Genomic DNA, 60,948 nt, shown 5'->3' on the forward strand with positions numbered 1-60,948 from the left:
GACAGAAGTAAAAATACATACGTTTAAGACTATTGTACATCAAAGGACATAATCAACACAGTGAAAAGACAACCTATGTAATGAGAGAAAATATTTGCAAATCACTTACCTGATACATGGATTAATATATTCGTATATAAATAACTCCGACAACTGAATAACAAAAACAAGCAACCCAATTTAAAAATGGGCAATGGCTGGGGTGCCTGGGTGGCTCAGTCAGTCAAGCATCCAGCTTCAGCTCAGGACGTGATCTCGCTGTTTGTGAGTTTAAGCCCTGCGTCAGGCTCTGTGCTGACAGCTCAGAGCCTGGAGCCTGATTCAGATTCTGTGTCTCCCTCTCTCTCTGCCCCTCCCCCTGCTCGCGCTCTCTCTCTCTCTCTCTCTCTCTAAAAAATAAACATTAGAAAAAAAATTTTTAATGGCAATGGATTTGAAGACATTTCTCCCAAAAAGGATATACAAATGGCCAACAAGCACATGGAAAGATACTCAGCATCACTAACCATTAGGAGAATACCACAATGAGACACTTTACACCCATTAGGACAGCTACTACAAACAAAACAAAACAAAGCCAGACACACACACATACACACACACACCCAAAAAAATGGAAAATAATAAGTGTTGTCAAGGATGCAGAAAAATTGGAAACTTTGGGCACTATTGGTGGGAATGTAGATTGTTGCAGCTGCTATGGAAAATATGGCAGTTCCTCAAAAAATCAAAAATTGAATTACCATATTATGCACCTATTATGCCTTGTGAGCATATACTCAAAAGAATTGAAACTAGGTCTCTAAGAGACATTTGCATACCCATATTCATATGAACCCATGTTCATAATAATCAAAAAGTAAAAACAACCCCAATGTTCATCAGTGGATGAATGGATAAATTGTAAGATGCATACAATGGAATATTATTGAGCCTTAAAAAAAGAAAATTCTGACGCATGCTACAATACGGATGAAGCTTGAGACCATTATCCTAAGCGAAATACACCAGGCACAAAAGGACAAATACTGTCTGATTCAACTTATGTGAGGGACCTAGAGTAGTGAAATTTATAGAGACAAAAAGTAGAATAGTGGTTGCCAAAGGTTGAGAAATGGGAGGAATGGGGAGTTATGGTTTGATGAGTATAAACTTATAATTTTGGATGATAAAAGGAGTTCTGAAGATTGATAGTGGTAGTGTAAAACAAAACAAAACAATATGAATGTACTAAATACGACCGAATGGTACACTTGAAAATTGTTAAGGTGACTAAATTCTATGTATGTATTTTGCCACAATTAAAATTTGGTGGGTTTTTTTTTTTTTTTTTTGGAAAAAAAAAACACACCTAAATTGCATCTCAAAATTTATCAGAGAAAGCCAAAATGCACGTACAGGAAAATTGTTAAAGTACTTAAAGTGCTCATTAAGAGAAATTCATAACGTAATGATTGGGGTGTCTGGGTGGCTCAGTTGGGTAAGCATCCAATTCTCGATTTTGGCTCAGGTCATGACCTCATGGTTTGTGAGTATGGGCCCCACATCGGGCTTTGAGGCTGATGGTGTGGAGCTTGCTTGGAATTCTCTCTCTCTCTCTCTCTCTCAAAATAAGTATATAAACTTAAAAAAAACATAATGATGAAGAAAACAATCTGGGAATGTCACTTCTCGGCCTTTTGGCTAAGATGAAGTAAAGAAAAAGTCTGGCACTAAACAGCCACTAATTAGACGGCGTTGACTCTAATTAGCTTTACACTGGATAATTTGCTTTAAATATATTCATCAAGAAACTCAAAGGAGTAAACCATTCTCTTTAGCAATTGGAAAAAAGGAAGGAAGGAGGGAAAGAGGGGAAAAAGGAAATAAGGAAGGAAATAAGGAGGGAGGGAGGGAAGAGGAAAGAAAAATACTAAAGATAAAGGTAGAAGCCCATACAATGGAAAATAAAAAATGGAGAAATTAACAAAACTAAAAGGTTACTTATCCAAAAGACTAAAAAGATATCCAAATTTCAGCAAGGCTCATCAAGAAAATAAAAAATTAAGTTTAACAAATAGAATAGGAGCACCTGGGTGGCTCAGTTGGTTGAGCGTCTGCCTCTTGATTTGGGCTCGTGTCACAATCCCAGGGTTGGGCGATTGAGCCCCGAGTCGGGCTCTGTGCTGAGTCTGGAGCCTGCTTAAGATTCTCTCTCTTTCTCCCTCTGCCCTTCACTCCTGCTTGTGCCCTCTCTCTGTCTCTCTAAAATAAATAAAATAAAACTAATTTTTAAATAAATAAAAAATAGGTTAAACATGGGGCAGCTGGGTGGCTGAGTCAGTTAAACAATGACTCTTGACTTCAGCTCAGGTCATGATCTCATGGTTCATGAGATTAAGCCCCCTGTCAGGCTCTTCACTAACAGTGCAAAGACTGCTTGGGATTCTCTTTCTCCTTCTCTCTGGCCCTCCCCTGCTAACACGTTCTCTCTCTCTCTTTCTCTCCCTCAATAAACAAACATTTTTTAAAAATACAATAAACAGGAAGAAATAACTATAGATAGAGATTTCAAAACAACAAAATCTCTTTGGAGTAACTATTTGCTAACATGTTTTTTAAATAGATGAAAGAGAAAAATTCTTAGGCAAATAAAGATGTTAAAATCAATGGAAATACACATTAAAAATGTGAATGGATAGATATGGAAATGCCCTACCAAAGTTGAAAAGAGAAGCATAGAATGTTTCTAACAATACAAAGGTAAATTTCAAAGGCTATATATATTTCAAGGGTGTGGAGACATTGCACGTGTCCTGAGGGAATAAGTATGGGTTTCATATTGGAAATAAGTGAGCAGCTTTAAAACAATATCAGTGTTTGGGTGCCACTCCCATAGATTCTGATTTAATTGGCCTGTAATGAGTATTGGGCCTCAGAATTGTTTAAATCTCCTGAGATTCCAAAGGACAAGGTAAGTTTGAGACCCACAACTCCAAGGAAAAAAATGTACAGAAGGATAATTTATGCTAATGGAGCACCAGGAGAGACAACATTGGGTGTGTCAGCCCTGAGAGGAAGGGAGGACTCATGACTCATGGGAAAAAAAACCTACCTCGTGGAATCCCATTTTCATTAAAGGGAAGGTATACCGTTGTTATCCAAAGGAAACTCTATCAGACTAATAATGTGTTTATTTTCTACACATAAATCTTAAGTAGAGGAGAAAGGATGAAGTAGAAAACATTTAACAGATATCAGATAAAAGTGTCCTAAGAAAAACATGATCATTCTGAGAGAATTGGAAGACATTTTTTAAAAACATGGAAATTCTAGAGATTAAAAAAATGAAATATCTGAAATAAAATTTTCATTGGATGGAATTAATACCAAATTAGACACTGAAGAAAAATAGTTAAGTGAATTTGAAGACACAGCAATAGAACTTATCCAATTTTTTTCAGAGAAAATAAAGACTGAAAAAATGAACATGTCAGAGACCTGTGGCATAATATCAAGTAGTTTGATACATATATTTGGAGTCCCACAAAAGGGATCAAGAAAACTATTTGAGTGAAAATATAATTAAAAATTTTCCAAAGTAGCTGAAAACTATAAACACATAGATGCAAAAAGCTTAATGAACCCCAAGCAGGACACACACACACACACGCACACACACACACACACACACACACACAAATTCAAGGTACAGTGTAACCAAATTACTTAAAAAAAAAAAGCAATAGTAAGAAAATCTTAAAAGCAGAGAAAGAAAGAAAATACATTATGTACAAAGGAACAAAGTAAAGAAAGACCACAGACTTCTCATCAGAAATTTGGCAGGTTTCAAAAGATTTACGTAGACATCTTCAATTTCACTTCTAAGAATTTACTCAAGATAAATGAAAACATGTGCTCACAAAAAGACTTGCACATAAATATTCATAGCAAATATATTCATAACAGCTAAATTCTTGAAACAACCAAAATGTTCATCAACAGGAAAATGGATAAACAATTTGTGTTACCTTTGTACGGTGGAATACTAGTCATCAATAAAAAGGAATTAAACTTGCTGTTGAGAATGCAAGCTAGTGCAGCCACTCTGGAAAACAGTATGGAGGTTCCTCAAAAAACTAAAAATAGAACTACCCTATGACCCAGCAATTACACTACTAGGCATTTATCCAAGGGATACAGGTGTGCTGCTTCGAAGGGGCACATGCACCCCGATGTTTATAGCAGCATTATCGACAATAGCCAAAGTATGGAAAGAATCCAAGTGTCCATCGATGGATGAATGGATAAAGAAGATGTGGTATATATACATACAATAGAGTATTACTCGGCAATCAAAAAGGATGAAATCTTGCCATTTGCAACTATGTGGATGGAACTAGAGGGTATTATGCTAAGCAAAATTAGTCAAAGAAAGACAAAAATCATATGACTTCACTCATATGAGGACTTTAAGACACAGAACAGATGACCATAAGGGAAGAGAAGCAAAAATAATATAAAAACAGGGAGGGGGACAAAATACAAGAGATTCTTAAATATGAAGAACAAACTGAGGTTACGGGAGGGGTTGTGGGAGGGGGGATAGGCTAAATGGGTAAGGGGCATTGAGGAATCTACTCCTGAAATCATTATTGCACTATATGCTAACTAATTTGGATGTAAGTTAAAAAAATAAAATTGAAAAAAAATAAAATAAATAAAAAGGAATGAAACACTGATAGGCACAATAATATGGATGAATCTCAAAAACAGTATGCTAAGTGAAAGAAGCCATATACAAAAGAATATACACTGTATAATTTTGTTTACATGACAATCCAGGAAAGAAAAATCTAATTTATATTCACAACAGATCCATGGTCTCTTGAGGCTGGGGTTGAGAGTAGAATTGGCTAAGAAGCAGCTTAAGAGAATTTTGGTGTAATGCAAATGTTTTATCATGACTGTGTTAGAATTTATAAGGGTGTAAAAATTTGTCAAAAGTCATTGAAATGGACGTTTAAAATTGGTGCCCCCCCCCCCCATCCATATGTTGAAATCTTAACACCAATGTGATGGTATTAGGAGGCAGAACTTTTGGGAGTTGATTAGGCCATAAGAGAGGAGCCCTCTTGAATGGGATTAGTGGCCTCCTAAGAGACCCCAGGAGTGGATACAGTGAGAAGACAGCAGTCTGCCGTCTGAAAGAGGGCTCTCACCAGAACCAGACCATGTTGGCGAGACAGGACAGCTAAAGGGACACCATGAAAAATGGTTTTTGCTGCTCCTTTTCCAGCTTCTATTCTTGCTAGCATCTACACTTTGATCTTCCACAGCCTTAGGAAACAATGTATGTCCTCCTTGTAAAGATCAAGGAGTTAATGATTTCTTTGGAGTCTTCTGCCACAAGTAACATCTAAAAAGTTACTGGGTGGGTCACCACGAAGTTCTCCAACACCCTGGGTCTGGGGCATAAGTGACTTTTGAAGGACACCTAAACACTCGTCTTTGTTCCTGGATGCCTGAGAAGACACATGCAGCATAACACAAGCCTCCATAAAAACCCCAGACCTCAAACTAAGGTACGACTCACTTTTTTCTTTTCCAAGGTCCTGGATGTTCTGTGTCTACACTCCATGTCTTCCATAAACTCTGCTCTCACTTTCTCTCAGTTCACATTTGATTTCTATTCCACACAAAGCCAAGGACCCTCTTGACTGATCCTGTGGGACCCTGTCTGGGTCCTCAGACGCAGTCAGCCTGCACCATTGGAACCCTGATCTCAGACTTCCAGCTTTCAGAATTGCGGGGAAATGTGTTCTGCTTATAATCCACCAGTCCCTGGTCCTTTGTTTTAGCAGCCTGAACTAAGGTGTATCTTATTATATAAGCTATGCCTCAATAAAGTTGATTCAAACAAGGAAGGCAGACGTGCCTGGGTGGCTCAGTCAGTTAAGTTGCCAACTTCGGCTCAGGTCATGATCTCATGGTTCATGAGTTTGAGCCCCTCATCAAGCTCTGAGCTGTCAGCACAGAGCCTGGAGCCTGCTTTAGATTCTGCGTCTCCCTCTCTCTCTGCCCCTCCACCACTCATGCTCTGTCTCTTTCTCAAAAATAAATAAACATTTTAAAACATTATTTAAGAAAACAAAAACAACAACAAAACAAAACAAGGAAGACAGCATGGTAAAAACCATTCTCTCTTCTCTGTATTTGTCCTCAATCCCTAAAGAAGAATTTCCACCAATACTTCCAATACGTTTCTGGGTCTCTTCATTTCTCACAGTATCCCAGACTCTTGAGATGGGGTTTGATGCTTTCATTATTTCCGTTGTGAAGAATTAATTAAAAACCAGGATTCAAGTGTCCCTTTTCTCTCTGGGCTCTCTACAGGAAGGTGAAAAAGAGGACTTTTTCTGCATCCAGCCTACACCCCTCTCCCCAAAACAGATTTCCATTTCAGACCTGATGCTGAGACAGTAATAGGAAACACTTTTTAGCTGCAAATTCGATCCACATTTTCCGGTACAGCTTTACCAGAGATAAAGCTGGTATTCGGATCCCTTCCTGATTCCTTTGTCTACTTCATAATTTCCCTAAAACCCAGAGAGTAGAGGGGTGTCACTAATAATCATCTTAAAGTTCTAAGAAATAGGATTTGATAATAGACGAGAGGGTGTAGTGTAAGCACCTGACAGTTTGGGTTTTATTTTTATGGTAATGCAAATGGCCGACTTAAGCTTTTCACTGAAAACCATCCACCTCCAAGATGGCTATCTCAAACACCTTGCCAACCACCTAACTAAAGAGGCAGGCCTTCTTTTGGCCACAATCTCAGGAGTTCCCTGGATGAAATCTGAGATTGACCCTCATACACAGAGGGCAAGGAGAGACTGAAGAAAGAAGCAGACCACTCCAGACTGGTAGGGGGCGGTTTCAAGAAGCCAGAGAACTTACAAATGAGGCTTGTCTAGGCTGGCTACTAGTAAATCACCACATCTGCCCCCCAGATTTTGAAAGTTTGTATAGAGTCCTTAGCGGGGTTCAATCACGGATTCAGTCCAGATGGTCTCAAAAACACATTACTCACTCCGAACTACATCCTTAAAATGACCCCAAATGCAGACTAAGAGGCAGAACATACGCCCCGAGGACAGGAGAGGGACTGAGGATTTCCAATTGCCTGGGTCCAGTTCCCAGGGCAGTCAGTGGTCACATCTTGATGACCTCCTCCAATATTGCAAGCCCCCCCCCCCCCCCACCAACCACCACCACGTTTCCTTTGCTTTGGAGAACTTTGATTGACTTAGATCACTGACCATTTGGCTGCTTGTTTTTCCCCTTCTACACTTCAAACACCACTCTTCAGTTTTAAATTCATCAGTAAAGAGATTAACTCACAAAACCCTAAAACCTCCCCACCCTCACCCCCAATAAAAGCAGAACCCTAGGCTTATACAGCCTCTCTTTGTCTCTTCCTCTGACCTCAATGTGTGGCCCCAGGCATGCCAGGACTTGAACTAATAAACGCTTTTTTTTTTTTTTTTTAAGTGTCCTGATGGTTATTGCTGGGGGCATCTTGTAATCATAAGAAGAACCACAAAGGCTGGTCCGGACAACATTGATTCCAAAAGGGGAGATAGATGTCTGTGGGGACTTGCCATGGGTCTTTGTCAACTCCCCAGGCATGTCTAGCTGAGAGCAGCACTATTGATAGGCTGAGACCAGCACAAAACAGAGGGTAAAAAGAGGAAAGTTATTGAAAACTGATTCTTAGATTTATAATTTTGAGCACCTGGGTTTATGTTGAATCCATCTACTTAAGAGGGGAGCTCTAGAAGAGGCAGTTTTTTGGTAAAATCTAGGGCCTTATTTCAACTTGTTAAGTTTTCAATTCTTATTTAAGATCTCTAAGTGAAACAGCAGGACCTACTTATTTGGAACTCAGTATGGAGATCAAACTAAATGAAAATTACACATTAGAACAAGAAGTCTGATTACGCACGACAAAGCAGCGTCTTTCAATAGGATTGCACTTCACAAGCGAGTCATAAAAATACCCTTGTCAAGGGTGTCTGGCTGGCTCAGTTGGTGAAGCATGGAACTCTTGATCTCAAGGTCACAAGTTTGAGCCCATGTTGGGCTTAGAGCCTACTTTAAAAGAAAAGAAAAAGTCAAATTTCCATTATGCAGAACTTCGATGAATCATGGGAAAAGAAGAAGAGGTTTATTTCTGTTACACTTCAGTATATGTTAGTCTAGAAAGTTTCATATTTTTATAAACCACCACAACACAACCCTCTCACAGATCACCTTACCCTGTTCTCCCGCATTTATTCTATCTCATGTGTTTTAAGATTCAAATCTGCCAGCATGACTCTAACCGTTTAATAATAACTCTCTTCAACCCTAAATATATTGTCTTCTCTGTGATCAACCTTAAGAAGGAAACCTTTGCTATCTCAGAGCTTGCTTATATTTGTTTAATTAATTAATTTATAGGCTTATGTATGTTTTCAATGTCCATTTCATTAACAGGTAAGAGTTACAGTTTTTTGTTTTTTGTTTTTTGTTTTTTGTTTTTAAGTAAGCTCTCTGCCCAACATGGGGCTTGAATTCATGACCTCAAGATCAAGAATTGTACACTCTAGAGACTGAGCTAGTCAGGCACCCCAGAGTTATGGTTTAAATCAGGGACTCTTAGGTGCCCCACTGTTTCCCCAGCACCAGAAAAATAGTAAATATTCAATAAAAATGTGTTCGCTTACAGGCTGTCTACTTCTCTGTATTTTATTATTCCTTGTGAAAACTCATGGGCTCTATGGGGTACCTGGGTGGCTCAGTCAGTTAAGCGTCCGACTTCAACTCAGGTCACGATCTCACGGTCCTCGAGTTCAAGCCCCACGTCGGGCTCTGGGCTGATGGCTCAGAGCCTGGAGCCTGCTTCCCATTCTGTGTCTCCCTCTCTCTCTCTGCCCCTCCCCCGTTCATGCTCTCTCTCTGTCTCAAAAATAAATAAACATTAAAAAAAATTAAAAAAAAAAACTCGTGGGCTCTTTGAGAGTTTCTGAGGTTTTCAGTTAACTAGTAACTACAAAGAAACATAAGGGATAAACTAACAAGGAAGGAAAATTGTCAATGCTTTGAGATGTCTTAAAGGTCTTACAATAAAAACTCTCTCTTTATTCTTCGGCAAAAAGATACACTGATCTGTCTCAGTTCCTCATTTCATTTTCTTGCTTCCTGTATTTATTATTGTTATTTTTCATTTGTGGAGACTCAAACTGATTAATGAAATACCTATCCTTAAACAAATTTTTCTGTCTAGCACTTGACCTTGAAAAACTAAAATGGAGCTACCTTAGGTGATGATGTTATTTCTTTGGATTATACTAAAGTCTCGGAGATTTTTTTTTTTTTCTAACATTCGAGAAAATTTCAGGTTGCCCAAATTAACATGTTCCCAATTCAGATAAGAAGGCATCACTCCATCCCCCAGGCCAGAGAATCTTGGTGCCAAAAAAGATCCCATCGGAGGAATTTCATCACCACCCCCTCCCCAGGGAAAAAGAGAATGGGAGAAACCCAGCAGGCTTCCCCACCATGGAGATGTGCAGCCTTTGTTACGGAGGAACCCCACAGCCTTCACCAACGGGGATCCCAGATGATGGAACAGCCCAGAGTCCCTGCTGTTACATCTCCTTCCCAAGATGAGATGTCCACTGTGATGACACCTGTCCTCAGGGGCCCCAGTCACTGCTGTGCCCCATTCTCCAGGACCAGGATGCCACAGCCCCTTGCTATATACAGAGCAGAACGACTGTGGCTCCACCCACTGGGTACCAAGTCATGCCTCCAGTGCCACTATAATGGTGAGCTGCCGCTGTCCTGATTCCACCCTGGGATTCCAGTTCTCAGCTCTGACCAGTCATTGCCAGGGCCAGCTGTCACTTCTCTGCCACCCGTCCCCAGGGACCCAGGGACTCCCCTGGGCTCTGACATGTCTCTAATAGGCCACCACCACAAGGGATGTGCAGCTGCTGTCCTGTTACTGCCCTGGGGAAAGAGTTGGACTTTGACCAGCATGCCCAGACTGTGCTGCACAAACTAGAAGTAAACAAAAAAATAAAAATCATTAAAAATTAAAAAAAAATCAAATCAAATCAAATAACAGGAATTCTGGAGCTGAAGCTCCACAAAATGAATAAAATCAGAAATGAAACAGAGAGCTTCAGCAGCAGGCTCAATCAGGCAAAAGGAAAACTCTGAGAACCTGAAGACAGGTCTCTTAATATTATCCAGAGGAGAAGAAATTAGAATGAAAAAGAACAGGGGTGCCTGGGTGGCTCAGTCGGTTAAGTAGCCAACTTCAGCTCAGGTCATGATCTCGTGGTTCATGAGTCTGAGCCCTGCAACAGGGGCTCTGTGCTGACAGTTCAGAGGCTGGAGCCTGCTTCGGATTCTGTGTGTGTCTCTCTCTGCCCCTCCCTCACTTGCTCTCTCTCTCTGTTTCTCTCAAAAATAAATAAACATTAGGGGAGCCTGGGTGGTTCAGTCAGTTGAGCGTCTGACTCTGGCTCAGGTCATGAATTCACGGTTCGTGAGTTCGAGCCCCACGTGGGCTCTGTGCTGACAGCTCAAAGCCTGGAGCCTGATTTGGATCCTGTGTCTCCTTCTCTCTCTGTTGCTCCCCTGCTTTCTCTCAATCTCTCTCTCTCTCTCTCTCTCAAAAAAAAATTAAAATTAAAAAAATTTTTTAATAAATAAACATTAAAAATTTTTAATAAAAAAAGAATGAAAAATGAAAAATGAAACCTATGTTTCTATGTTTCTTTTCTAAAGAAATCATATTCACATTATGGGAGTCCCAGGAGGAAAAGATAAGGAGAAATAGAAAATTTATTTAAAGAAATAATGAGTTTAAACTACCCAAGTCCAGGGATTCACATGGACATTCAGGTACCAAAAGTGCAACCAAAAATTCAACCCAGAGATCTCTGCTGTGACACATCATAATAAAGCTCTCAACAATCAAAGAAAGGGAATTTTGAGAGCAGCAAGGGAAAACAAAGACTCATCACATACTAGGGAATTCCCAATAATGTTATTAGAAGATTTGTTAGCAGAAATCTTGCAAAACCAGGAAAGATTGGGATAATATATACTCAAATGCTAGGAAAAACAAACAAACGAATGAACGAACCCTGTCAGCCCAGCGTACTTGACCTGGCAAAGTTGTCCTTCAGATGAAGAAGAGATACAGACTTTCCTGGACAAGCAAAACCTGAGGGAATTTATCACCACTAGACATGCCTTGTGAAAATAAAAATGGCAAAGAGAGGGGCGCCTGGGTGGCTCAGTCAATTAAGCATCTGACTTCAGCTCAGGTCATGATCTCATGGTTCGTGGGTTCAGGCCCCCACATCAGGCTCTCTGCTGTCAGCACAGAGCCTGCTTTGGATCCTCTGTCCCCCTCTCTCTTTATCCCTCCCCTGCTCTCTCTCTCTCTCTCTCTCTCTCTCAAAATAAATAACCATTAAACAAACAAACAAACAAAGCCCAACTATATGCCGCCTACAAGAGACTAATTTAAGCTTTAAGGACACTAATAGCCTGAAAGTAAAGGGATGGAAAAAAATACTCCATGAAAACGGTAACCCAAAGAGAGCAGGGTAGCTATACTTTGATCTAAAACAAAATACCCATTAATTTGAAACAGTAAAAATAGACAAAGAAAGTCATTATATATGATTAAGGGACCAATTGATCAAAAGGATATACCAATTGTGAATTATATGCATCTAATATCGGAGTGCCCAAATAGATTACACAATTATAAATGTATCTGAAGGCAAAAATAGGGGCACCTGGGTGGCTCAGTTGGTTAAGCATCCAACTCTTGATTTGGGCTCAGGTCATGATTTCACAGTTTGTGAGATTGAGCCCCACACCAGGGTCTGTGCTGACAGCATGAACCCTGCTTGGGGTTCTCTCTCTCCCTCTTTCTCTGCCCCTCCTCTGCTTGTGCTCTCTCTCTCTCTCTCCTCCCACTCTTTCAAAGGAAATAAATAAAAACTTTTAAAAAAATGAAGGCAAAAAGAGACAGCAATGTAATAATTGTAGAGAACTGAATACCTTACTTTCAACATTGAATAGATCATCCAGACAAAAACCCACTAAGGAAATAATTAACTTAAACTACTTAGATTCTGATTTCCCTTCTGATCACCAGTTTCAGTTCTGCATGAAATTCCAAAATGGGGAGGTGAGTCCCACACCAAAAAGCAATTCTCCAACAGCATTTGAGGGTCCTAAAACTAAAGTCCGATACTGTCTAAGTGAACCCAGCATCAGATCTCATTGCCCTTCCCCGCCCCAGCCCCAAACTTCAAATGCAAGTGGTAGTCCAAGTTGTCACCTTGCTTCTGACTGATTGGCTATAGATCTGAGGTTCCCATGAGCCCCTCCTTGGGCTTGATTAATTTGCCAGAGTGACTCACAGAACTCAGCGAAACATTTTGCTTACGAGACTACCAGTTTATTATAATAAGATAGAGCTCAAGAAAAGCCAGACAGAAGAGATGTGTGCATAGGGCAAGGGATGGGGAAAGGACACAGAACTTCCATGCTCTTCTCCAAGCACACCACTCTCTCCAAATCTCCATGTTTTCACCAACCCAGAAGCTCTCTGAGCCTAATCCTTTCGTGTTTTTATGGAAATGCCATTATGCAGACACAGTTGATGAAATCATTGGTTATTAGTGATTAGTTCAAATTCCAGACCCTCTCCCCTCCTTCAAGGATGGGGGGCCGGGGGGAGACTGAAAGTTTCAGCCTTCTAATCACACGGTTGGTTTTCCTTGCAAGCAATGTCCATCCTCAGGTGCTTTCCAAAAATCACCTTCTAAATACACCAAAAGACACCTATATCATTTTCATCACTCAGGAAAATTCAAGAGTTCCAGGAGAAAAAGACCAACCATATATTTCTTATTGTAAATCACATCACAATTACACTGTAGATGAAATGGACTTAAAGACATGTCTAGAACATTTCATTCAACAGCATCGGACTACACATTCTTATTAAGTGCGCGTGGCACATTCTCCAGGACAGACCGTATGCCAGGTCCCACAACAAGCTGTAACAAATTTGAGAAGATTGAAATAATATCAAGTATCTCTTTCAACCACAGTGGTGTGAAGGTAGAAATCAGTGACAGGAGGAAAACAAGATGTATAGATACGTGGAAACTAATCAACACACTTTGGAACAACCAATGGGTCAAAGAAGAAATCAAAAGGGAAATCAAAAAAATATCTGTAGACAAAGAAAAATGGAAACACAGTATACCAAAACTTATGGAATGCAGCAAAAGTAGTTTCAAGAGGAAAGTTTATAATGAAAAATGCTTACATTAAGGGGAAAAGGAAAGATCTTTTTTTTAAATGTGTATGTATTTATTTCAAGAGAGAGACAGAGTGGGAGAAAGAGAGAATCCCAAGCAGACTCCACACTGTCAGCCCAGAGCCTGATGTGGGGCTTGAACTCATGAACCATGAGATCATGACCCAAGCTGAAGCTAAGAGTTGGACGCTTAACCAACTGAGCCACTCAGGTGCCCCAAAAACAAAATCTTAAATAACAACCTAACTTTATACCTAAGGAACTAGAAAGAGACTAATCCAAAGTTAGCAGAAATAAGGAAATAATAAAGATTATAGCAGAAATAAACTAAATAGGAACTAGAAAAACAATAGAAAAATGAACCTAAGAGTTGTTTTTCTGAAAAGATAAAGTTGACATTACCAAAAAAAAAAAAAAAAGACAGATGACTAAAATTAATTATGATTGAAAGAAGAAGCATTATAACTGATACCACAGAAATACAAAAGATCATACGAGACTATCCAGAATAATTATACATCAAAAATTAGGTAACTTAGAAGAAATTGATAAGTTCCTAAAACACACAACTTATAAGAATCATGAAATGATGGGGCGCCTGGGTGGCGCAGTCGGTTAAGCGTCCGACTTCAGCCAGGTCACGATCTCGTGGTCCGTGAGTTCCAGCCCCACGTCAGGCTCTGGGCTGATGGCTCGGAGCCTGGAGCCTGTTTCCAATTCTGTGTCTCCCTCTCTCTCTGCCCCTCCCCCGTTCATGCTCTGTCTCTCTCTGTCCAAAAAAAAAAAAAAAAAAAAAAAAAAAGTTGAAAAAAAAAAGAATCATGAAATGAAATGGAATCAATCATGAAATGATAGAAAATCTTAACAGACCAATAATAAGCAAGGAGATTATATCATTAATTTAAAATCTCATGGGGGCGCGCCTGGGTGGCTCAGTTGCTTAAGTGTCTGACTTCGGCTCAGGTCATGATCTCCTGGTCCATGGGCTCAAACCCCACATCAGGTTCTGTGCTGACAGCTCAGAGCCTAGAGCCTGCTTTCAATTCTGTGTCTCACTCGTCTCTCTGCCTCTCCCCAACTTGTGCTCTCTCTCTCTCTCTCTCTGTCTCAAAAATAAATAAATGTTAAAAAAAATTCTTTAAAAAAATCTCATGGGGCTCCTGGCTGGCTCAGTCAAAAGAGCATGTGACTCTTGATCTTGAGGTCATGAGTTGAAGCCCCACATTGGGTAGAGATTGCTTAAATAAATAAGACTTTTTGAAAAACTTAAAAATTAAAATCTCCCAACAAATAAAAGCGTAGAACCAGATGGCTTCACAGGTGAAATTCACCAAATCTTGGAAGAATTAATACTAACCCTTCTCAAACTCTTCCAAAAAATTAAAGACAAAAGGACACTTCCAAATTCATGTTATTAGGACAGCATTACCCTGAAACCAAAACTAGATAAGAACACTGAAAGAAAACAAAATTATGGGCTAATATCCCTGATCAACATAGATACAAATATCATCAAAATACTATCAAACCAAATTTAAGAGCACATTAAAAGGGTCATACACTATGATCAAGTGGGATTCATCCCTGGGGTGCAAGAATGTTTGAACACATGCAAATCAAGAAATGTAACTAATACAGGGGCAACTGTGTGGCTCAGTTGAGCGTCCGACTTCGGCTCAGGTCATGATCTCACAGTTCGTGAGTTCAAGCCCCGCGTCAGGCTCTGTGCTGACAGCTCAGAGCCTGGAGCCTGCTTCAGATTCTGTGCCTCCCTCTCTCTCTGCCCCTTCCCCGCTCATACTCTGTCTCTCCCTGTCTCTCAAAAATGAATAAACGTTAAAAAAAAATTTTTTTAAAGAAATGTAACTAATACATTTACAGAACAAAGGAAAAAAATCATATCATTATTTCAATCAATATAGAAAAACCATTTGACAAAATTCAACATGGTATCTTGATAAAAATTCTCAAGAAATTAAATATAGAAGAAATGTTCCTCCACATAATAAAGGCCATGTATAACTGGCCCAAAGCTAATATCATATTTAACAGTGAGAGGTTAAAGGCCTTTCCTGTAAGATCTGTAAGATCAGAAACCATACAAGAATGCCCACTCCTACCATTTCTACTTAACATAGTACTAAAACTCCTAGCTAAAGTAACCAGGCAAAATAGTAATAATAATAGTAATAATAATAATAATAATAATAAATGAAATAAAAGGTAACCAAACCAGAAAGGAAGAAGTAAAATCATATCACTTTACAGATGACATAATCCTCTATATAGAAAACCCTGAAGACTTCACCAAAAAAATGTTAGAACTAAAAAATGAAGTTAATAAAGTTGCAGGATACAATCAACATACAAAAATTAGTTGCATTTCTATAACAACCAACTATCTGAAACAAATTAAGACAGAAATCTTATATACAATAACATCAAAACCAATAAGATTTAGGAAGAAATTTAACCAAAGTGGTGAAAGACCTACCCTGAAAACTGTAAGACTTTGATGATAGAAAGTGGAAAAAAAAAAAATACAAATAAATGGAAAGATATACTGTGCTCTTGGATCAGAAAAATTAATATTGGTAGTGACCCCAAAATGGTCTGTAGCCTATACTACCCCAAATGATCTACAGATTCAATCCACTCTCTATCAACACTCCAATGGCATTTTTCAAAGGAACAGAATAAACTATTCCAAAATTTGTATAAAGCTACCAAAAAACAAAAAAACAAAAAACAAAAAAATGAAAAAACAAACAAGCAAAAAACAAACAGCTAAAGCAATCCTGAGAAAGGAGAAAAAATGTAGAGACATCACACTTCCTGATTTCTAGCTATAGTACAAAACCACAGCTAGAAACAGTATGGTACTGGCATAAAAACAGGAACATAGACCAGTGGCACAGAATAGAGAGCCCAGACATAAACCCATGTATATATGTTAACTAATATACACAATGGGGTAAGGATAGTCTCTTCAATAAATGGCCTTAGGAAAACTGAATATCCACACGCACAAGCGTGAAACCGGCCCCTTACGTTACACACTCACAAAATTAGCTTGAAACAGGTCAAAAACTTAAATGTAAGACCTGAAACCATATAGCCCCTAAAAAAAAGTATAAGGAAAAAGATCCTTGGCATTGGCCTTCACAATAATTGGGTTTTTTTTTTCATAAGACACCAAAATCACAGGTAACAAAAGCCAAAATAAACAAGTGGGACTACATCAAACTAAAGAGCTTTGAACAGCAAAGAATTGAAAGGGAAAAGGAAACCTACAGAATGAGAGAAAATATTTGCAAAACATATATCTGATAAGGGAATAGTATTCAAAATATATAAAGAACTCATACAACTCAATATCAAAAAAGCAAATTTAAAAATGGGCAAAGGATCTGAACACACATTTTTTTTCAAAAAACACATACAAATGGCCATTAGGTATCTGAAAGGTGTTCATCATCACTAATTATCAGGTAAATGCAAATCAAAACTACGATATCATCTCATATCTGTTAGGTTGGCTATTATTAAAAAGACAAACAATAACAAGCATTGGCAAGGATATGGAGAAAAGGGAATCCTTGTACTCTGTTGGTGGGGATGCAAATTGGCATAGCTTTTATGGAAAATAGTATGGCAAAAAATTAAGTATTAAACTACAGTATGATCCAGCAATCCCACTCCTAAGTACATATTTGTAAGAATTGAAATGAGTGTCTCAAGGAGATATCTGCACATTTATGTTTATTGCAGCATTATTTGTAATTGCCGAGATATGTCCTTCATTGGATAAATGGACAAAGAAAAATGTGGCATATATACAATTAAATCTCATTCAGCCATGGAAAAGAAGGAAATCCTACCATTTGCAACAGATGGATAAATCTGGAATGCATTAGTGAAAGAAGTGAAATAGACCAGATAGAGAAAGATAAATACTGTCTGGTATCACTTATTATCACTTACTTATATGTGGATTAAAAAAAAAAACAATTTTATAGAAACAGAGAATAGAATGGTAGTTGTCAGGGGCTGAAGGGAAGGCAACTTGGGTGATACAGTTCAAAGGGTACAAATTTTCAGTTATAAGTTCTGAAGTCTAATGTACGGTTGGTGACTATAGTTAATAATCCAGCATTATATACTTGAAAGTTGCTAAAAATAGATCTTAAGCATTCTTACCACCCACACTAAAAAGGGTTCATTATGTGTGGTGATGGATGTGTTAATTACCTTGATCTTGGTAATCATTCTACAATGTGTATGTATATCAAAACATCACATTGTATTCTTTAAATATATACAATTATACTTGTCAATTATTTCTCAATAATTTTTTTTTAGAAAAGAATCCAAACTGGGGACATAGCTAGAACCAGGCAAAGTAATTGAAAGTGACAGTCAATGAATTTTTAAAAGGCATATTTTAGGTCCCTGGGGGGCTCAGTCGGTTAAGCAACTGACTTCGGCTCAGGTCATGATCTCACGGTTGGTGGGTTCGAGCTCCGCATTGGGCTCTGTGCTGACAGCTCACAGCCTGGAGCCTGCTTCGGTTCTGTGTGTCCCTCTCTCTCTGTTCCTCCCCTGCACATTCTCTGTCTCTCTCTGTCTCTCAAAAATAAATAAATGTTAAAAAAAAATTTTTTTAATAAATGAAAGGCATATTTTAGTATTTTAAGAGCTGTTGTAAGGTCAAGAAGGAAAATTAAATCTGTAAATTATATTTTGAATTCTATTTCATAAACAAAGGAGGAAGTTACAGTAGAAATTGACATACTAAGACGGAAAGAGAAAAATATTTTGAGGGACATTTGTTCAACAGGCTGTATTGGAAGTCATGAAGAGATGTCTCCATTTCAAGTAAGAATTTATACAATAGACTACAATGAAACAACGACTGAAGGGTGGAATGAAAACCATAGAGGGGTGCTTGAGTGGCTCAGTCAGTTAGGTGTTTCCAACTCTGGATTTGGGCTCAGGTCATGATCTCGCGGTCATGAGATTGAGGCCCGCATCGGGCCCCACACTGGGAGTGAAGCCTGCTGAGGATTCTATCTTCTCCACCCCTGTGATCGCCCCACTTGCACTCTTTCTAAAATTTAAAAAAAAAAAGTAATTAATTAATTAAAAAAAGAAACCATAGAGGTACTCGGAGGTTTCTCCTGGGACCACCAGATCGTCCTTCTGTCAGATCTGCAAAATAAAGCAGAAAGTAACAATCCCCTCAAGCTAAGAGCTCAGGAACCCAGTTTCCTAGGAGTCTGGAGCATGGAAAGAAATAATTAATGACCTAAGATTAATGATAATGGGTAAAATTTAAGGTGGGAGAATCCTAGAAACACCTGAACAAATGGCCGAACTTAGGCGGTACTGAGAAGTCCCTACTGCCCATCTTCCTATTCTCTCTTCTTGAATGGCAGTCTCCCTTTGCTGCCTTAACTCTCCCCAAATATAATACTTGCTCCAATTTTTAATCTCCCAGAATTATGAGTTTTTTAACCCTCCTAATTGCTCAGAAGGCTCAGTTATTTCTCTAATTTCATCTTTTTCTAACCTAGTGTTATGCTCTGAGCTCCATTACAGTACCAGAATTATCCAATCTTAGAGTTCTTTCACTTGTTTGCTCGCTTAATAGAACATCACTCTCAGAATCAACACCATTTCCTAATACTCCATTCTTAGTTTTACTTCTCCCCTCCTCTGAAACTAAAAAGAAAGTAAGTTCTCACTTCCACTCTGAGGTTATTTTTCTAGAAATACTTTGTATGCACCCACTTGGTGAGGCATACCAGGAATCTCTTATGTCTGTTTCTCTGACGTTTTTATCCAGGAACCCTGGACTTGTTCAGAAAAATTAGACCTTTGTCGTCCTACTCTTAAAGGGAACTTCAGATATAAAATTCACCACAGATAAAGTAAGGGCTAAAGTCCCCCCGCTTCCAAAATTGAAAAGCATTTTCTTTATATTCAGAAAAATATAAGCATAAAAACATTCAAAAATAAAAGAATGCTAAGGACTTCTCCAAATATGTTCACATTCCCTGGTGTTTCCCATTAAGTTTCTCTATTCAATTACCATGTTGGATCTTGCAGAAGATAAGCATGTATATGACATACAGGTAATTCGTTTATATATCTTCCTTTTGGCTTCCAGTCGCATGATAAATAGTTCTCCATCCCCTCACTCTCAATCTAAAGGTGTCCTCAGGTCTAAAATGAGTCTCTTGTAGACAGCAAATAGATGGGTCTTGTTTTTTTATCCATTCTGATACCCTATGTCTTTTGGTTGGCGCATTTAATCCATTTACATTCAGTGTTACTATAGAAAGATACGGGTTTAGAGTCATTGTGATGTCTGTATGTTTTATGCTTATAGTGATGTCTCTGGGACTTTGTCTCACAGGGTCCCCCTTAGGATCTCTTGTAGGGCTGGTTTAGTGGTGACAAATTCCTTCAGTTTTTGTTTGTTTGGGAAGACCTTTATCTCTCCTTCTATTCTAAATGACAGACTTGCTGGATAAAGGATTCTTGGCTGCATATTTTTTCTGTCTAGCACCCTGAAAATCTCGTGCCAATTCTTTCTGGCCTGCCAAGTTTCAAAAGAGAGATCAGTCACGAGTCTTATAGGTCTCCCTTTATATGTGAGGGCACGTTTACCCCTTGCTGCTTTCAGAATTTTCTCTTTATCCTTGTATTTTGCCAGTTTCACTATGATATGTCGTGCAGAAGATCGAGTCAAGTTACGTCTGAAGGGAGTTCTCTGTGCCTCTTGGATTTCAATGCCTTTTTCCTTCCCCAGTTCAGGGAAGTTCTCAGCTATGATTTCTTCAAGTACCCCTTCAGCACCTTTCCCTCTCTCTTCCTCCTCTGGGATACCAATTATGCGTATATTATTTCTTTTTAGTGTATCACTTAGTTCTCTAATTTTCCCCTCATACTCCTGGATTTTTTTATCTCTCTTTTTCTCAGCTTCCTCTTTTTCCATAACTTTATCTTCTAGTTCACCTATTCTCTCCTCTGCCTCTTCAAGCCGAGCTGTGGTGGTTTCCATTTTGTTATGCATTTCGTTTAAAGCGTTTTTCAGCTCTTCGTGACTGTTCCTTAGTCCCTTGATCTCTGTAGCAAGAGATTCTCTGCTGTCCTCTATACTGTTTTCAAGCCCAGCGATTAATTTTATGACTATTATTCTAAATTCACTTTCTGTTATATTATTTAAATCCTTTTTGATCCGTTCATTAGCTGTTGTTATTTCCTGGAGATTCTTCTGAGGGGAATTCTTCCGCTTGGTCATTTTGGATAGTCCCTGGAGGCGTGCAGAACTTCGGGGCACTTCCCCTGTGCTGTCTTGAATAACTTGCGTTGGTGGGCAGGGCCGCAGTCAGACCTGATGTCTGCCCCCAGCCCACGTTGGGGCCACAGTCAGACTGGTGTGTGTCTTCTCTTCCCCTCTCCTAGGGGCGGGATTCACTGTGGGGTGGTGTGGCTCGTCTGGGCTACTTGCACCCTGCCAGGCTTGTGATGCTGGGGATCTGGCGTATTAGCTGGGGTGGGTAGGCAAGGTGCACGGGGGCAGGAGGGGCAGGCTTAGCTCGCTTCTCCTTAGGTGATCCACTTCAGGAGGGGCCCTGTGGCAGCGGGAGGGAGTCAGATCCGCTGCCGGAGGTTTGGCTCCGCAGAAGCGCAGAGTTGGGTGTTTGCGCGGAGCGAGCAAGTTCCCTGGCAGGAACCGGTTCCCTTTGGGATTTCGGCTGGGGGATGGGCGGGGGAGATGGCGCTGGCGAGCGCCTTTGTTCCCCACCAAACTGAGCTCTGTCGTCTGGGGGCTCAGCAGCTCTCCCTCCCTTTGTCCTCCAGCCTTCCCGCTTTCCGAGCAGAGCTGTTAACTTATGACCTCCCAGACGCTAAGTCGCGCTTGATGTGGAAACACAGTCCGTCAGGCCCCTCCGCTTTTGCAAGCCAGACTCGGGGGCTCTGCTTGGCCGGCGAGCCGCCCCTCCGCCCCGGCTCCCTCCCGCCAGTCCGTGGAGCGCGCACCGCCTCGCCGCCCTTCCTACCCTCTTCCGTGGGCCTCTCGTCTGCGTTTGGCTCCGGCAACTCCGTTCTGCTAATCCTCTGGCGGTTTTCTGGGTTATTTAGGCAGGTGTAGGTGGAATCTAAGTGATGAGCAGGACGTGCGGTGAGCCCAGCGTCCTCCTACGCCACCATCTTCCCTCTCTCCTCACCAAAATAATTTCTCCAGAGTAATTAACAGGCGTTATCTACCCAAGGAATGGAACAAATAGGAAGTTCAGGTTCTAAGGAGCTGCCTTGTTTGTGCCAGTGGCCCCACGCTAGCTCTTTATTAATTGCACCACCTGGGATGCTGATAGCGAACTGAGCTTTGGAACATTTCAGGCCTGGCATGGAATGCAGTTTTTACACAAGCTGCCACAGGGCACTGCTCTCCGTGTGCTTTCTTTCCTGACCACTCTTCAATTAAGAAGTCTGTTATTCCCTTTCAGCCAGAAAATTCTGTGATTTCTTGTCTTGTGGTTCAGAAATCCGATTTCACAGCTTATCTTCCGTTAGACAAAAGTGTTTACGGTGTGTCTGGAGCTGGAGTAAGTTCCTGCGGGTGCCCAAGAGCAGGGGCCTCCTCTCTCCTCTCATTAATTTGCTGATGCACTGACGCAGCGGTGAGATACCGGGGAGAGAGCTTATATATCTTCCATGTATGAACAAACATTCACGTCTGTTGCTATTCTTATCATTTACTTCATGATAAATTTCCATCGGAAGTTGTGCCCATGAAGTAAAAAACATAAGTCATCTCATTCTAGAAAGATAAGCAACAGTTCAATTTCACAGGTGTGAGTTAGAGTTTAAGGAAGGAAATAATAAACAGCATGGATCCATGAATATTTTGTAGTGTGGGATGTTCTTGCAAAAACAGAGTTCTTAAAGTTTTAAGAACCTGAGAAGATTGTTAATTAGTATTCATGAGTCAAGGTTAAGGTGAAGGAGATGTTGGAAAAATATTTCATGATTTCCTTGGTTAACGACCAGTAGAATTACCAAAACAAATAAGGGCGACACAAGAGTTTTGGAATGTCAGGGGCAGGTCCCCTGTCTTCAGTATCAATGACTTGGTGGGGCTCTCTAACTTATGGGCCCTTTTTCTCACCCCAAATCATTGACTGAAGCACATTCTCAGGGGAGTAGTATTGAATATACAGAAACTTGAATAAGATGAGTTTTTTTTTTCCTCAGTGGGACTTGTCAAATGGAAGAAGAGTTACTGATAAAATGAAAACTCAGAAACAACCTGGAAATAGTACAAATTCCCGAAGGGTTCAGTGAAGTCAACAGCAATACAGGAAAAAGGAAGAGCAGACTCTGCAACGTCACCATCAGTTTTCAGTTCCCCTTGATAATGGAGGATGCAATAAACCAAAGGCTCGAGACTAATTTAAGGTCCAAACAAAAGAGCAAAGGCATCTCTCCAAGTCATGTAAGTTATAGACCAACTAACAGTCCCATTTTGCTTACCTATTCTTCATGCTCTTTTATTTTTTATTTTTTGAGTATCGTTGACATACAACGTGACATTAGTTTCAGGTATCGATTTGCCCTCTGGGTACTGAGGGGAGGAGAAAAACTAAAAACAGGCGAGATGCCAAAGTGAAAATAAATTAAAATAAATCACAGGGGCACTTGGGTAGCTCGGTCGGTTAAGCATCCAACTCTTGATCTCGGCTCAGGTCATGATCTCATGATTCGTGAGTTTGAGCCCTGCATCGGGCTCTGCACTGACGGTGTGGAGCCTGCTTGGGATTCTCTCTCCCTTCTCTCTCTGCTTCTATTCCTCTCTCTCTCTCTCTCTTTCTCTCTCTCGAAATAAATAAATAAATAAATAAATAAAATAAACTTAAAACTAAAATAAATAACAACATAAAAACACAGGCAGGGTGCCAAATTAATATAAAGCAAGAGCAGATTTAGACGTGGCCTCAGGCCACAAATGGAGACAGCAAAGGATCTTTTGACTCTGACCAGGCACAAGTACAAAAACAAAAGAACAGGAGAGAAAATCCTCGGTAGACTGGCAAGTATGGAGGGAAAAATGTATACAATGTTCAAACAGTGAATAGTGTTCCTTGTGACTTGACCTCCTTTAAAAGGGTAAGAGTTCTTTCCTAGTTACACCTCTGCTGTTCTCAAGGGTAATCCATGAATCACTAAATTAAATTACCTAGAGCTTCTGTTCTCAGAAAACATCTCTGGATTCCTTAATAAAGATGTGTGCCTGCTAATTAGAGTAAATTTTCTTGCTCCGGCGTTTGAATTGACAGTAAGAAGTCTGGAACTAACTGTCTCTAGAAAATCTTCTAGTGTCATAAGGTAGAGCTTAAGAAATACTCAGAAAGCTTAAATTGCTCTCCAAATACGTGGTTGTACAATAAATATTAAATATTCTGTCTAAATCAATTTACCTTTACTGTTTATCCACATCGTTTTGGACTGGACTGGAAGAAATGTGACCTTGGTTATGTTGAGATCTTCTTTGCTGCAGAAGACGTATCAAGTCTCCTCTAGTGGGTCAGTGCCATGATATCAAAGAAGGTCAGAACAAGTCTCCCCCAAATGGGACTTTTTAAAAAAAATTTTTTTAATGTTTATTTATTTTTGAGACAGAGAGAGACAGAGCATGAACGGGGGAGGGGCAGAGAGAGAGGGAGACACAGAATCGGAAGCAGGCTCCAGGCTCTGAGCCGTCAGCCCAGAGCCCGACGCGGGGCTCGAACTCACGGACCGCGAGATCGTGACCTGAGCTGAAGTCGGACGCTTAACCGACTGAGCCACCCAGGCGCCCCAGATGGGACTTTTTAATCAGTAATACTTGTCCATAACTAAGAGCTCACTATAACTCAAGATAACCACCATAACTGAAGAGTCTGCTTCCTGGCCAAAAAAGCCCATGTGTACTTTCTCAGGCCTGACCATAAGCAATCACAAAGACTTTACCTGGCAGGTCTCATGAGGAAAAGCAGTTCTTGCCATAGCAGAGTTGGTGCACATCCAGGGAAGTCGCAGTCAAGGACTCAGTCCCCTCAGGTTGGCCACGCTCTTATGCTTATTTGCCTTCCTGGCCCGACGACCTTCATTTCTAGGTCTCTATAGCAAGGGTCTTCATCCCAGTTCTTCTTCAGGCATCTCTGCCAGGACATCCTGATCAGGGGAGGAGAAGACTTTGAAGATACTTTTCCCCACCCTGACTCAGTCGCCAGTATTTTCCACTACTAGCCTTTGTCCCTCAAACTCTCCTTAGTCCCCGGGTCTGTAAAACTATAGGAACCTTTGTTTCTAGGCTCTCTCAAAGCTAGGATGCCTCCCACATCTGTGCTCACACACCTGATCCTCAACCAGTGTGCTGTTACATGAGGGAAAATGGGACACGGGGTATTCAGCACTTACTCTGATTCGGTCTCTTGTTTATACCAGCACAGCAAGTGATTAATGCTTCGCTGTTAACACTTATTTTGACTTGTTTTACTCCGCTCTTCCAACACCTGGCAGCTGCGTTCTCTCGTCAGCTCTGCTGAGCCCTTAACAACACTCAAGGCAAAATTCAAAGGAAGTATATTAGTTCCCTGATGCTGCTGTAATAAATTATCACAGACTCTGTGACTTAAAACAACATAAATTTTTATGTTATACTCTAAAGATCAGAAGTTTAGAATGAGTTGGCGGGGCTGTATTCCTTCGGGAGCCCTAGAGGTGAATCCATTTCTTTGCCTTTTCCAGCTTCTGGAAACCACCTATGTTCCTTGATCCATGGTCCCTACCTCCATCTTCAAATCCAGTCGTGTAGTTTCAAATCTCTCTCTCTCTCTCTGACTCTGACCCCTGCATTTGTCGTCGCATCTTCTTCCCTGACTCTGATCCCTCTACTCTTCTCTTGTAAGGACCACTTTGAGTCCATTAGGCCTACCCAGATAATCCAGGATAATCTCTCTGTCTCAAAATCCTTAATTTATTGATGTCTGCAAAACCCCTTACCCTATAGAATTGTAACATATTCACAGGTTCCTGGGTTTAGGATGTGAGCGTCTTTGGGGGTCCATTATTCAGCCCACTACAGAAAGGTTCAAAATACCTTCTTGCCCCAGTAAAATATTAGCTATCTAGACTTCTATATTCAGTCATTTGCAGAGTTGATAAATTAGACCAAGCTTTTCGAGGAAGACAACTATTAAAAGCCAAATGCAATGTAGTTTTAATGTCTTAAAACATCAATGGATTTGTCAAAGATTAATTGACCATATCATCGTGGGTTCATTTCTGGGTTTTCTATTATGTTCCATTGATCTATGTCTATTTTGGTGCCAGTACCATACTGTTTTGATCACTACAGCTTTGTAGTGTAACTTTAACTCTGAATTGTGATGCCTATAGCTTTTTTTTTTTTTTTTTTTTTTTTTGCTTTTTGCTTTTTCAAGGTTGCTTTGGCTATTCAGAGTCTTTTGTAGTTCTATACAAATCTTAGGGTTGTTTGTTCTAGCTCTGTGAAAAATGCTGTTGGTATTTTGATAGGGATTGCATTAATTGTGTAGATTGCTTTGGGTAGTATAGACATTTTAAAAATATTTGTGGTTCCAATCCATGAGCATGGAATGTCTTTCAATTTCTTCACATCGTCTCCTATTTCTTTCATCAGTGTTTTATAGTTTTCGGAGTACAGGTTTTTCACCTCTTTGTTAGGTTTATTCCTAGGTAGCTTATTGGTTTGGGCACAATTGTAAATGGGATTTATTCCTTAATTTCTCTTTCTGGTGCTTCATTATTGGTGTGTAGAAATGCAACAGATTTCTGAATGTGGATTTTGTATCCTGCAACTTTACTGAATTCATGTATCAGTTCTAGTAATTTTTTGGTGGAGTCTTTTGGGTTTTCCACATCAAGTATCGTGTCATCTGCAAAGAGTGAAAGTTTGACTTCTTCCTTGCTGATTTGGATGCCTTTTATTTCTTCTTGTCTGATTGCTGAGGCCAGGTCTTCCAGTATTCTATTAAAGAACAGTGGTGAGAGTGGATGTCCCTGTCTTGTTCCTGATCTTAGGGGGAAAGCTCTCAGTTTTTCACCATTGAGTGTGATGCTAGCTGTGGGTTTTTCATATATGGTCTTTATTACGTTGAGGTAGGTTCCCTCTAAACCTACTTTGTTGAGGGCTTTCTTCATGAATGGATGTTGTACTTTGTCAAATGCTTTTTCTACATCTATTAAAAGGATCATATGGTTCTTATCCTTTCTTTCATTAATGTGGTGTATCACATTGATTGATTTGTGAACACTGAACCACCCTTGCAACCCAGGAATAAATCCCATTTGATCATGGTGACTGACTTTTTTCATGTATTGTTGGATTTTTTTTTTTTTTTGCTAGTATTTTATTGAGAACTTTGCATCTTGTTCATCAGGGATATTGGCCTGTAGTTATCCTTTTTAGTGGAGTCTTAAGTTGGGTAATGCTGAACTCTTAGAATGAGTTTGGAAGTTTTCCTTCCTTTTCTATTTTTGTGAATCACCTGAGAAGAATTGTTATTAACTCTTCTTTAAATGTTTGGTAGAATACAGCTGTGAAGCCATCTGGCTCTGGACTTTTGTTTGTTGGGAGTTTGTGATTACTGATTCCATTTCTTTGCAGCCTACCAGCCTATTCAAATTGTGTATGTCTTCGTGTTTCAGTTTTGATAGTTTCTATGTTTCTAGGTACTTCTCCATTTCTTCCATGTTGTCCATTGCTGACTTATAGTTTTTCATAATAATCTCTTATAATTGTTCGTATTTCTGTGGTGTTGGTTGTTATTTCTCCTCTCGTTATGATTTTTATTTTTTTTTATGTTTATTCATTTTTGAAAGACACAGAGAGACAGAGCACAAGCAGGGGTGGGGCAGAGAGAAAGGGGGACACAGAATCGGAAGCAGGCTCCAGGCTCTGAGCTGTCAGCACCAGAGCCCGATGTGGGGCTCGAACTCATGAACCATGAGATCATGACCTGAGCCAAAGTCGGATGCTCAACCGACTGAGCCAGCTAGGCACCCCTCATTATGATTTTATTTATTCGAGTCCTTTCACTTTTCTTTTTAATGTAAAGCAGGAAAGAATATCCAATGGGAAAAACACAGCCTCTTCAACAAATGGTATAGTGAAAACTGGACAGTAACATGCAAAAGAATGAAATTGGACCACTATCTCACACCATACACAAAATAAATTCAAAATGGAATAAAGACATAAATGTGAGATAGGAACCCATAAACATTCTAGGGGAGAACACAGGCAGTAACCTCTTTGACATCCACCCAGCAACTTCTTTCTAGATACGTCTCCGGAGGCAAGGGAAACAAAAGCAAAAATAAACTATTGGGACTTCAGCAAGATAAAAAGCTTCTGCACAGCAAACATTCAATAAAACTAAAAGGCAACCTATGATATGGGAGAAGATTTTTGCAAATTACAAAGGATTAGTATCCAAAATGCATAAAGAACTTAGAAAATGCAACACCCAAAAAACAAATAATCCAATTTAAAAATGGGCAGAAGACATGCATAGACATTTTCCCAAAGAAGACACCCAGATGGCTAACAGACACACGAAAAGATGCTCAATATCATTCACTGTCAGAACTACAATGAGATATCACCTCATACCTGTCAGAATGGCTAAAATAAAAAAACACAAGAGGGTGAGCCTCAGTGGCTCGGTCAGTTAAGTGTCCACCTCTTGATTTCAGCTCTGGTCACGATCTCACAGTTCATGAGATTAAGTCCCGAGTCAGGCGCTCTCTCTCTCTCTTTCTCTCTCTCTCAAAGGAGAATAAGAAAAAGAAAGAAAGGAACATCAGGTGTAGGCAAGGAAATAGAGAAAGGAGACCTCTCTTGCACTGTTGGTGGGAATGCAAACTGATACAGCCACTGTGGAAAACAGTATGGAGGTTCCTCAACAAAGTTAAAAATAGAACTACCCTATGATCCAGCAATTGCAATATAAGGTATTTACCCAAAGAATACAAAAATACTAATTCAAAGGGATACATCTACCCCAATGTTTATAGCAGCATTGTCTACAATAGCCAAATTATGGAAACAGCCAAAGTGTCCACTGACCAATAAATGGATAAAGAAGAATTGGTATATATATATATATATATATATATATATATATATAATGGAATATTAGTCATAAAAGAGAATGAAACCTTGCCATTTGCAACAACATGGAAGAAGCTAGAGAGTATTATGCTAAGCAAAATAAGTCAGTCAGAGAAAGACAGATGCAATATGATTTCATTCCTATGTGGAATTTAAGAAACAAAACAAATGAGCAAAGAGAAAAAACGAGAGAGGGAGAGGCGAACCAAGAAACAGATCCTGAACTATAGAGAACAAATTGATGGTTATCAAAAGGCAGGTGGGTGGAGGAAAAGGTTAAATAGGTGATGGGGAGTAAAGAGTGCACTTGTTATGATGAACACCAGGTATCGTATAGAAGTGTTGAATATTGTACATCTGAAACTAATGTTACACTGTATGTTAACTAACTGGCGTTTAAATAAAAACTTAAAATCAATGGCTAACAAGCACGTGAAAAGATGCTCAACGCTAATCGTTAGGAAAATGGAAATGGAAAATGGAAAGAAAGAAAAAAGGAAGGAAGGCAGGTAGGAAATTGTGTTGGCAAGGATGTAGAGAAATTGGAACCTTTGACTCTGAATGGCAGGGATGCAAAATGGTGCGACCCCTATAGAAAACAGTAGAGCGGTTCCTCAAAAACTAAAAAAATGGAGTTACCATATGATTTGGACATTCTACTTCTGGATATATATACCCCAAATAATTAAAATCAGGGTCTGTAAGAGGTATTTGTATACCCATGTACATTGCAGCGTTATTTACAATAGCTCAAACATAGAAGTAACTCAAGGGTCCACTAACAGATAAATGGATAAACAACATGTGGTATATACACACAATGGAATAGTATTAGGTCTTAAAAAGGAGGGAAATCCTGACCCAGGCTACAACATGGAGGCACCTTGAGGACCTCATGCTAAGTGAAATAAGCCAGTCATTACAGACAAACACCATATGACTGCATTTATATGAGGCACCTAGAGTAGTTGAAGGCATTAACAGAGACAGAAAATAGAACGGTGGTTGTCAGAGATTAAGAAGAGAGGAAAACGGACAGTTGTGTAGTGAATCGAGTTTTAGTTTTGCAACATAAAAAACGTTCTGGACAGTGGTTGCATAACAATGTGAATGTACTTATATTACTGAATTGTACGCTTAAAATAGTTAAGATGATAAATTCTATGCTATGTGTATTTTACCACAACGAAAAATTCTCAAAAGTTTTTTTTTTTTAATTTTTCAACATTTAAGTGTTACTGGTATAATGCGGTATACTTGCGCAAGTGTGAAATTACTCGGCCAAAGTCAGACTGGCCGGAAGTACAGAGACGAAATGCAGAATTTGGGGGCCACTTTTTTTTTCCCCATGGAGCATTTGCCTATGTCCAAAAAGCTACTGAGATTTGGAGTTGTATATTAAATGGTTTTTCACAAACAGGAGAAGCAAAATGAATAAGTAGGTACTATTTCTGGGTACTATATACAAGACCTGATCTCTCCCAGCTGCCTATTTTTTTCTACACATATCTTAAGCTAAAGACAATTCTGGGCTTCAATTATTTCTCAAATAAAATGTCTGGCACATAAACATGCATAGTTAGGAGCACCTGGGTGGCTCAGTCATTTGAGCATCTGACTCTTGATTTCAGCTCAGGTCGTGATCTCACAGTTCATAGGATCGAGCCCCGCACTGGGCTCCACGCTGACAGCATAGAGCCTGCTTGGGATTCTCTCTCTCTCTTTCTCTCTCTCTCTCGGCCCTCTGCCCCTCCCTCTCCCTCTCTCAAAATAAATAAATAAACATTTTTAAAAAGTGATGCCATAAAGACAAAAGGTTTAATTTGCCAAATAAAATAATAACTTTAACTTGTATTGACTAATTCGTGACTTCAATATACAAGCATCTCTTCCTATATACAGTTCCAATACCCAAATATTACTAAAGCATCCTACAAAATTCTTACCCAAAATTGCTATTCAAAGGGAAAACTTGCCGGAATCTGCATGCAGCATAGCAAAAACTAATTCAGGTTGCTCATAAACCCTGGCGAAACGTACCATGTACGAAAAGGACTAAATGTACTAACTTTCCAGTCCTTTCTCCAATTGTTTAGCTGTTTATAATCTTTCTTTCTTCTTCTAGACACCTTGAGGTCTAATTCATCCAGGCTCAATTTAGATGGATGATTTTTTTTCTGACATTGTAGCAGTTTCATCGCAAAGAAGGATAACATAATGTCTATTGTGCAACATTTACATATAAATGTATCAACCAATAAGTACCAAAAGATTAGTAATTTGTTTCATTAGTGTGATATATGATGCAGGAATCCTTTGTGCACTGTGATATAGTAATTTATAATAAGAAATAAGGTCTACATCCTTCATTCCTGACTCACAGCTCCCCCAATCCTTGTAATTCCCCAAGTGATTAGAGAGCATTAAGAACACTGGGGTGCTTGGGTGGCTCAGTCAGTTAAGTGGCTGACTCTTGATCTTGGCTCAGGTCATGATCCCAGGATCATGGGATCGAGCCCTGCGTCAGGCTCTGTGCTGACAGAGTAGAGCCTGCTTGGGATTCTCTCTGTCTCCTACTCTCTCTGCCCCTCCCCCACTCACATATGCATGCCTCTCTCTCTCTCTCTCTCTCTCTCTCAAAATAAATTATTTTTAAAAAAGAACAATAAGAGAAGCTTTACTTGTTGTGATGAGCACTGGGTGTTACATGTAAATGATGAATCACTAAATTCTACTCCTGGAACCAATATTACACTATATGTTAACTAACTACAACGTTAAAAAAAAAACTGACACAAAATAAAGACGGAAAAAGTAAATAGGGCTTTGTTCTTCCACGTCGTCTAGTAGAAATGACAAACAAATAATCCTAATGCAAGCACACACGCCATATAAAAAAAAATTAGGAACAGAATATTATACGCACATAAAAAAACACAATGACCAGTCCTACTTAGGAAGTTTCAAAAGAGATATTTGAGCTGAGGATATCCTTTAGCATGAATTCTATCATGCAAGGCAAGGAATGAGCACTTACAGGAAATTTTGCCACACTGATTTCCTTAAGAGGAAATTTTATAAAGGAAAATGTAAACTTCATAAAAGAATACAGTAATTTAATAATGAACAGTCACTGCATTCAGGGGAATTTCTTTAACATGAGTTATCTAATGTTGAATAATTTTCTCAGCTTTTGGTACAAACTCATCATTGCCCTGAAAAACTACTTTGGAAGTAATAGATATTTCTAAAAGGAAAGAGAAAACTCAAAGTAGAGATGCGTATTTCAACATTTGCCCCCTCTAAAGACAAACAAATCTTTAACTTTACCTGTCTTTTGTATCACTGAGATACTGAGAAGTTTATTTTCAATACCTATCTCAAGATCATATAAATCACCAAAACTGTTTTAAAAGAGCTCAAGGTAGAATTTACAAAATCACCAACTTCTAGAACTAGAAGTGGTCCTCCGTCTGGTCTAAGGCCCACCAAGTTCAAATGTTAGCACCTGTACCCAGATCTCCGTTCGCTTCTTTCTTGGCTGTCTCTTCCTACTTCCTCTGACCTATTTTCATTGATAATTACTTTGCAGTATAGTTTGGATTAGAAGACACTGATGTGATCTAGCTGCCCCATTTTTCGGAGGATTCAACTTCAGAAATTCAAATTGAGGGGCATTACGTGACTCAAATCTACTTGCTTTCAAACTCAGGTCAGAGGCAAAGATAACGAAAACTAGAAAAAAATGTCTCACACTGAGATCAGCTCAAGGTGCAGTGGAGTATTTAGTTGGGAGTTTTATGTAGTGAAATGTTTCTTCGGCAAGCAACTTGAACTCAACTGTGTGAGTGTCTCAGGAAGGTATTTTCAGCTCAACTTTAGAAATAGCTAAAAGCTAGTGCTTTCTAACTACGCGACTTATGTTATTCATAACAAACCCCTTTTGACCACATCTGAATTTATGTTAATGAGATGATTTTTGGAAAGCCCCTTGATAAGCTAAGGATAGAGGCTGGTTGCCAGTGATTGGAGGTTGGAACTTCAGTCCCCCCCCTTCACCTCCAGGGAGGGGAGAGGGGATGGAGGTTTAATTAATTACCATTGGGCAATGATTTACTCAATCATGCTTACATAATGAAGCCTCTGTAAGAACTCAAAAGGACAGGGTTTAGAGAGCTTCCCCTTGATATTCTTGTTTTGTGTGTGTGAACAAGAGCACATCCATATGCCAAGAGGCTGGAGTCTCTCACATTTCATGCTCAGGACCCTCTGGACATCATTCTACACATTGCTTCATCTGGCTGTTCGCTCACCTCCTTTAATATCCTTTGTAACAAACAAGTAATCAGTAAATAAACTGTTTGCCCAAGTTGTGTGAGCTGCTCTAGCAAATTAATCAAACCAACATTAACTAACAAACATTAATATGAGATAGCTGTCCTGTGAAAGGACAATCGTAATCACTGCCATGGAACACAGACAGACCTATGGGAACGCTCGAGAAACTCTCTTGGAAAACCTGAATAGTGAGTATGACTTAGATCTTTCCCGAAGAGCGTGAGCCCAGGCTTCAGAGGATTTGGACAAGTTAAGGCCACAAGACCAAAGCACAGAGGAGAGCAACATGATTAAAACAATTGCTTTTGGTGGTTATGAGCTCATTACCTGGTACCATTCTTCCTATCCCAAAGAATATGCGTTGACTGGGACATCTCTACATATGTGAATTCTGATTAAAATACACGACAGGCCAAATGATACTCAGCTAACACACGGCTAAAAACGTGTATGGAAACAGCCACCCGGTGATGAGATATATCAGAAAGTCTCAGTCTTCACGTTGGAAGTAGACAGCAAGAAAAACAAAGTCCACTGCCCAAACCCACGCCTGTTGGCCAAGCTTTTTCTGGACCACGAGATATTACATTATGATGTGGAACCCTTTATGTTCCATGTTATGACAGAAGTGGACAACACCGGCTGTCACCTGATTGGATATTTTTCCAAGGAAAAGAATTCATTCCTCAACTGCAATGTAGTATCCTTAGCATGCCTCAGTACAGGAGACAGGACTCTGGCAAGGTGCTCATTGATCTCAGTTATTTGCTTTCGAAAGCGGAAGAAAAAGTTGGTTCCTCAGAACGTCCACTCTCCAGTCAGAGGCTCACAAGCTACTGCAGTTACTGGAAAGAAGTGCTTCTCCGCTACCTGCGTTATCTCCAAGGGAAAGAGATTTCTACCAAAGAAATTAGCCAGGAGACAGCTGTGAATCCTGTGGACATTGTCAGCCCTCTACAGAGCCTCAGATGTTCAACTATTGGAAAGGAAAACACTTAGTTTTAAAGACACGGGACCTGATAGATGAGTGGAGAGCCAAAGAGGTCAAAGATCCCCTCTAAAAAAAAAAAAACCATGGACCCAAGCTTTTTACAATGTGCCCCTCCCACTTAAAGTGACCTGTTACTCTGAGCCTGCGAACCCCGGCAGCAGGAGTCTCTACCCTAGGGATCCGTCTGTCATCTCTGGGGCTCTTGTGGTTGGTAAATACAGTATTTGGGGGGAAGACCAACCTCCTCAGGACTGTCCCGGCTCCGACCCTGGTGTATGTTGCAGATGTTAGTTCTGAGGAACTGTGATTTCGGCCTCAGTGAGGTTGCCTGGATGGGATCTCTAGTAACCCTGAAGGCAGATACCTCACAGCACTGATCCATGGTGTTCTGTCTGGCACCGTACCTGTCCAGTCACCGGGTCCCCTCTTGCCCTGTAGCCCCATGAGCTTGTTTGTGTTGCGTCTTCTAAACTTTGAAATAATGCTTCTTCCTGCCTGGTCACCAGACTTCCAAATAATGGCTGCTGCCACAAGGACCTTTCCAATCACTCCTTACATGTGTTTACTTTTTTTTGGAACAGCAGGGAAGAGGTAACACTTGTGCGTGTGTGCACACTGGGAGGGGTCCGTTCCCATTGGATTTTACCTCACTTTGATTTCTTTCCTCCATTGTTATTGAAAGCCTTGCTTATAATCAGTATCAAGCTGGCCAGAGAGCAATGTTTTCTTAAGACTCTTCCAAGGACGAGTCTTGCTAACAGCGCATAATCTATCGGAACGAGATGGAGAGGGCAATTAAGAGGTGGCGATTCGGTACTCCGAGTTCACCTGTGGGCAGTGTCTTGGCAGAAGGCAGCAAATACTTCTTTCTGCCTCGCCAGAAAGTACCCAGTCATAACTGCTTTCTTCTCTCTTAACTCCCTGGCCCCTTTTACATTTGCAGGTGCCAAAATAACGTTCAGTCCTCCTTCATGCTGCAGGCGAACAGGTGCATTAGACTGCAGAAACCTTCTCCCCAGTACCAGTCTGATGTAGCACACCTCAGTTGCACCGATTTTTTGTCTGAACATCCTTGGCGAGGTAGGTAGGACATGACCGCGAATGATTTCCAGATCTCTGCCCGAGACTCAGCAGGCCACCCCCGCCAAGGTTTGCTTCTCTTTAACAGTGCCTCACCCTCCTTCTTGAACTAAAGTGCCCATGCCCTTCCAAGAACTCCTCCTCCATTTCCTTTTTTGGGGTTTGCCACCGTTCCCCCCTTATCCCCTGGTTTCCTATTTTTGGTGTTCAAGCAAAGCAAGAGATGTTCCCTTTAATTTCTGTCCAGACTCTTACAACTTTTTTTTTTTTTGATGGCTTCCATTTTCCTTTCTTTTCTTTTTAACTTTCTTTTTTATTTTTTAAAATTTACACCCAGGGGCGCCTGGGTGGCTCAGTCGGTTAAGCGTCCGACTTCAGCTCAGGTCACGATCTCACGGTCTGTGAGTTCGAGCCCCGCGTCGGGCTCTGGGCTGATGGCTCAGAGCCTGGAGCATGCTTCCGATTCTGTGTCTCCCTCTCTCTCTGCCCCTCCCCTGTTCATGCTCTGTCTCTCTCTGTCTCAAAAATAAATAAACGTTAAAAAAAAATTTTTTTTAATTTACATCCAAATTAGTTAGTGTATAGTGAAGCAATGATTTCAGTAGATTCCTTAATGGCCCTTACCCATTTAGCCCATGCCCCCTCCCACAACCCCTCCAGCAACCCTCAGTTTGTTCTCCATAGTTATGAGTCTCTTTTGTTTTGTCCCCCTCCCTGTTTTTATATTATTTTTGTTTCCCTTCCCTTGTGTTCATCTGTTTTGTCTCTTGAAGCCCTCATATGAGTGAAGCCATATGATTTTTGTCTTTCTCTGACTAATTTCACTTAGCGTAATACCCTCCAGTTCCATCCACGTAGTTGCAAATGGCAAGATTTCATTCTTGTTGATGGCCGAGTAATACTCCATTGTATATAGGTACCACATCTTCTTTATCCATTCATCCATCGATGGACATTTGGGCTCTTTCCATACTTTGGCTATTGTTGGTAGTGCTGTTATAAACATGGGGGCCCTTCCAACTTTTTGATGGGTAGCTTTTGATATATGACATGACACCCTTCCCAACCTGGTGTCCTACAACACTCCACTGCATGTGGAACCCTCACATTCCTGACTCTGGTCATTTGTGCCTTTCTCATGTCATCTCTGTCACTACTCACACCCACTGCAGTCTGGGGGGAGCTAATTTTAAGCATATTTAACCAGTTTCAGTGTCACTGTTAAAGTTTGCCTAAAAGCAACTTCACTGGGGGTTTTCTTAAGGGTAAAGGAACTTCACCGAAGTTAACCCTTCCCCACATGTGGTAGACAGCGCCATTCCCTATCTATTCCTCAATAAAGCATGTTCTCTGCTCAAAAAAAAAAAAATTAAGGTGAGATAAATGATTTTCTAGAAAATAGAAATTAAATTGATCAAACCTAAAAATCGTAGGGGGAAAATAAAAGGAAAATGTAGTCCAAATAAACAGTCTTAAATAGGCAGCAAGCCCGGAGAACTTTATGGATAAATCTACACCAAACATCTAAGAAACACCTACCTACCTGCTACGGTCTGAATGTTTGTGTCCCCACAAAATGTATAGGTTGAAATACATACGGTATTAGAAGATGAGACCTTGGGGAAGTGCTTAGGTATTGAGAATGGAGTCCTTTTGCATGAGATGAATGCTTTATAAAAGAGGCTCTCGAGAGACTTCACATGTCTCCCACCACGTGAAGACAGTGATAAGGTGCAGGCTATGAACTAGGAGGAGGGCTCTCACCAAAATGTGATCATGCTGGTGCCTTGACTTGGACTGCCCATTCTCCAGAACAGTGGGAAATAAACCTCCACCGTTTATAAGCTACCCAGTCTCTGGCATTTTAGTAGAGCGGCCCAAACAGACTTAAACACTACAGTACAGGTAAACTTACCCAAAGCTATGAACTACATTATTCAGATTCCCTTCCGACTTGTCTTCACGAAAATTTTTCACCACCAATTAGATGAAACAGTGTGAGACTTGGAAGTAAACATAAAGCAGGAGAGATTTTCCTGCGGATGTTTCTGCCGATAATCAAGGTCATAAATGATGCGTTTCCAGATGTGATTGGTAGGGGTAGATTGAGGATTCCAATGTGTGGCCTTTTGTGGGTGGAGAGACAATTGTGGTGACAGTGACATGGCAGCAAGAGCTTCTGGAATCTGAGACCACTGCTACTTCAAAGTGATCCTGAATTCAAAGGTATCAGTCAAGAGCTCCCAAATTTCATTAATCTAGACTTTCATTAATTATTTTTATATTTGGACTTTGGGTCCACAAAAATGTTTTAATCATAATTGGAGATTCATAATACACTACCTTCTTGATATTCTTGCTTTATTTTGTTGTGTTTTTTTGCGTGTTTTTTTCTTAATTTTTTTAAGTTTATTTATTTATTTTGAGAGAGAGAGAGAGAGAGAGCAGGGGAGGGGCAGGGAGAGGGGGAGAGAATCCCAAGCAATCTTTGCACTGTCAGCACAGAGCCCAATGTGAGGCTTGAACTCACGAACCATGAGATCGTGGCCTGAGCAGAAACCGAGAGTTGGACACTTACCCAACCCAGCCACCCAGGTGCCCCTGTTTAATGTTTATTATATAAACACCACTGCCCAATACAAAACCTGGAACTCTATCACGTGCCTAAGTGTTCCTCCCAATCCCGGCCTACCATCCAATTGTAACCATTACATTGAGAATTATGTTTATCTAACCCTTGTTTTGTTTTCACTTTTACCAGGTACGTGCCTAAATAACGCAAGCATACAATGCAGAAGGTTTCCCTAGTTAAAGTTATCCCCATAGCATAACTCTTCATTCCAGTACCCACATTTCATAGACTTAGATCTCACTCCACACAGCATTTGTTAGGTGATGTTTCATAGGAAAAATGTAGATTTATTTATTTTCCGATGTGGTTGTAACAGTATAAGCTCACCATTTACCTACATCTCTTCCAACTCTTGGTGTTATGTTTCTTAACGTTAGCCATTAAAATGGATATGAAATAGTATATTATTGTGGTCTGGATTGACAGTTTTCAAATTATTAGTAGAGCCGAGCATCTCTATAAAAACACATTTATTGGATTCTGTATTTCCTCTTCTGTAAAATGGTTTTTTTTTTATTTTTTTAACAATTTATTTTTGAGAGACAGAGCATAAGTGGGGGTGGGAGGGCAGAGAGAGAGGGAGACACAGAATCCAAAGCAGGCTACAGGCTCTGAGCTGTCAGCACAGGGCTGATGCAGGGCTCGAACTCACCAACCGTGAGATCATGACCTGAGCCGAAGTCGGACGCTCAACCGACTGAGCCACCCAGGCACCCCCGCAAAATGTTTAAATATTTTGCCCAAATTCTGTCTTTTCTAATTGATTTGTGACAGTTGTTTATATGTTCTTATGCAGTATTAATACTGTATTAGTGACAAGTATTTAAAATATCTTCAGGGCACCTGATTGGATCAGTTGGTAGAGCATGCAACTCTTGATCTCAGGGTTGTGAGTTCGAGCTCCCATTGGGTGTGGAGATTACTTAAAAAAATTAAATCTTTAAGAAAATAAAATAAAATATCTTCTTGCAGTTCAACTTTAAAAATTTTTCTTTATAGTGTTTTGATGAACATGAGTTTCATATTTTTATTGTCAAAGAATTTTTAATTATTTTGCTTCTTGGAATACACATTTTGTATCTTTATAAGGAAATTCCACTCTGGCAGCCAGACTCCAAGATTGTCCTCAATGATTCTCACCTTCTGGTGTTCATACCTTTGGATAGTCCTCTTATTTATTTAAAAAAAATTGTTTAAATGTTTATTTATTTTGGAGAGAGAGAGAGAGACAGAGCATGAGTAGGGGAGGGACAGAGAGAGGGGGAGACACAGAATCTGAAGCAGGTGCCAGGCTCCGAGCTATCAGCACAGAGCCCGAGGCGGGGCCTGAACTCACGACCCGTGAGATCATGACCTGAGCCAGTTGGACACTCAACCGACTGAGCCACCCACGTGCCCCAGCCCTCTTCTTTATTATATCAGGTTTGGTCTGTGTGACCAATGGAATTATGGTGTTTGGCCTTTGAAGCTAGATCACAAAAGACATTGCTGCTCTCAGTTGCTCTCTTGGATTACTTGCTCTGGTGGAAGCCAGCCAACATATTGTGAGGACACTCAAATAACCCCAAGGAGAGATCCCTGTGGTGAGGCACTGAGGCTTTCTACCAATAGCCAATATGAAATTGCCATGTGAGTGAACTTTCTGGGAAGCAAATCCTTCAGCTCTTGCCAGGGATTCCAATGACTGCAGTCCCAGTCACCATCTTGGCCAAAAGGGCTTTTAAGCGGCATTTTGGTGAAAGAAATTCATAGTTTTCAAAAGTTACTTCCTTATGAGTCTTCTAACAGACAAAATAGTACAGCCTCTGGCCCAAGGAGTGTTTGCAAAAAGAAATATGAAGAAAGGAAAGAATGAGGAACAAATTAAAGAGAAAAGGAAGGAAGAGTTCATCTTATCATTAGTGAAGAAGAGGAAACCAGAAGAGGGATGATTGAAGGCAGAAGGGTATCTGAATATTTCCACGAACCTCTGTGACAAAGATTATACATAAGCGTAAGAGGAAATTATCATTTTATGATAGGTCTTAACTTCAAAGGTGTCAGTGAATAAAGTTCCACTCAGAGATAAATCTTCTTCATCTCACATATTGAGTTTCTCTTAGTATCACAGAAAACATCATTCCAGCCCCATCCTCTGTTTTCCCAGAAAACTATTGAAGCACATTCTTCTGCAGAAAAATTGGGCTCATTCTGGTGCCATAATCTAAAGAGAAATGAAAAGGCAAAAGTCTTCTTCAATGAATGCATTGCGATTGATTAGAAAGTATGTAGGGTCAAGGTTGAACAATGAGGTTCAGAATGACAGAACATCCCAATGATTGCTCTCCTCTTCTCATATTGCCCTCCTCAAAAACCTCAAGTGTGGATACATATCTTTACTCTTTTCCTCTGTCACTCCCCTGGCAACATTTGTATGCAATAGAGTGTCCTTGGACCTTCCCCCCCCCCCGCCCCAGATTCTGATCTTCACTTTTCTCATCTATTCAGAGCCCTTATCCCAACCTAAGTTATTAAAAATTTCCTCTCTTAGTGGCCTGTAATAAAGGGGCTGCCTTAACATTTGTGTACTCTTAAAGTTTGTGTACTCTTATCACGTTCCTAAGTTAGTTTCTCTATTCTCATGGATCAACACTAAACAAGTGTCAGGGAGAAGTTACCCTGCTTCCAAGGACTCCTGTGGTAGGAGGTGAGGGTGTGGGTAGGACCTTATTTTTGGAATGAAGAAACTGGATTTTATTGCTGGCTTACTTTGATCTTAGAGAAGTAACTTACTCTCCCAGGTATTAGATTCTTCATCTATTAAAAATAGGAACCAAGGGGCACCTGGGTGGCGCAGTCGGTTAAGCGTCCGACTTCAGCCAGGTCACGATCTCGCGGTCCGTGAGTTCGAGCCCCGCATCGGGCTCTGGGCTGATGGCTCGGAGCCTGGAGCCTGTTTCCGATTCTGTGTCTCCCTCTCTCTCTGCCCCTCCCCCGTTCATGCTCTGTCTCTCTCTGTCCCAAAAATAAATAAAAAACGTTGAAAAAAAAATTAAAAAAAAAATAGGAATCAAGGGCAACTTGGTGACTCAGTCAGTTGAGCGTTCAACTTTGGCTTAGGTCAAGATCTCATGGTTTGTGGGATTGAGCCCACATCGGGCTCTAAGCTGGCAGCACAGAGCCTGCTTGGGATTCTCACTCTCTCCTGTCTGTCTCTGACCCTCCCCTGTTTGTTCTTTCTCTCTCTCTCTCAAAATAAATAAATAAACTTCAAAATTAAAAAAAAAAAATAGGAATCACAATAAGGTCTCCAAATGGATCACGAGATTGTGTGAAAATCAAATGAGACAATGTACAATTAAATGGATTTTTAAGCCACAAATAAACAGTATTATTATATTATTATCCCATCAGAACTGAACATAGTTCTTCCCTGGATATTTTAAATCGTATTAACTGGAGAAAAATTTGATTGAAGTGTCTACATGTGTTTAGAGGCAGTAAAATGTAATGGCTGAGAGTGTCACCATCTTTGGAGTTAGGTCGACATGAAGTTGAGACCCGGTTTTTCATCTTACTAGTTTATCGACATTGAGCAAGTTATTCAATTTTTTAACCCATAAGATGAGTTCTAAAAAATAAGCTTTCATGAAGCTTAAGTGATATAAAACATGTAATTAGTAAGAGCTTACTGTTAGAATCTGTTATCATTGTTACAATTGTAAATATTAGCACTAGTGATCGCTACGAACAGAATTCCCCTAACTTTTCTACCTAAACAAGGCCCTATGGGTCATTCATCTGATTCGGCACTCACCTGACATTTTCCTTGTAAGGTGTCTGATCAATCCATTGCCAATTGTTATTCCCTTGTGTATCTGAGAGTCCCAGAAAATAAGACAATGATTCATTCAGTTGCTGGACAAGGAAATTCTGCATGAAGAAAAGAAGGAGTCATAGGCTGCAATTTCCTATAACTCTAAAGCGAAAAGAAAATGTGAGGCATGATGAACAGTCACACGACAGCACGCTGGCCAAGAAAACAAGCCAAAACACCAACAAGATCACAGGAGGGGACGACTCCTAACCCACCCATCTCAGGCAGAATTTATTCTTTTTTTTTTTAACCAAGAGACGGAATTCCTTTAAAATTACATGTCAGGTTTTGTACTTTTTTTAAATTTTATAAGTTCAGAGGTGTTTCATCTCATTTCTGATTGTTTACCAGTGAAATCGCATTTGGGTTATCAAATTTTACATTTCCCTATTCTCCTAAGAAGTACTTCTCAGGGGCGCCTGGGTGGCGCAGTCGGTTAAGCGTCTGACTTCAGCCAGGTCACGATCTCGCGGTCCCTGAGTTCGAGCCCCGCGTCAGGCTCTGGGCTGACAGCTCAGAGCCTGGAGCCTGTTTCCGATTCTGTGTCTCCCTCTCTCTCTGCCCCTCCCCCGTTCATGCTCTGTCTCTCTCTGTCCCAAAAATAAATAAACGTTGAAAAAAAAAAAAAAAAAAAAGAAGTACTTCTCTAGGAAGTGGGAAATTATCTGTAAAAGTTAAACATAAAGGAGTGCTGACTGGGTTTTAACAGTCGTGATTTTAACAGAGAGTGCACGCGAGTGGAAGAGGGGCAAAAAGAGGAAGAGCGAGAATCCCCAGCAGGTTTCTCTTGGGATTATCTCTCTCTCTCTGCCCCTCACCTGCTGGCTCTGACTCTCTCCCTCTCAAAATAAACAAATAAACTTTAACAAATAATAAAAGGGGCTCCTGGGTGGCTCAGTCAGTTAAGCGTCCGACTTCAGTTCAGGTCATGATCTCGCGGTCGTGAGTTCAAGCCCCGCATCGGGCTCTGGGCTGATGGCTCGGAGCCTGGAGCCTGCTTCCGATTCTGTGTCTCCCTCTCTCTGGTCCTCCCCCATTCATGCTCTGTCTCTGTCTCAAAAATAAACAAAACGTTAAAAAAAATTTTTTTAAATAAAAATAATAAAATAAAATGGCATCCTTTTGCAAAGAGCTAGGATTGTTAACTAACTGTTATAAAATAGGCTGGCTCTCGTTGCCCAAGACTGGTTTTCCTTGGATTTTTGCTAAAACAACCTTAGCGGTTTCCTCCATTGAAAACAACTCACGATTGCAAATGCCACTATCTCGCAGATATTCGAACTTTTCGTTTCAGCTTAGCCATATGTGGTATGAATGTATTAATCTTAGCAGGAGAATGTTTTCTATGCCTCTATTCCAGTGAATAGACCAAGTACCAGATAAAAGGAGTAATTTTTATTTTATTTTTTTATTATTTTTTTTTAATTTTTTTTTTCAACGTTTATTTATTTTGGGGACAGAGAGAGACAGAGCATGAACGGGGGAGGGGCAGAGAGAGAGGGAGACACAGAATCGGAAACAGGCTCCAGGCTCTGAGCCATCAGCCCAGAGCCTGACGCGGGGCTCGAACTCAGGGACCGCGAGATCGTGACCTGGCTGAAGTCGGACGCTCAACCGACTGTGCCACCCAGGCGCCCCAAAAGGAGTAATTTTTAAAGTATTAATTCTAAAGACTTCTAAAAAGACAAAAAAAAAAACCCATAATGGCCTAAATCACTTATCCAGAAGGTATACATATTGTACTTTAATTCCATATCACTTTATTATTGAAAGCAAACACCTCTTACTTGAACTTACTTTATCACAACATCCAATGTATGCAAGTCCGTGCTCTGTCAAAATTAGTATCTAATGAAGACACGGTTTCATTTACTGAGAGCCAAACTGAATGTGATGCTTTCAAATGAACTCAATACTTTTATTTATTTATTTATTTATTTATTTTTTACTGTTTATTTATTTTTGAGAGAGAGAGACAGAACATGAGCAGGGGAGGGGCAGAGAGAGAGGGAAACAGAATCCGAGGCAGGCTCCTGGCTCCAAGCTGTCAGCACAGAGCCCGATGCGGGGCTCGAACTCATGAATCGTGAGATCATGACCTGAGCTCTTCTTGGCCACTTAGCTGACTGAGTCACCCAGGTACCCCTGAACTCAATACTTTTCGAAGCGTAATTTATGTGTTCTTGAAGTTTCTAAATAGTATAATAGCAATTTGAGATGAATAAATAATACCTTTTTCAGAGAGTGAGGAAGGAACAAAGAGAAAATAAGAAAAAGAAAGCAATTTGAATGCAATTTCTCTTTTCTTTAAGGGCTCTGAATTTTGCTATACATACAAAGAAATATTCCAATTCTGTGTCTCCCTCTCTCTCTGCCCCTCCCCCATTCATGCTCTGTCTCTGTCTCAAAAATAAATAAAATGTTAAAAAAAATTTTTTTAAATAAAAAATAATAAAATAAAATGGCATCCTTTTGCAAAGAGCTAGGATTGTTAACTAACTGTTATAAAATAGGCTGGCTCTCGTTGCCCAAGACTGGTTTTCCTTGGATTTTTGTTTTGTGTGCAAAAATATGCTATGGAACTCTATAGAAAACAGGGTGCTTTATAATAGATTCTGAGAAATAGTCAAATAAATTTGGCAATATTTTCTCCTGAGCTTTATTAAATACTGAGAATGCTGCTTGCCATATTCTATGTGGACATTTACTTTTGTTTCACTATAATATAAATGAACATTGTCAAAACAGACATTCCTCAAATATCGATGATGATTTTGAGATGTTTATATCTAATAGCCAATGCCTTACAATTAACATGCATGCATATTTAAAGTAAAAGTTAGATTGAGTCTTACTACATTGAAATTTTTCATTTTGTCAGCTGAGAACTGTATATATGTTGTTTTAGAGATGATTCGCCCTTAAAAATATTGACCTTCCAGATGATTGCCATTTCACCAAACAAATCAAAATGCTTGTTGATTGTATGATTAAATGTTGACACTCCTTTGAGAATCTGAGTATGGGGAAAAACAGAATTTTGAAACATAAATTGTTAATTATTTGCTTGGGAAAGTCCTAATACAGAGAATTATGTGGAACCAGATTTCATTACACATGTTCCATTCATTCATTCATTCATTCAGCAGAAAGAAAATGGAAGGACCATACGGATTTCATCATTCTATTGTGAATGCTGAAAATAAAGAAAGATTGATATTTTTCTATGTAAAATAAATAAATATTTACTTTACAAAATGAAAAACGTCTTTTGAAAAATGTACCTGCTCCACTGACATTAGCAAGATGGTGGAATAGGAAACCCCAGGTCTTCATTCCCCCAGGTAGACACCAAAGTTAACAATATACAGACCAACTTGCCTTTATGAGAACTCAAGAAACCAGTCAAGACATTGCAGGGCCCAAGACAAGTGCGAAGCCAAGCAGAGCTGCATCAAAGTGGGTATGAAAGTTTGTTGAATTTACCCACCACTTCATGAGCAGACTACAAAGCCATCAGGAGAAAACGGCCAGCCCGCAGCTTCTCTCATGGGAAGGAAATACGCCCAATGCTCTGGCTTTTCAAGGGGGGTGCTGGAGGGACTAGTTTTTGCCTTGCTTGAGTGGGAGTACTGGGACTGACTTCCTGCCTTGGCTCCCACCGCTATGTGTGTTGCAACTAGTCCCTGCCACAACATAGGGAAATGCAGCTGGCCCTCACAGCAAAGTTTGTGCATACAACCAGCTCCAGTCACTACCGCTGCTCGCCCTAATCCCCACTGGACTTGAAACTACCACTGAGACACCATGAGTCCTTGTACCCTCTGTGGACCTCCCATAGTGCTCTCTAAGGACCACAGAGCTGTCTGCTGTGTACCCTAGTGATCTGGGCCAAAGAAACTTCCTTACCCCCAGACCCTGTGCTTTCACAAGCCCCCATCCTTGATGCCCTGCCCCACTAGACCTAGGTCACATCACACTCCAGTGTGTCTCTACCCAGAGGTGAAAGTCTTCCCTTAGGTAAATCAACCCATAAAGTCTGGATAAGAGATTTTTGCTTATTTAAATGTGGAGACACCTAGGCAAAGTACAGGAATCACAAATGTGTGGAAAAAGTTTCCACCAAAGGGATAGAGTAAGCCTCTAGTATAGTTCCAGGGAAGTGGAGATCAGGAATTACCTAACAAAGAATTCAAAATAATTGTTCTTAAGATGTTCGGAAAGCCCTAAAAGAAAAGAGAAATTGCATTCACATTGCTTTCTTTCTCTTATTTTCTTTATTTTCCTTCCTCACCCTCTAAAAAAGATATTACTCATCTAAAATTGCTATTACACCACTTAGAAACTTTAGGAACACATCTACACTAAAAAAAAGAAAGATCACTAAAAAAAAAAACAACAACAACAACAACCTAACTTTACACCTCAAATACTTAGAAAAAGAGAAAAAAAAACTAAGCTCGTTTGAGCTTAGAAGGAAGGAAATAATGAAGATCAAAGCAGAAATAAATGAAATAGAGACCATAAAAGACAAATGAAATCAAGAGCTGGGTTTTTTTTTTTTTTTAAGATAAAATGGACAAACCTTTGGATAGACTAAAAAAAGTGAGAGGATTCAAATAAATAAAATCAAGAATGAAAGAGGGGACATTACAATTGATACCACAGAAATACAAAGGATCATGAGAATACTATGAATTATTATATGCCAAAAATTAGATTATCTACAATAAACAAAAAGATTCCTAAAAATATATAACCTACAAAGACTGAATCATGAAAAAATAGAAAATCTTAAAATACCAATAATGAGTAAGGAGACTGAAAAATAATTAAAAACCTCAGAATACAGAAAAGCCCAGGACCAGATAGTTTTACTGGTGAATTTTAACAGACCTTGACAGAAGAATGAATACCAACCCTTCTTGAACCTTTCCAAAAAATTGAAGAGAAGGAAATACTCCAAAATTCATTTTATGAGGTCAGCATTATCCTGATACAAAGCCAGACAAGGACTCCACAAGAAAAGAAAATAACAGGCCAATGTCCCTAATGAATATAGATACAAAAATTCTCAACAAAATACTAGCAAACCAAATACAACAGCACTTTAAAAGGATGGGCACCTGGGTGGCTCAGTCAGTTCAGTGTCTGACTCTTGATTTCAGCTCAGGTCATGATCCTAGGATCATGAGATCAAGCTTTGTGTCAGGCTCCACACTGACCATGGAGCCTGCTTAAGACTCTCTCTCTCTCTCTCTCTCTCTCTCTCTCTCTCTCTCCCTCTGCCCCTCCCCCACTCACTGTAAATAAATAAATACATAAGTATATAAATACATATACATAAATACATACATACATACATACATAAAAGGATTAGACACCATGATTGAGTGGGCTCTATCTCTGGAATGCAAGGATGGTTCAACATATTCAAATGAATAAATGTGACACACCATATTAATAGAATGAAAGATAAAAATTATATGATCATCTCACTAGATGCCAAGAATCATTTTACAAAATTCAACATCCTGCCATAAAACAAACAAACAAAAACAAAAAACAAACAAACAAAACTCATAACAAATTGGATATAGAAAGTATGTTCCTCAATATAATAAAGGCCATATATACAACAAGCCCACAACTAACATCATAGTCCGTGGTGGAAGGTTGAGACTTTTTATCTAAGATCAGGAAGAAAACAAGGATGCCCACTCTCACCCCTTCTATTCAACATAGTGCTGGGAGTCCTAGCCAGAGTTAATTATGAAGAAAGAAAGAAAGAAAGAAAGAAAGAAAGAAAGAAAGAAAGAAAGGGAAAGAAAGGAAGAAAGAAAAGAAAAGAGAGAGAGAAAGAAGAAAGGAAGGAAGGAAGGGAGGGAGGGAGGAAGAAAGGAAAGGGAAATAAAAGACATCCAAATTATAAAGGAAGAAGTGAAATTCTGTTTGCAGATGATATAATCTTATATATAGAAAATCTTACAATTCCACCAAGAAATTATTAGAATTAATAAACAAATTCAGTAAGTTGTAGAATACAAAAATCAGTTGTGTTTTTAACAATGAACTACCTGGAAAGGAAATTAAAAAGCAATCCCATTACAATGGCATAATAAATACTCTACATAATACTAATAATAAAATACTTAAGAATAAATTTATCCAAGGAGATTAAAAATCTGTACACTGAAAAGTATAATACATTGATGAAAGAAATTGGGAAAGACACAAATAAATGGAAACATATCCCATGTTCATGGATTGGAAGACCTAATATTGTTAATATGCCCAGATTATCCAAAGCCATCTGTAGATTTAATGTAATTAATCTCTACCTATTAAATACCTATAGCATTTTTCACAGAAACAGAAAAAACAATCCTAAAATTGATATAGAACCATAAAACACCCCAAATACTTTAAAGAAATCTTGAGAAAGAATAAAGGTGGAATCATCACACATCCTAATTTTGAACTATATTACAAATCTATAGTAATCACAACATTATCGTATTGGCATAAAAACAGGAACATAGACCAGTGGAACAGAATAGAGAGTCCAAAAATAAACCTATGCACATACAATAAACTAATATATGACAAGGGAGCCAAAAATACTCAAAAGATAGTCTCAATAAATGGTATTGGAAAAACTGAATAATCACTTGCAAAAGAATAAAATTGGACCATTATGTTATTCCACTTACAAAAATCAACTCAAAATGGACTGAAAACATATGCAAGACCTGAAACAAACTTCTAGAAAAAGAAAGGTAGAGGAAAACCTCCTTGACATTGGTCTTGACAATGAATTTTTGGATATGACACCAGAAGCATAGACAAAATTGAAGTGGGACTACATCAAATTTAGAAGTTCTGCACAGAAAAAAAAAAAAAAAAAAAAAAAAACAATCAACAAAATGAAAAGGCAACCTATGGAATGGGAAAAAATTTTGGCAAACCAGCTACAGATAAGGTTAATATCCAAACTATATAAAGAACTTACACAACTCAACAACAAAATTAAATTAAATAATTTAAATCCAATTAAAAATGGGCAAAGGGCCTGAATAGACATTTTTTTCTTTTCTAATTTTTTTCTTAATGTTCACTTATTTTTGAGAGAGAGAGAGACAGGCAGACAGAGCATGAGCAGGGGAGGGCAGAGAGACACAGAATCTGAAGCAGGCTCCAGGCTCTGAGCCGTTTGCACAGAGCCTGATGCGGGTCTCAAACTCACAAACCATGAGATCATGACCTGAGCCAAGTCGGAGGCTTAACCGACTGAGCCACCCCAGCGCCCCAAATAGATATTTTTTTCAAAGAAGACATACAACTGGCCACTAGGTATGGAAAGATGTTCAATATCACTAATTGTTAAGAAAATGTAAATCAAAACCACAAGGAGATATCACCTTATAGCTGTTAGGATGACTAATCTCAAAAGATACGAAAGAAAATAAATGTTAATATCGAAAGATAATAAATGCCATCAAGAATGTGGAGAAAAGGGCACTTATGTGCCCTGTTGATGAGAATGTAAACTGGCACAGCCAATAGGGAAAGCAATACGGGAGTTCCTCAAAAGATTGAAAATAAAACTTCCATATGATCCGGCAATCCCTCCTCTGGGGATTTCCAGAGGAAATGAAACCACTATTTTCAAAACATAGCTGCAACCCCATCTTTATTGCGGTGTTAATTACCAAACCCGGACATGAAAACAACCTAAGAGTCTATAAATGGGTGAATGAATAAAGAAAGTGTGGGAAATATACAGCGTAACATGACTCAGCCATAAAAATGAAGGAGATACTGCCCTTTGTGACAACACGGATGGATGTTAAGGGCACTAAGCTAAGCGAAATAAGTGAGGGAGACACAAGTGCAGTACGATCTTACTCACGCGTGAATTCTAAAAAAAGCCAAACTTACAGAATGAATAAATCACAGGGATAAAAGGCTCAGCATAAGAAATATAGTCACAGGTATCGCAACACTATTGTCGGGTGAAAGACGGTAGCTACCCTTGTGCCGACATAGCGTGACATATAAACTTGTCAAATCACTATGTTTGTTGACACCTGAAACCAATGTGACAGTGTGTGTCAACTCTACTCAAAGAAAAAGTAAATTAATCAAATTACATTTATTTCATTTCAATTAAAAAGCCACGTATAGAAATAGACTATAACAGTCTACGGCCATACCACCCTGAACGCGCCCGATCTCGTCTGATCTCGGAAGCTAAGCAGGGTCGGGCCTGGTTAGTACTTGGATGGGAGAAATAGACCATGACCGTGGTTCAGGTGCTGGAGTGCGGGGGAAATGGGAAGATGGTAATCATAAAGTTCCAGCTTCTAGTTACAAGATGAATCCAAGTTCTGGAACTGTAATGTTCAGCACGGTGACTATAGTTAACAATACTGTGCTGGATCCTGCAAAGCTGAGAAGAGAATAGGACTGAAATATTCCAACCGCAAAAACAAATGGTAATTACGTAAATTGATGGATGTGTTAACTAACCTTTTGAGGGAATCATTGTGCAACACATACATACATCGTCCTCACATTGCACACCTTAAGCTCATACAATTTTATATGACAATTATATCTCTTTAAAGCTGGAAAACGGCCGTTGGAACTAATACACAAATTCAGGAAAGTTGGAGGATGCAGACTATACATGCAAAAACCAGTTGCGTGTCTATGCAATAACAATAAGCAATATAAAAAGCAAATCAAGAAAGCCACCTCACTTACGGTAGCATCGAAAGAACAAAATACTCAGGAATAAACTTAGCAAAGAAAGTGGAAATCTTATAATTTGAAAATTACACAACATTTTTAAAGAAATCAAAGGAGACACAATTTTTTTTTAATTCCAAGTTTTTATTTAAATTCTGATTAGTCGATCCATATGGTAAAACTGGTTTCAGGTGTAGAATTTAGTGATTCATCACTGACATACAACGCTCAGTACTCATCACAAGCGCCCTCCCTAATACCCACCACCCGTTTAACCTATTTCCCACCCTCCTCCCTCCACCAACCCTCAGTTTGTTCTCTAGAGTTAAAAGTCTCTCATGGTTTGCTTCCCTCTATCCTTTTCTTTCTCTTCCCCAATGTTCATTTGTTTTGCTTTTTTTAAAGTCCACATATGAGTGAAATTTGTCTTTCTCTGATGGACTTATTTCACTTAGCATTATAATACTCTAGCTCCAACCATGTTGTTGCAAATGGCAAGATTTCATTCTTTTTTATGGCTGAATAATATTCCATGGTGTATGTATACATATGTATGTATGTATTGAGATACACACACACACACACACACACACACACACATACATATCTATACCACATCTTCTTTATCCATTCATCTATCTATGGACATTTGGGCTGTTTCTATATCTTGGTTATTGTAAATAATGCTGCAGTAAACATAGGGGTGCCTATATCCTTTCAAATGAGCATTTTCATATTCTTCACGTAAATATCCAATAGTGCAATTGCTGGATCATATGGTGATTCTATTTTTAATTTTTGAGGAACCTCCATACTGTTTTCCCCAGAGGCTGCATCAGTTTGCATTACCACCAACAGTGCACGAGGGTGCATGACAGAGTCTTACTATTGCTAACCATTAGAGAAGTGAAAATCAAAACCATAATGGAATATATAATCTCACACCCATTAGGACGGCCGCTATCAAAATAAAAAAGAGAAGAGGGGCACCTGGGTGGCTCAGTCAGTTAGGCGGCCAACTTCAGCTCAGCTCATGATCTCATGGTTGGTGAGTTCGAGCCCCCCATTGGGCTCTGTGCTGACAGCTCAAAACCCGGAGCCTGCTTTGGATTCTGTGTCTCCTTCTTGCTCTCTCTCTCTCTGCCCCTTTCCGACTTGTGCTCTGTCTATGTCTCTGTCTCTCAAAAATAAATCAACACTTAAAAAAAATTCTTTTTAATAAAAAAGAGAAGAAAATAGCAGGTGCTATCAAGAATGTGGAGAAATTGGGATCCTTGTGCATTCTTTGTGGGAGTATAAAATAGTACACACACAATGTAAAACAGTGCAGTTTCTTCAAATAAGTTAAAATTAGAATTACTATATGATCCAGAAATCCAGCTTCTGGGTATATATCCAAAGTTACCGAAAGCAAGACTCATGGAAACATTTGCACACCCATGTTCACTGCAGCATTAGTCACAATAGCCAAGAGGTAAAAGCATCCCAGATGTCCATCAACACTTGAATGGATAAATGATACGTGGTATATGCATAATGGAATATTAGCCTTAAAAAGGAAGAGAGTTCTGTTACTGCTACAACATGAATGAACTTTGAGGACATTATGTTACATGAAATAAGGCAGTCACAAAAAACCAAACACTGTGTGGTTCAACTTATACGAGGTGTCCAAAGGAGTCAAACTCATTGAAGTTCAATAGAAGGGGGGTTACCGGGGACTGGAGGTGGGGGGCAATGGAAGTTGCGGTTAAAAGGGTATAGAGTTTCACTTTTGCACGATGAAAAAGTTGTAGAGATAGATCTTTTTGCAACAATATGAATATGGGTAACACTACTGAACTCTACATTTAAAACCAGTTCAGATGGTAACATCGGTATTTTCTTCCACAATTAAAAACAGTTTAATGAAAAATAAACACAAGTACCTGCTCTGCTTCTGTGTTGATCACCACCAAGTGAGCACCCATTGCAACACAGTTCTGTTCACTCTTTGACCAAAAATTCTGCTCAGTAGAAATGAAGTAGCAGCTGGAACCAAATGACTTCCAAGCACATGGGCAACATGCCCAGACATTCTCTGTGTTGCATGAAACAGAAGAATGAGCACGAGACGGCACGAATAAGATTAAAGAGGTATGTTTCATACACATAAAATTCCAAGAATCTGCATTTCTTTTCTAGAGATGGGTTTCTTATTTCACGTATTTACTGTTTCCCTGAATTATATAGCTTGGAGCCATAGATCTGCTTTTAAATAAACATTGTTTAGCATTAAGCCCACAATATTTAAGCCCTAAAGTTTACCTGCATAATTGCTCTGGATTTCTTGCCAAAAAAAAAAAAGCTATTATCATTGTTTTTCCCTGTCTTTCAAATCCTTTATACATTAGAAACATCAAGGTCTCTCAGGATTTCAAATGACCCGCGCAGGTGAATAATTTGAGCAAATAGGTATACATACATATATAAGATACATATATATGTGTGTGTGTATATATATACATATATATAAATAAATAACAAGTCATTTAGATTTGTTGAGGTCTGAGTGTTTTTAAAGCTATTTTAATATATCTGGTCTTCTCGGGCTTAATTTTTTGATCCACATTGCTAAGATTCATCTGTGTTGCATATAGGTCTATTTTATTTATTTTGTATGTTATTACATCATTAAGGGATGACAAACAAAGTACAGGCTTTTTTATCTTTTATAATACTATAAGTTGGATGAAATAGGCCACGTCTCTATCATTTTAATATTAGCCACTTGTAGAAATCTATCTCAAGTATGTATTCTGTTCATTAGTTTTTTTAAAGTTTATTTATTTATTTTGAGAGACAGAGCGAGCAGGGGAGGGACAGAGAGAGAGAGAGGGAGAGAGAGATAATCCCAAGCAGGCTCCACACTGCCAGCACAGAACTCCACATGGGGCTCGAACCCATAAACTGTGGGATCACGACCGAAATCAAGAGTCAGATGCTTAACCAACTGAGCCACCCAGGCGCCCCTGTGTTCTGTTCATTATTAAAGACTGCATGGGGCGCCTGGGTGGCGCAGTCGGTTAAGCGTCGGACTTCACCCAGGTCACGATCTCGCGGTCCGTGAGTGCGAGCCCCGCGCCGGGCTCTGGGCTGATGGCTCGGAGCCTAGAGCCTGTTTCCGATTCTGTGTCTCCCTCTCTCTCTGCCCCTCCCCCGTTCATGCTCTGTCTCTCTCTGTCCCAAAAATAAAAAAATTTTTTAAAAAGTTGGAAAAAAAAAAAAAAAGACTGCTTTTCACAGCACTCCTCAAAGCATGTATTAACGTTATTATTTCAATTTAAAAAGTCTGATTTGGCTGACTGTTTTGATGGTCGGTACCGTCTTGGTCAACTAAATTATATACGGCAAACATTTTGCATATGATGAATGTGCTGAATCTCTAGCTCTGGGGTTGACAAGAATATTGATGAATAGAAGCACTTGTCAAAAAGGTACACTAACATTAATAATATTTTGTGTTCCCAATTGCTCTGAGAATAATGGACTGATCAAGTACTTTGACTAAAAAACAGTACCTATTAAGGTACCTATTAAAAAGCAGGCGTAATTAGAAGTCATTTGACAAGAGTTACTAAAACCTTTTCTAGTGTACTACCTTGAAATTGAGAAAGCAAATGACTACTAAGAAATAACAACCTTTTGCAAATTATCCCATTTATTATTCTTTACTCTCAACAACACTGAAGAATAATCTAATCAATGCTCAGTTAACACACCATTAAAATAATTTTTGATAACAGAAAACTGGATGATTTTTGGCAAATAACTTTTAAAAAGTTTAAAAACTGGTGATATGCTAACAAATCACCTTCTATTCCTACTTATTTATATAAGTAAGATTTATTGGTATGTGTCACTAAATTGAAAAATAGGAACAGAACTGATGTTGAATTTTATCTGATTCTAGTAATATTAGGATACAACTGATTGTTTTTTAAAATTTTTTTAATGTTTATTTATTTATGAGAGAGAGAGAGACGGATGGAGGGGCAGAGAGAGAGGGGAACAGAGGATTTAAAGCTGGCTCTGCACTGACAGCAGTGAGCCAGGTGCCGGGCTCGAACTCACAAACTGCTAGATCATGACCTGAGCTAAAGTCAGACATGCAACCAACTAAGCCATCCAGGCACCCGACTGATTGTATTTTTTTTTAAGTCGTTAGAAGATTTTTTTTGAACTCATTAAGAGATGAGTTGTGGTGCTTCGGGTAAGCTCGAGCCCCGCTCTGGGTGAGCCCATCTCTCTCTCTCTGTCTCTTTCTGCCCTTCATGAGATTCACTCTCTCTCCCTGCCCCTTGCTCAATTGCGCCCTCTCTCTAAAAAAAACAGAACAAAACACACACAGAGAGAGAGAGAGAGAGAGAGAGAGACAGATGAGCTGGGGTACCTGGGTGACTCAGTTGGTTAAGTATCTGACTCTTGATTTCAGCTCAGGTCATGATCCCTGGGTTGTGATATCAAGCCCCACCTCGGGGCTCACTTGCAATTCTCTCTCTCTTCCCCTGCCCCTCTCCCCAGCTCATGCTCTTTCTCCCTCTCTAAGCTAACTTAAAAAAGAGAGAGAGGTGAGTTTCTAATAGTTTTATTTTATTGGTAATAATTTGTCAAAATTTGTAATAAATGTGATGTGTTGAATATTGTATCCTCATAATGTGGATAAGTCAATGATACGTAACGATAAGTCAATCTGGAAGAAATTTTATAACATGTAAAGCCTAACGGCCCTCAGGAAATGAAAATATCAGACATATAGTACATATTTTAGAAAATCAAGGAAGTGTGATGTAAACAGTAGTTGAAGAGGGAAAAAGAATAATGTAAAACATCCAACTGTTAAAGAATACATACTTTTTTTTTTTTTTCAACGTTTTTATTTTATTTTTGGGACAGAGAGAGACAGAGCATGAACGGGGGAGGGGCAGAGAGAGAGGGAGACACAGAATCGGAAACAGGCTCCAGGCTCTGAGCCATCAGCCCAGAGCCCGACGCGGGGCTCGAACTCCCGGACCGCGAGATCGTGACCTGGCTGAAGTCGGACGCTTAACCGACTGCGCCACCCAGGCGCCCCTCATACTTTTTTTTTTTTAATGAATGATGGTAGTATTTCAACACCAGCAGAGAGATTTTGAAAGGAGTTGCAAGAGTTTTGTGTTTTAAATGTCAATACTTACAATATTTTATTTTTATTTTTATTAATGTTTATTTCTTTTTGAGAGAGACAGAGACAGAGTGTGAGCAGGAGAGGGGCAGAGAGAAAGGGAGACAGAATCTGGAGCAGGCTCCAGGCTCTGAGCTGTCAGCACAGAGCCTAACGCGGGGCTCGAACTCCCAAACCACGAGATCATGACTTGAGCCATAGTTGGACGCTCAACCCACTGAGCCACCCAGGCGCCCCAATACTTATATTTTAGAACTTAAACCCTTCATTTCTACAACTTGGTAAAAAAAAAAATTTTTAATGTCAAAATAAATTGTGTAAGAGGGTATGTAGTTTTTCAAAATCCTTGTTGGGACCTGAATTTGAAAACTACAGGTCTAGGTAGAGCTCAGCCCTACTGAAGAAACTTTATCCGGGCATCTGAACATCTCAACCCTCTGACTGGGACTCAGGGGGAAACAAATTGGAGAAGACACACTGAGACTATCAATTATTTCTTAACTGTAATTGAAATGAAAATTTTGTGTTTAGACTTTTGCTCTTCCTCTTCATTGTAATAAGAATTTGAAAAGATATTGTTAACATTGGGGCCCTTTTATTTGCTGATATGGTATTAAGTAAAATAATTTTATCATGTAAGCTTGAATCGTGTAACTTGAATTAGTTGTATTGATGAACTTAGTTGACCATAAATAATACCAGGTTGGGTATTTTTTTTTTAATTTTTTTTTTCAACGTTTATTTATTTTTGGGACAGAGAGAGACAGAGCATGGACGGGGGAGGGGCAGAGAGAGAGGGAGACACAGAATCAGAAGCAGGCTCCAGGCTCCGAGCCATCAGCCCAGAGCCCGAGGCGGGGCTCGAACTGCCGGACCGCGAGATCGTGACCTGGCTGAAGTCGGACGCTTAACCGACTGCGCCACCCAGGCGCCCCCAGGTTGGGTATTTTTAAGGAGTAAATTTGCAGTCTCTTCTGCAAATGTAGGGTTCATTTCATTAATATCCATCTCTGTCTCGTTCATCTCAGAACATTCTGAAGGCAAAGGGTAAAGCACCCATGGCTGCTTCCAAGAAGGCATTCTTTAAAACTCCAGTTGTTGGAGTGCCTACCTCCTGATAGAATTGTCTCCCTCCTCAGAAGGGCCAGCTCCACAATTGTTTGACAAAAGAACCCCAAGGTGACAAGAGAACCAGAAGTCAGGGAGAGTAAAGAAAATCCTCCCTAACCACCCCATGTACCATATTGTAGCCAAATAACATAAAAGGGAAAATTCCAACATCTCATAGAAATACAAAGAAACATCTGCCCTCTTTTTATCCCTCATAGGTTTCCGCATAGAAGCAGAGGATTGGATTATTTAGTTCTTGAAGTAGCAAGAGTCTGAAATCTACTTGAATTTTTTTTTTTTCTTGGAAAGAGTAAGGCCATAAAGACTACTACAAACATGTACTTTACCTTTTTTTGACTTTCTTCACTAGATATAGTGTGGGGCAAATTGTGATTCTGAATTCAACTGCCCCAGCTCTTCACATAGGAAGTTACCAGGACTATATTTTACAGTGAGGGCAATCTCATCCTGAGCCACGTTCCAGGATTCACACTGACCAGTAATAAAGCTGATGCTTGGCATGCAGATGGCTATTACTGAGAACTTTAGATAAAAAAGAAGATTTTATCCATTTGATAAGGATGCGGTTAATGTGAAATGAGAACTGTTATGAATAACTTCCAGTGTTAGCTTGAGCAAAGTACATGCTATGTGTTGGTAGCATTTATTGAGATCGAGCAGTCTGGAGGAAAAATTGTTTTGAGGATGAATCTACAGCCTGATATGAACATGTAAATTTAGAGATATCTTAAAGCAGAGACTTTATTTTTTCCAAAAAAAAAAAAAAGTGGAATAAACCAATGTTGAACTTGACCTTGACCTCTCTCTGAGAAAAGAGAAAGTCTGGTTAGGCATTGCAACACCTTACCTCTCATGCTTGTCCCTTCACTGAAGCAGGTTAAACCTGAGTGGCGTGTGTGTAGTTCAGACAGCCTTTGGCCAGTTTTGCCATATGTAAGATGATAAGTCACTGTGAAGGAAGGAGAAGGATTAGTATTCATCATTTGTTTTTATTATAGAGAGTCATGCTCTACATCTCTTGCCAAGCTGGCTTGCTTCCAACCGCCACCAATCTCTTCTCTCTAGGCAAGCTCATAAACACTACGCTGAATTACGACTTGTTTGTATTCATTAATTTTGTTTGTTTATATGCCTGCCCGTTTATTTTTTGGTTCTTTCCCCACTGGAATTTAAGTTCTATATTCTTGGGCAGAGATTTGATCTGTTTTCCACATCAATCGATCGCAAACACCTGGAGCAGTGATGGCCACAGAGTAATCAATAGATATTTTCTGACTCACTGGCTGTCTGTTTCTCCTTAATGTTAATAATCCTGAAGCAAGCTTGCAGGTTATTTTAATGTTTTCTAAAATTTCTAACCGTTGGTAGCTACAGATAAACGTATGGGGTAAATAACAACCAAGGGGAACTTTTAAACATTTAGACATTTTAAATGTCTCAGATAAACATTCACTTTTATGCTCAAGGGTGTGTGCCTTTAGCATAAGACCTATTCTCGCTCAGGTTCTGCCATGACTCTTCACTTACTTTTTCTTGCCCTTTCTACTACTGAAGCTCAATACAGTCAAGACTTTCTACCTTGGGTCCTGAATGTCTGCTTCCTTTAATGAAATAACTATTCTTAAACCTCCTTCTCTTTTGCACTTGACCATGAAAAGTAAAGCAGATTTTAACTTAGGTGATAACCGTGTTTTAACAAAGGCTGTGAGATTGGTTTGCATCTCAGAAGGAACTTCAAACGTGGCCCATTTGACATAGGTAGTCACTTTCACTCCCTCCCAGACTATTCAATATTATTTTTAATTACGTTATCAATGAAGAGAGGACCAAATTGTAGCTTAAAGAGCAAAAAGATCTTTGAAACTTCTCACAAAATGAGCTTGAAATATTTACTTGGAAGTAAATTGAACAAGGAAAACAAAACTTCATTCCCTTATATCTTCAAGATTGCATTTGAAAACTTTTTCGTCTCATACTGGGAAAGACTCCCATATGAAAATCAAAGAGCCTAATCTATACTACGATTACAAAAGTAATTATAGTTGAAGTCTCAAAATAGAGGGCTTTTTGCCCAGAGAACAGTGATCACTAGGGAACCTGGTAGTGGATGATGTGTCTTAAAGGATGTCTACAACCAACACACATTCATATGTGAGGCCATAGTGGGGAACGTGTTAATAAAACCAGGTAAAGTAGATCCGGAAGCAGAGTCAATTATCAAAAGATGGAAAAAGAGGAGGGAAGGAAGGAGGAGGAGGAGAAATCAAATATGGTATTCCAAGTAAGAGCTAACATATTAATGAAATTAAAAAACAAAAACAAAAACCATACCCTAGGAAATCTTTATAGAACACGATAGGAAAAGGAATCAAGGGAAGTGGCACCTGAGTGAAGAACTTACCCACACAGCTCACAATGAAACAAGCACTGAGGAGTGCTATGGAAATCACAGCAACAGACCAGAATCTTACTTGGGACCGCCATCCTGCTTTCTCTGTCAGACCAGCAAGACAAAAGCAGTTATCAAGAAGCCAGGAAGTGAAAATTTTTAGGAAGCTTAGAGCAATGAAGAAACCAGATGAAGAATCTCAGAGTAATTAAAAACCTAAAACAAGAGAGAGCTTAGAAACTCCCTCAGAATAGGGGTTCCTGGGTGGCTCAGTCGGTTGAGTGTTGGACTCTTGACTTTGGCTCAGGTCATGATTCCAGGGTCATGGGATTGAGCCCTGCATTGGGATTCTCTCTCTCTCTCTCTCTCTCTCTCCCCCTCACTCCCTCTCTCCCTCTTTCCCTCTCCCCCCACTCATGCTCTCTCTAAAAAATAAGGGCAGTGGGGCGAGGAGGACTCTTTCAGAATAAACAAGCAAGTAGTGGCTCTGTAGTCCTAAACAATCTGGGCAAAACTCACCCTCAGCCAACCATAATTCCCATTTCCTTATTCTTTCTTCTTAAAGATTATGCTAATCCATTGAGTCTCTGTCTTGCTGAAAACATCACTTTACCTCCCTCTTCCCATACCACTGTATTAATATTTGGTTTCTTACTTTTCGAAGTGCTTCTGGCTCTGAGGAATTATTCTTTCTTTCAACTTCCCATCACTCTTACTACAGTGGCCCAATCTTGGTCCCATCAATCTGTGGTCTACCCCTTGTTTCCAAATGGCCTTTATCATCTCCTCATATACTTCTGCCTTCCTCTCTGGACTGAGAAAAGGAATACTCACCTCTATCTTGAGGTTGCCCTTCTTGTACCATTATCTTCTGTATTCAGAAGATTCAGGAGGCTCTTTTTCACCACTTGCTCTGAAGATGTCACCGGAGCTCTGCTTCAGTCAAAGAGGTCAGAGCTCTGAGAAACTGCCAAACACTCTTATGAGGCTAAGGGACTTCTGGTAAAAACTGTATCTTGAAGAAGAAGTTGTGGTTTGGATAAGTTTCAAGTTATTTTTAAAAAATACTAGGAGAGGGGCGCCTGGGTGGCGCAGTCGGTTGAGCGGCCGACTTCAGCTCAGGTCACGATCTCGCGGTCCGGGAGTTCGAGCCCCGCGTCGGGCTCTGGGCTGACGGCTCGGAGCCTGGAGCCTGTTTCCGATTCTGTGTCTCCCTCTCTCTCTGCCCCTCCCCTGTTCATGCTCTGTCTCTCTCTGTCCCAAAAATAAATAAACGTTGAAAAAAAAAATTTTTTTAATAAAAATACTAGGAGAAATAAGAGCAAATTGAGAAACATACCCCAAACTGCTCATTGGAACTTTGACATGAATTTCAGATTATGTGTCAATTCCTGACATAAGATTTCTGATTCCTATTCTGGTGTGCAAAATAGAAAATTTCATATGCCCTAAAAGAAATTTATTTGTAGGGCTTAATTTAAGTGCTCCCAAGCCAAATTGGATTTTATGTAAATTTTAATCCATGTATTGAAGAGGGTCTTAGAAGTAAGCAAAAGTCTGATTGACTAGATATGGCTTCAGTAATAAGGGTTAATATAGAAATTACATAAAGATCTATAGACATTGCTCAGGAATATGATTGTAAAATGGAAGATTCTGGAATCTATCTGCAAAGCGATGAAACATTCTTATTGCATCAAGACCAATATTGGGCATAGGTTAGTCATCTTTTTTTTTTTATTTGTATTTTTTTACATTGATTTTTTTTTTTTTAATTTTTTTTTCAACGTTTATTTATTTTTGGGACAGAAAGAGACAGAGCATGAACGGGGGAGGGGCAGAGAGAGAGGGAGACAACAGAATCAGAAACAGGCTCCAGGCTCTGAGCCATCAGCCCAGAGCCCGACGCGGGGCTCGAACTCACGGACCGCGAGATCGTGACCTGGCTGAAGTCAGACGCTTAACCGACTGCG

The 60,948-nt window shown here is 39.6% G+C and overlaps 1 protein-coding gene and 2 pseudogenes across 1 annotated transcript; 2 read left to right on the top strand and 1 right to left on the bottom strand.

Moving 5' to 3' along the window:
- The first annotated feature begins 33,069 nt into the window (after nucleotides 1-33,069).
- Nucleotides 33,070-34,052, top strand: LOC122473571 (annotated as a pseudogene).
- A 5,584-nt stretch (nucleotides 34,053-39,636) lies between these two features.
- On the bottom strand, nucleotides 39,637-60,015 carry LOC122472559 (C-type lectin domain family 6 member A-like). Its single transcript, XM_043562235.1, has 6 exons — nucleotides 59,810-60,015; nucleotides 58,988-59,080; nucleotides 57,434-57,535; nucleotides 52,181-52,332; nucleotides 41,439-41,554; nucleotides 39,637-39,845 (listed from the first exon to the last, which is right to left on the bottom strand). Exons 1-6 carry the CDS (start codon nucleotides 59,838-59,840, stop codon nucleotides 39,701-39,703), a joined length of 639 nt encoding a protein of 212 aa, XP_043418170.1. The 5' UTR covers nucleotides 59,841-60,015; the 3' UTR covers nucleotides 39,637-39,700.
- LOC122474182 lies at nucleotides 49,701-49,825 on the top strand (annotated as a pseudogene).
- Nucleotides 60,016-60,948: the final 933 nt, after the last annotated feature.

This window comes from Prionailurus bengalensis, chromosome B4, assembly GCF_016509475.1.
Source record: "Prionailurus bengalensis isolate Pbe53 chromosome B4, Fcat_Pben_1.1_paternal_pri, whole genome shotgun sequence".
Taxonomy (NCBI): Eukaryota; Metazoa; Chordata; class Mammalia; order Carnivora; family Felidae; genus Prionailurus; species Prionailurus bengalensis.

Excerpts from the sequence above, each read along its gene's own strand:
- LOC122472559 (XM_043562235.1), bottom strand. The coding sequence starts at position 59,840 with ATGGTACAAGAAGGGCAACCTCAAGATAGAG. Across the intron at positions 52,333-57,433 it reads TGAAGGGACAAGCATGAGAG|AGAATGTCTGGGCATGTTGC; the intron begins GTAAGGTGTTGC and ends CATGCAACACAG. Across the intron at positions 39,846-41,438 it reads CCTTACAAGGAAAATGTCAG|ATTATGGCACCAGAATGAGC; the intron begins GTGAGTGCCGAA and ends ATTTCTCTTTAG.